This window comes from Cuculus canorus, chromosome 6 (genome assembly GCF_017976375.1).
Source record: "Cuculus canorus isolate bCucCan1 chromosome 6, bCucCan1.pri, whole genome shotgun sequence".
Taxonomy (NCBI): Eukaryota; Metazoa; Chordata; class Aves; order Cuculiformes; family Cuculidae; genus Cuculus; species Cuculus canorus.
The window spans coordinates 29,979,605-30,040,552 of record NC_071406.1 but is presented as its reverse complement, the minus strand read 5'-3'; the positions used below and the strand labels follow the sequence as shown (position 1 = coordinate 30,040,552).

The window sequence follows — 60,948 nt, the reverse complement described above, 5'->3', positions numbered from 1 at the left end:
TTTTCTGAAACATGCTGTGTATGCCACTACATCAACAAAGACTAACATGAAGATGTGCAAAAATGATTGGGAAGATAGATTCTATCTTAATTCAATGTTATCGAAAAAGTAATTACACATAGAATATTTTTGTACATTCTTCCTTGCATTTCTTACCAAGTTTGTAATTAATTGTTTTTTTTCAACTGAAATGCTCTTGCTAGCTTTCACTGTTTATAAACACCACCAGCTCTGTCATTAGAAATTCAAAAGAAGTTTCTGTTACTTGTGTAAAATACAGCGGGATTTTTAGGAGTTGTTTCTCTCTGTTGCCTGTTGTCTGAAAAGTTGGATTCGTTACTGGGCATGCAAATAGCCAATCTCACACGCCAGGCTGAGATATTTGGTTTATTAGTGTTGCACAAGCATTCCTGACAAGAGCCTCTGTGCTCAATTTATTACAAGTTAGAGAGTGGATGAATACATTAGAAGTACTTCCCTCTACAAATGATTGGTTAGTGATTACTTCAATCACTAACCAATTACAGGTGCTCAGTGAGTAGGGGATCTGTTTGGGGGTACATCTTATGTTCCTGATGAATGTTGTCCTCCCTTAATGTAGATATTCAGGATGTTCTACATCAGATCTCCTGCATCCTTTATTCTCTAATTAATACAAGGCCCAGATGTGCAGGATGTACTTTATCAGGATTATGTTATAAGATTCTATGGGTGCCTTGTTCTTTTAATTAGTAGAAAGTTTGCTATGCCATTTAATTTAATATTAGCAAATGTCAGTCTGTTCTGTTTCTTGCCTATTATGACGTTTAGAGCAGCACCCTCTTTTGTAATATGCCCGTGATTTGAAAGCTAGGAACAAGTCTATGCTTCATTTTCTCAGGAAAAAGAAAATAAAAATCTTTCTGGACATGGTCCTAATTATTTCTTCATTGAAGATCCTGCTTTTCCACACAGCCTTTGTATTGCCAGCAGGACTGCTACAGTGTTCCAAATAAAAGCAGATAATTTTCAATAGAAGGGTAAGGCCCAGAGCATTATGCCTCTGTTTCTTTCATTCCTTTTAAAGTAGATAGTTTTCGAAGCAGCAAAGGGTAAAGAAAATGACCTGTAGATGCACAGAAGTTACTTAAAATAACTCTGAAATTATATTACTGTTGCTACTGCCTTCTTTCCCTGTTTTCTCCATCCTTACTGTTTTGGAGTTGATGTTGGATACACAGAGAAAATTTACTTCGTTATTTACTAGGATGCAGTTCTTTTACTTGTCCTGTGAAAGAGTTGCTTACTTTAGGTACTGCATAAATAATGTTATATTGCCTGTAGAATCTTTACTAAATGCGCTGCTTTTACCAGATCTGCTGATACATTAGAAGCTTTTGCCAGGAAAATGTTTTAAAAATGGCTCATCATATTTGAGATAAAATTTAGTCTGTAGCTGTTACAGGGAGTAAGTTTATTTTGCTGAGGATAAGGCAATTTGTACTTCTCTTTATAGCTTCAAAGTTGCTTTTTCTCATGTTTATTCAATCTATTTATATATATATATATAAAATAATTTAGTTTGCCACTAATTGAGTGGTTTAAAACTCGAAGGAAAATTAATTCCATTTATTTAGATTAAACAAGAGAAAAACATGGCTGTGTAAACCCTTGCAGCCCTTACAAACGCCGTATCTGGAAGTTACTGCTGATTCCTTTGTGAGCACAAACTTCTGCAAAACTCCCGTTGGTCCCCATGATCACTGCTGGCTTTTATAACGATTTGAAATCACTTTCAGAGATTTTGTTGTTAGCAGAGCACCAACACCGCTCGCCCCGGAGGAGCCCTGAGCCCCTTGTGGCAGCGCCAAGCGGCCTCCGTGCTGCCAAACGAAGGCCCCGGCCAGCAGCTGCGCCCCGGGCACTGTCCCCGCCCTGCGGCTGCTGCTGCCGAGCGATGGCTCTGCAGGGACCAGGGCAGCTCATCTTCTACGTGAATGGGAGGAAGGTAAGCGCTGCCCGGAAAGGGGGCTGCTGCTCCAGGAGTCACCCCGAAGGGGGTGGGCACGGAGTTGGCTTCCTCAGGCTTTTTCCTCATGGGAGTATAACCGAATCCTCACCTCCTTCTCTTTCCTGTTTCCCCCTGGCTGAGCCTCCAAGTATGACTTTGTCTAGCTCTCTTGGGCAAACGGTGCTGGGAAGAGAGAAGTGGCTGAGTAGCCCAAACACGCTTAATTCCCACTTTAACTAGCACTGGGGCATCAAAGGGAAATGTACTTTCAGCTGGGTATCAGGTTTGGCTGGTGAGCAAACTAGTGTTGAATTTGTATATGCCTGTCTTCTTATCTTTGATAGTATCAGAGAGATAACTTTCAGAGGCATCACAGAAAGTCATCAAGAGTCAAGTGCTGAAATATGGACTGTTGGCCAACATCGTGGCAGGGGGATTGCAACTATATGATCTTTAAGGTCCCTTCCAACCCAAACTATTTTATGATCCTATGACTCTATGATTCTATGATCTAATGGGATGTGTCTCTGCCCATGGCAGGGGAGTGAAACTGCATGACCTTTAAGGTCCTTTCCAATCCAGACTATTTTATCAATCTATAAAGATAATATTGCAAGAGCGAAATAGTTGGCTGTGATTCAGTGCAACTGAATGGAACTAGCTGATTCTAAGCAAAGGAATAAGAAACACTTTTATCAACAAAGAATGTTGGTATTTCTATTGTTCTCTGTTGTTGGTCTAATAAGGCAAGTGAAAGTTTATATAAATAAAGCCAGAAGGAAAGTGATTCCTGCTGTTAGCCTTAAAGGCTTTCTTTAGTGTTCATCCCAGCAGTGCCAGGGTGACTCTAAAGTCTGCAGGTCACTAATTCTCTGTGCTCTGCTGCTTCTATTGAAGCAAAGTCCTGCTGCATTTTTGTTTCTAGTGTGGCTGAAAGTAAATTTCCTTAGTATGAACTTTGTGCAGTGGTTATTTTTAGTAGTTACAAGATGCCCTGGCACTTCTTTCCTGGAAACATGTCTGTCTGAAAAGGGATTTTCAGAAGGAGCCCAAGCTCTCCCGTGGTCTTTGACAATTAGTGTAGCTGTGTCAGAGGAAATTGGAGAAGAATTCTCTCCTGACTTTGTGGGAATCCAGTCTGTGCCGTGAATTTTGAAAAGCCCTTGTTTCTTAGTAAAGTCTTGTTTTTAATTTTTTACTGCAGATAGTAGAGAAAAATGCTGATCCTGAACAAATGCTGTTGTCTTATCTGCGGAAAAGACGTATCCTTTTCTTGTGTGTTCCCCTAAGTCACTCAGTTGAAAACCTCATTTGAGCAAAATTCTCATAAATGATAATTAAAAAGTGATTTACCAGGTTAACGAAGTTGTGACTCCCTTAAGATAAATCAGCCACATTGATTGATGTATCTTTCTTAAGGTAAATACTTAAGAGAGCTCAGAGAGCTGCTGTAATTTTAGCCTAGTTTCCTAAATAAACAGTTATGCAATCGGGCATTATGTTCATGTGTTCCTCCCCCCTCCTCCCATAAAATAAAAATTTTGATTCATAAAACTTGTAAAATAGGAGTCTCTAAGTTTTGTTAAAGTCTCTCCCCCAGAAAAGGGAAGACTTTATAATGAGACCCTGAGTCTGACGGAGTTTTGAGGTAATCTATTTTTTCTTATGATAAGAATTCCAAACAGATTTCTAAACTCAACAAACAGGTTTAATCCTGAGTAAATATGAACAGCAATGTTTTTATAACAGGAAAAAAACATTGCTTGGGCAAGACAGAACATAAGTTGGGAGGGCTAGAGCTCTCACACGTGCAGTTTTGTCTTTGCAGACAAGGTTTTTTACCTTCCTTTTTTCCTTCTATCTTAGTTTTAGTCCACAGCTTTCTGGGCTTCCTGGGTTGCAACAGATTGTGCAGCACTAGTTCTGATCTTTTCGTCTCTTTCTCTTCACCGTTTCACACTGACCATGTGTCTGTTCTCAGCTGTTTTCCAAAATCCGCTGCGACACAAGTTTATTTCTAGTGCTCATGAAGCTGTTGCATAACATTTTGAATACGTGTGTAGGGACTTACAGCCAGGAGCAGGGAACAAATATGGGGAAGAATAGAATCTCTTCTTTTGGCAGCTTCCTAAACAGTCTCATGAAACATACCCCTGCAGGGCAAGTGATGTACTCTGTAGTATAGAACTCCCAGAGAAGAGAGTATTTTTACTTGTCCTAAAAGAAAAGCTGAAGTTGAAACAAATTTGTTACTGGTCAGACAAAAGGAGGAGTCTGGACCAGAATAGGTTGCTGTAGTTACAGTGTTTACAAAATATTCTCCAGTAATTTGAGCAACTTCAGACTCCATCAGACTGTAAAAAGTAGGTCAGTACCAGCCCTATCACAAGAATTGTACCTCTGTGGTTAAGCACATTGGTGTATGAGATAATGTAATCCTGACTTGCTCTGACACCTTGAAAAGTCACGTAACGCTTCTGTATGGTTGTAACCTGCTTATAAAGTGAGAATAAGATTAACTTGTTTTCAAGAGCTAATTGGTTTCACCATACAGTTTTAATGTTAACTTATAGTATTCCTGGACTCGGTTGCTTGGGTCTGGTTCTTCAGACCTCTCTGTGTACTAACTGCACTCATTAGGCCAGCAGAAAACTAACCCAGGAAAAACAGAGGCTTTCAGCTGGATTAGGAATGGGGTTGCTAACTAGTCAGCTCATCATTAGTCAACTCTTCATTAGTCAGCTCATAGAAGGGATTGGTGAGAAGAAGACTTGGTGCAAGAGGTCTTGGCTTTTGGAGCACATAATGTTGTGAAGATGAAGAAGAAATGGAGAGTAAGGCATCTTCCTTTTGGTGGCTGTGGAACATTAAATTAGCTATTTTCTATTCACAGCTTCAGACTGGCCACTGTTCCAGACTCAAAGAAACAAACACTTCTCATTAGTGTGATATTTCAGATGAAATGTGAGGTTAATATCTTGACTCTAGATGGGCCTTCTGGGATAAACTGAGATATTGGTTGTACTGTTCCGCTGGAAATTCAGCTATTTTGCCCATTACACATTTCTTCCTTTCTTACTTTCACTTGGAAAACTATTTTTTGCTTCCTCTTTCTGTCCTAACTTACTCCTCTTCCAAAAGAAGTTAAAATTAAGTTTTCTGTGTTCTTGGGAGCAGGATTTTGGTCATGTCGTTCCTTAGCTTCAATCTTATTTTCACTGTCAATTTTAATCCAACATAGAAAGGAGTCTGAAATGTATGATATCATACCAAACCAATTATATGTTCCTTAGCAGTTCAGGAAAAAATGTGGCCTCAAGCTTTTCAACAGAATAAAGACCAAAATGAAACCTCATATTTTTTCCCTTAATGACAACATTTTCAGTCCGTCTCACGGGAACTAAGTATGGCTGTGGAGAAGGTGGCTGTGGCGCCTGCACGGTGATGATATCAACCTATGAGCCAACTTTGAAGAAGATACGGTATCTCTAAGAGAAAATTTTGAAAACCACACAGAATTTTATGGATGTAGATTGCATTTCAAGATATGAAACTCTATATTTCTGTACTTAATAGTAAAAGACTCCAAAGGAAGGGTCACTTTAATCCAAAAGACAATGCTGTCTTCAGCTATGTTGTAAATTTGCTGAAATATCGTACTCAAATGCTTAATTTGTTCATAAAAGCTGACAGCTTCTGCAAGGAGTTTTCTCTTTAGGAGGCGTACATATGACACCCTTTGTACTGACTGCTAGAATGTGGCTCTTGCCTGCAGCTCTGTCACACGGCTGATGGGAAGACAGAGCAGGCAAAAGTTTGCGTCTTACAGTGCTTTAATACCGAACTCCCTCTCTACACCACACCTACGAAAATACTTTGAAACTCAGACCCAGAGTTTTATTAAGCTAAATACTGGAATAAATTACTTTTATATTGATAAAACTCCAGTCAGATTCTTTAATGTTAACATATCATTGTCAATTGAATATTTTTTACAGCAAAAATATTCCGATTCATTTTGACATTTACATTGTATTGGAATGCAATGCAAATGAAAATGTTTGAAGTTATTACAGAAGTTGAAATTAAAACATCCAGAATGACACTTGGGAAGAAACATCTCAGCTGTGGTAGAACAAAACATTTTATTGCAAATGATGAAAAGATTTGAACAATTTTCCTTTTGGTATGTTCCTGTTTAGAATGATATTTATTTTACATCAGAATTTCCTTTGGGTCAGAAATTTGATTAGAGATTTGCAGCAGTAATTCTTTGATTCCTGCAAATGACTACACCAACCCTCCCTTCCCCATCTTCCTCCTCCAAAACACACTTCATAGGTTGCTTGTGGGCAGGAGAGATGAGGGCGATTAGAGGAGACTGAAATAGTAAGGAAGATATAAATTCTGCAGAACTGTCCTTATAGATACAGGCTTTTGTACTGAGGAAGAGACAGTGCTAGTAAGTGATCCCTTCTATAAAGCTTATTCTCTTCTCATTCCAATTGATGATAATGACTGCTGCAATATAATATTCATGCATCTTTATTATAATAAAATAAGATCCATGTTCTTTGTTCTCTTTTATCTTCCAAAGACATTATTCAGCAAATGCATGTTTACTTCCCATTTGCTCCTTGTATGGTGTGGCAGTGACCACAGTGGAAGGTGTTGGAAGTACAAAAACCAGGATTCATCCAGTTCAGGTGAGAGTACAGTATCACTGTAAAAGGATTGCTGTTTTCTTCCTTTGCATGTGCTGCCTTGAGCTGCAGTGTTTTTAGGGCATCTTCCGATGCTTATTGTCCCCACTATATGATAAGAGAAGACAAGAGAAGTTTCTGGCAGTTGGTTGATTGAGGTGGATGAAGTATGGTTCGTGATGGATCTTGTTTTAATGCCGACAGCCTGCTCAAATTGTTACTGTGTAAGAATTGTTGGAGTGGGCTTGTGCTCTATTTCAGCTAACAGTGCCTCTTGGACAATGTCCCTTTCGCTGGTGTTCTAGTATGAATGCAAAAAAAGAAGTCCCCTGAAGGTTAATTAGCTCCCTTACTAAGATATGCCTAGGCATCACACCCAAAATAATAATTCTTATTTGAGATCACTTAAACTGTTTTACTTTAAAAGTCTGATTTACTATGAAGATAACATTTTGTATGGTGTCTCCCTTTTAAGAGAGAGTGCATTAGAATGGTGATATACACTGGAAGGAGTGCTAGTGGTGGTGTTTCATTTCAGGAAAGGCTTGCCAAGTGCCATGGCTCCCAGTGTGGTTTCTGCACCCCTGGAATGGTGATGTCCATATACACTTTGCTAAGAAACCACACAGAACCAAGCTCAGAACAGATGGTTGCAGCTCTGGCTGGTAAATATTGCCACTTCTAGTTTGTACATATGTCCTTGAACCATTTGCATCAGATCCTTTGTGTATGTGACTGCAAGTCTGTGTGAGTACACAGGCATGTATGTATGTATACAAATTGTGCTTCCCAGCAGGGTTGGTATGGGATTACAGGACCTTGCATTCCCTGTCACCCTTTTCTCCTGGAAAATTAAGCATGGAACTGTGCAGTATTTCAGGGACAGGTGTTCAAAACATTCTCATATGTCTCTTTTGAAGTGCTTTAAATCAAATGTGCAGAAATTATGTCATTTTGGAGAATTAGCTGTACCTGAAGGTCTCTGAGATCCTGTTGCATCTGGAGTTAAGAATGTTATAAGCCTCACAGGAGAGCCCGTTTGTATTAGGAATAAACCAAATAAGGTAGAGAGACACAGACCGTCTTTGCTAGGGGAAGTGTGGGCATTTATTGCAGGTAAAATAGCCTCTGCCCTCTGTCGTGCTCTAGAGTCACGGTGGAGCCAAAGGCATTTCCTGTTAATACGAGGGGGAGGTGTAATGCTAACCTCCTTCACTGTTAGAAATAAGGCAGGGGAAGGAGAAAAACATGTTGAGTGCGTGAAGAATATTGTACAATCTCTTATTCTCCTGCATACTAACCAATAGGCAGCATTCGCTGTAGAGCAGCTGTCAAGTGTTTCATGCTCGCCTTGAAACAAAAGCCTTTTTTCCTCAGGAGCTGCAGGGTTCTAAGTCTTATGACACTGAGTTCTTTTTGTCTTTTGGAGAGCTAACACTTCTCCTTAAGCTTCAAAAACACAAACCTCATAACCTCATATAAAGACATGATGTTTTAAATCCACATGCTTTAAAAAAAAAGATTTTCTTACTAATTTTCTTTTTTTCAGGGAACTTGTGCCGCTGTACTGGATATAGGCCAATCCTAGATGCCTGTAAAACATTCTGTAAGGTAAGAAGTAGTGATGATAGGAATACTAGATTGTGCCGGTTAGTCTGTGTGTGTATATATACACACAAACCATCAAGAGTTTCTTTAAGGTCATCTCTTTCCCTTTTAAGAGGTGTAGGTCTGAATAAGGTGTATAGTGGCCAAACTCATTACAAAAATTGATTGACACAAATGAACTTGGTGTCTAGCCTGCGTTATGAAGAGTAACCTGAAGTAGCTCCATGTGTTTTACTGTGTGTCAGGCCTGGCATAAATAAAAGCAGAATTTGGATCAATGTTTTTAGCAATTTATCGTGTAATGCAACAATGTCAGAAACCTACAGTGAAAGAAGTGGGACAGTGAACAGTGAGTGAAAGAAATAATTCAGACCATCTTTGTGTGGTCTCAGAAGGCCAGCGGAATTTTATGAATTATTTTGTGTTAAGGACTTCAATATCCAATGATTTTAAGTTACTTTTAATATCACTTCGACACATAACCCTTCTGATTTAGCTTATTATTAAACTTCATCTAGAACTTTATTGAAATATGAAGAGACACCAGCTTAAGCAGGCTTTAGCTCATTGCCATTCTGGGCAATATTTCACTAATGGAATATTCCTGCTTTAGGAACCTGTTTGTTGTCAAAGGAAAGGAAATGGAAAATGTTGCTTGGATCAGGAAGATTATTTGTTTGATGAGGAAGAAAAGGTAGGATTTTAAGTATTTTACCTGTCCTGTTTAGATACAAAACTTATAGAAAGAATATTGCATGGCTTTTTTTCTTGTAATTGAAGTAAATGCAGTATACTCTGCCATTCTTATCCTCCACCTTATTCACCTTATATAATATTATTTGTGAAAAAAAGACATTTTATTATTCCTTGCAAGAAATGTGGAAGTATTTCTAAAAATTAGAGATTCTTTATGTATATTTGTATGAGGCAGCGATAATGTGGCAGATTTGCTTAGTATATTTACTTATACTTGGTATAAGGTAGTTTTGATATCCAGAACTGAGATTTGAGCAGTTCTTCAAGTGCAAAAACATTAATAGCCTCAGCTCTACTCATACAGTGATCGTCATATTGAGCAAGAAATCGGGACATATTAAATCAATGATCAGTGATGATTTGAATGTAACCACTGATCTCTTAGTAATCCAGCTGCTGGCTTGAGTCTGAAGAACCTTAAAAAATCAGAGTTATCACTGTAATTTTATATGAAACTTCTTATCTATATGAATATTTGAGTTTGTTCTCAATTTTCTTTCAATAATATGTGATCTACTTCTTTGGTTTTCAAGTCCTGTAGATTGGCATGAAAGCAGCTGATTTCTTATAGCAGGGCTATAAGAAGCCTGTGGTTAGTCTTTCAGTTGCTTGCCTCTACACTGTCATTTGTGTTGACAGTGACCTGTGAGAAGCTATTTTGAACCCAAATGATGTGTGGTAGTTTAGCACCAAATCCAAATGATAATGGAATTAATGGAATTACTAGTTTTGTATTGATTTTCTTGGGACTCTCAGTGTTTGGTTTTGTTTTTTCTTTTTTTTTTTTCTTTTTTTTTTTGGTGGAATTAATGATGAGGGATAATTCTTGGTCTTTGCTGACTTTCTTTGTTTTTAAGGTTTCCACCAGACTATTTTCAACAGATGAATTCCAGCCCTTAGATCCCACCCAGGAGCTTATATTTCCTCCAGAACTAATGGTATTTTTTGCTGCTTATTGACTATTCTTTAGCTCTGTCTTTTCCTTTGTTGTCAATGGTTCAGAACTCATCCTGAAGTCCTGCTTAGCAGTAATTCATCAGAAAAAGTGTCATAACATTTCAATATAAATCTGAAACTGTATTCCTTTTTTTCCAGTGGCCTTATTGAATATTCACATACAAAAAAATAGTCATATTGGGAAAATGAAGTTGCATAGTTAGGTATTAGCTGAACTGGGTTTTCAGTGCAGCACCTGGAGAATCAAATACTTGTCAGCAAACTGGATTCCAAACAGTTTTTAGCATTGGCAAAAAAAATGTATTTTCCCCATTTTGTGGCTGATAGTTTTGTTAATATTTTCTGTCAAAATGTCAGCCACAGATAACCACCCAGGCTGGGCAATATTTAGCCCCAATGACTGAAGTATGACAAAGATAAAAGGAGATGAAATAAGGGCACTGGGATGGAAAGACTGGCTGGATGTCAGGGCCTAAAGAGTTGTGGTAAATGGAGTTAACTCCAGCTGGAGGTCACAAGTGGGGTTCCCCAGGGCTCACTGTTGGTTTCAGTCCTATTCAATGTCTTTATCAATGATCTGGGTGAGGGGATCGAATGCACCCTCAGCAAGTTCACAGACGACACTAAGCTGGGAGGAAGTGTCCATCTGCTTGAGGTTAGGGAGGCTCTCCAAAGGGATCTGAACAGGCTGGAGTGCTAGGCTGAGACCAATGGGATGACGTTTAACAAGACCAAATGCCTGGTCCTGCACTTGGGGCACAACAACCCTATGCAGTGCTGCAGACTGAGGGAAGAGTGGCTGGAAAGCTGCCCGGAGGAGAAGGACCTGGGGGTGTTGGTTGACAGCGACTGAACATGAGCCAGCAGTGTGCCCAGGGGGCCAATGAGGCCAGTGGCATCTTGGCTTATATCAGAAACAGCGTGACCAGCAGGTCCACGGAAGTTATTCTGCCCCTGTACTCGTCACTGGTGAGACTGCACCTTGAATACTGTGTTCAGTTTTGGACCCTTGCTACAAGAAACACATGGAGGTCCTGGAGCATGTCCAGAGAAGAGTAACGAAGCTGGTGAGGGGGCTGGAGCACAAGTCTTACAAGGAGAGGCTGAGGGAATTGGGGGTGTTTAGCCTTGAGAAGAGGAGGCTGAGGGGAGACTTTATTGCCCTCTACAACTACCTCAAAGGAGGTTGTGGCGAGGTGGGTGTCGGTCTATTGACCCAAGCGACAGGTGACAGGACAAGGGGGAATGGCCTTAAGCTGCGCCAGAGGGGGTTCAGATTGGACATTAGGAAAAATTTTTTCACAGAAAGGGTCATCAGGCACTGGCAGAGGTTGCTCAGGGAGGTGGTGGGTTCACCTTCCCTGGAGGTATTTGGAAGACAGGTAGATGAGGTACTTAAGGATATGGTTTAGTGGCAGATAGGCTTGATGATCTGTGTCTTTCCCAACCTGGTGATTCTATGGTTCTATGATACACATGCATGCTTAATGTAGAAAACCAAATGTCATTGGTAACCTCTAAGCAAGCTAAGTGTGCAAACACCTCCCTAAGCGTGTTTTTATTATCACATTTCTAATAATTACGGCAACTGCAGGGTCTATTCCTACATTTTTTGCTTGGGAGCTATTTATTGTCAATCTTGTTTGTTAGCCTATTGGAGTTAATTGAAGAAGCTTCACCCATGCAATCTAGAAATTCACCCCTGTGCAAAAGCCAGCATAACAGTCCCATTTCTGTCCAGTTTTGAAGGACTAAGTAGAACTGCCATTGTTTAAGAACTTCTTTTGGCACTGAGTCCAGTGTCTGTTACACCTTGCACCTGTCTATATGTCTAAATATTGAAATCTGCCATATTTCTCCATCAGAGAATGGCTGAAAATCAACCAAAAAGAACCCTGACTTTTCATGGGGAGCGAATGACGTGGATTTCTCCTGGAAGCTTAGATGAATTATTGGATCTGAAAGCTGCGCACCCCAAAGCACCTCTTGTGATTGGGAACACCAGTGTGGGTATGTATACAGTCAGAATGGCTCCTGTTGCCATGGTTCCAGTGTGCATGAGAGGAGTGGGGCTACCTTTGTCCCTCTTTGCATTTTTGTCCTTAAGCTTGCTCTCCACTATGTTGGAGTTGTTGTTATGGAAATGTCTTTTGTCTAACCCTGTTGCTATCTCATAGGACCTGAGATGAAATCTGGAAGTGTGTTCCATCCAATTGTTATTGCTCCTGCAAGGATCCCGGATCTACATGTGGTGAAAAGCACAGATGATGGTCAGTGGACTGTACTTTGTTCAGATATAGAAGTAAGGGGTACTGCTCCATTCAGTAGTCCTGAAGGGGTGAAGGGCTGTGCAGCTCATTCCTAAGCAAGCGTGGTTCTTTCGCGGGTCCATGTGGCTGTGGCCACCACTCCAGTGCACGATACAGTGTTTTGTCTTCGTGTCACAGTGTGTGAAGCAATATTGAACAGTACTGTCCAGCAATATTACCTTGGACCCCATTGGTCATAATAGTGCAAGGGTACTTACTCTGGTAATACTGGTTGTGGTGCACAGTCATGCAGTGTTTGTTTTGCGACCTCTGTCCCGTGCAGTGCTGTATAGCAGAGAAAGACCCACACAGACCTATATAGAGAGTTAGCAACATTACATGCTTGTCTGCTTTAGAAAAAAAGGTGTGGTTAAACAGATATAGCTAATATGCATCTTGTTCTCAATCATAACAGCGTTAATTATTGTAGATTAAAATTTTGTACCTCGATTTATGTATTTCAGATAAGCATGGAATATTTTTTGTTACAGTCAGACTAGGTTTTAGTTTTTAAATAAATTCTATTGAATTTGGAAATAACAACTAGAAATAGATTTATACTTACTATAATAGCCTACATTAATTAGAATCATAGAATAGTTTTGGTTGGAAGGGATCTTAAAGATCACCCAGTTCCAACTGCCCTGCCATGGGCAGGGACACCTCCCACCAGACCAGGCTGCCCAAGGCCCCATCCAGCCTGGCCTTGAACACCTCCAGGAATGAGGCAGCCACAACTTCCCTGGGCAACCTCTGCCAGTGCCTCACCACTCTCATAGTGAAGAATTTCTTCCTAATGTCTAGTCTAAACCTGTCCCTCTCCAGTTTATACCCATTGCCTCTAGTTCTGTCACTGCAAGTCTTCGTAAACGGTCCCTCCCCAGCTTTCTTGTAGCCCCTTTCAGGTAATGGAATGTTGCTATAAGATCTCCTTGGAGCCCTCTCTTCTCCAGGCTGAACAAGCCCAACTCTCTCAGCCTGTCCTCATATGGGAGGTGCTCCAGCCCTCTGCTCATCTTTGTAGCCCTCCTCTGGACCTATTCCAGCAACTCCATATCCTTCTTATGTTGAGGATTCCAGAACTGGACACAATACTCCAGATGAGCTCTCACAGGTGAGGAATACAGGGGCAGAATCCCCTCCCTTGCCCTGCTGGCCACGCTTCTTTTGATGCAGCCCAGGATATGGTTGGCCTTCTGGGCTGCGAGTGCACATTGCCGGCTCATGTAGAGCTTCTCATCGACCAGCACCCCCAAGACCTTCTCCACAGGGCTGCTTCAATTACAAGAAAAACATTTTGAGTGGGTGAAGAATATTGTACAATCTCTTATTCTCCTGCATACTAATCGATAGTCAGCATTCCCTGTAGAGCATCTGTCAAGTATTTCATACTCACCTTGAAACAATAGCCTTTTTTGCCCCTATCGTGTACTGCAATCAGGGATTGCCCCGACCCAGGTGTAGGACCTTGTTGGCCTTGTTGAACCTTGTATAAATTACATTGTGCAAGTTTGCTGTCCAAGTTTTAAGGTAAATGAAACCCTGTATCTGATGAAAGTTACTTGCTAAATGCCTGAAGCCACTTTTCTTAAGTGGTAAACCGTATTTGACAGTTCTGTCATTGCATTTAGAATATCTTTTTCATTTCAGATCAGTCATGCAGATCTGAAAATGACTAGATTGTTCTTAGCTGAAAAGTGGTTTGGGATTGAAAGGAAGCAGGGAAAACGTTTACTGCTTCTTTTAATCTGTAAATAAAATCTAGTTATGAGAGATAAGACTTACTAGTTCTGAAATGAGACATGTGCTGTTTAGTTTGCCAGACAGCAATATTATTTCCTCTCGTTAATCAGATTTAAGTGCAAAATGTGGTTTTGGTTAAATTTGTGTTTTAAAACCACAACATTTAATATTGCTGTACTCAATTAATAAAAAGCCATTTTAAAATTATATTTTTATTTATACTTTTTATTGCAATTGAATGAATTTATGTTCATTCAAAACATACATTATATAAATAAAGTCTATTAATATTTTTTAGTAGAAAGACACTGTTCACCATTTTGAAATATTGATTTTTTTTTAATATGAAGTATAATCTTAAAAAAATCCCAAACAAGTAACTGCTGAAATAAATGCACGTAGTTATAGGTTATCTTTCTACTGGGAAAAATAATACCATATTCAGTGTTGGAACTGTTTGGGTGGTTTTTGCAAGCACTATCTATCCATACCTTAGGAGAATACTTAGAGTGTACATATGCAAAGCAAGAACAAGTTATGATGTGAAAGTCATGTTTAAAAGTAGAAAGAGCCTGCTGATTGCATTTTGAAGCTGGCTCACCTTGGGTGAAACATCACCTACCCATTTACTCAAGCGAAGTTGGTGGAGGGAAATAGTTGCAATGGGCAGCTGAACGCAAAGAAGTAGTAGCAGTGGTGAGCTATTAATTCCAGTTCATCATTTTATGAATTTTTACACTTGGTTTCCTAAATGAAATATCACAGTGTCTTTAATATGCAAAGGCCACTGACAGCTTCCTGTATTCCACCTGAGCAGTCCTACCTCTGCCATCTGAAATAGTTCAAAACCCAGGCAGTAAAGCAGTGCACACATTACACTTTCATAATCTTTTGGTTACAGGATTAACTCTGGGAGCCGCCTGCAGCCTCTCTCTAGTGAAAGACGCCTTGGCAAATGCAATCTCAGAGTTCCCTGAAGAGAAGACAAAGGTTTTTTGTGCTGTCTTGCAGCAATTAAGAACACTGGGTGGAGAACAGATAAGAAATGTTGCTGTATGTTGTGTGTTACTTACAATAACATTTGTAACAAATGTGAAATTTCTCCTGACCGCATGTAAACTTGAATTTTTAATTCTGTTTTTAGCAGTGAGTTTTCTTTACTGCATCTTTCTTTGAGCTTTCATTATGTATAAATTTATGTATAGTCTGCGTGTTATATTGTCACTTAATAAAAAAATGTGAAGGTGATGGAGAAAGGTGACATAAATTTCTTTTTTTCAAGTCATTAGGTGGAAACATCATGAGTAGAAAATCAACCTCAGACTTGAATCCTATTCTGGCAGCCAGCAACTGCATGCTCAATCTGGCTTCAAGAGGTAAGAGGAGATAGCTTGTCTCTGTAAGTAGTGCCAGCGATACAGGGTCCTAATGTATGGAGAGAGGGGAAATAACAACTCCCACTCTTATACAAGATCACATCTGCAAAAGAAGCAATTTGCAAATGAAGAATATGCCAAGGATTCTCATGTCAAGGGAAAGCCTTCAGGCCAAGCAGATCCCATGTATTTCTGTGGGCAGTGAATTACTGTAAACACTCATAGTACTTGACAATTCACCTCTCTGGTAGTCATTTTTTTCTGCAATTGATGCTTTGGCCTAGTTTTAAAATCGCACTTGTGCCCTGAGAAGAACTCTGACTTCTTATTCCTGGCAGTTACATATTTCGGATACAGGAGCCATCAGTCTAGCACTGTTTCCCATGCCCATTTAGTCAGTTTCCTTCCATCACTGTATCTATGCTCCTCTCCACCTGCTCCTTTTCTTGTGCACTACCTTAACATTGGAAGGCTGATGAAATTATTGGTAAATATGAGCTATCTCGTGGCCTGGAATTGTATGCTTTCCCTTCTAGACAGTTTATGGTCTTTTTGCCCTTTATCCAGACAGAGTGAATGTTGCCAATTCCAACAATTTAATACTCCACTCAACACCGTGAAATACATGTTCTTTAAGGGGTTGTTTCTGAGCCAGGATTTCTTGGAACAGATACATAAAAACTTCTGCTGTGTGATTTTCATGACTTCTTCCTACATAGTTTGGCATGGAGAGGAAGATACCTGTCAGAATGTTGCTATGACAAGTACAAACATTTGCATCTTTTTACTTAACAATTCTAAGGATGTGCTGACTTGTTTAAGTTGTGAATTAGATCACTGATCAATCTACCTTTCTGTAACCTGACAGAACCTTACTGTTGGGAGAGTGGGTTAGGTGTTTTCACAGGTTTTTAGCTTATTTCTTTACCAAACAGTAATCAGTGAAACATAGGAAGTGGATTATTCGAGAAGACTGCAGAAACACTGTTAGTTCTTAGTATTTATCTTAAATCACAGTATAAAAGAAAATGCACCTTCCTAGATCCTGACAGGCTCCCAGGTGGGATTGGACAATAATCTTTGTGTGTAAAACAAGCCTATTCTGGAGGGAATTGCAAAGGCAAAAATCCATAAACAGCAGTGCTGCTATTCTTAATAGTGTTATTTTTCAGATTCACACTTCAGCAAAATAAAATTCCTTTTGCTGTCACTCTAGTTATATTTGAGGAACACAATTTTAATGTTAAATTATAGTCTAAGATGAGGAGGTTACAGTGTCATCCTCGCATATAATGTGAAAAACATTAAGAAAATAATGTTGCTGTAAAGCAGCAAGTCTTGAAGTGTCGTGTTCATTGAATGTGAGGGCAGAATTTTAATATAGGAACCTTTAAAAAACAGCATAGAAAGATTATCTGGTTATAGAAAATCTTGGGATATGTCAGGGCTGCTGCAAGGTAAATACTGTCTAGTAATAAATTATTTGTCTGAAAAATGTGTTGGACCCCTTGAGTAGCATATGCAAAGTACAAAAGATGCAGAGGACTAGTTAAAAGTACATTGTGACTTAATCTGCCCAACACACATGATTAAATTCCACAGTGCTGAATTGCTGTGGATTTCCATCTATACAGTGTTTATGCCTCGCTCTTTTTGCAGAATGTTAATGCTACTTGGCAGTTGTGTTACTTACTACAGTTGCAGTCCTATCAATAAAACTTCTTGAGCTAGTGGAGCTTGTTTAAATAATAGAATCAATTATATATATTGAAATGTTGCAGTTCCAGAACGCTTGCTAGCTCAGCTGTGTAGTGATGTTGACAGACCCGATGTAGCATAGATCAGGGGTTTTTTTGTGTTCAAAGGGCTTTTACATATTTAGATTCCTTGCAGAATTTTGTCCTCTTCCCTTTTGAGAATCCCCTCTCTAGTAGTATATATCATAGAACAACAGAGTCACTTTCAGAATGATCTACCAAAAGGAGAAAGGAAAAGACAATGCCATTTACTCCCTTCCATACTCCTAGAAGTGTTCAAAAATGTCAGAACAAAACAAAACAAAAAAATAAATAATGTTTGGGTTTGGGTTATTTTTTTACTTTTGCAGCAATTCTCTCCCATTCAGTTTTTTCCTCATTCTTTATGTTTTAAAAAGAAAGCTAGAGATGACAGAAGCTGCACATGTTTGGAACAGATTGACAGGAGTGAGGATGGGATCATTATGGAACGGTCAGGAGGGACAGTTACAGCATGGAGATTGATCTCTGGGCACTCTCTTAGGGCTATAGTGTTACGGTACTAGGGAAGATGGAGCAGCCATTTGTATTTGTATTAGCATACCAATGCTAATTTGTTATGTAAACTCTGCAGTTATTATTTACTCAGGAAGGCTGCAAGTATTTATTGACAATTAAAATATGATTGATGCTTGCCGACTGCACAATTGTACAGAATTTTCTTGAATTGAGATTTTTTTTTTTTTTTTAGGAAGAAAGAGACAGATTCCGTTGAGTGATATTTTTGCAGATGGAGTTGGTAACAATACCATTACACCAGAAGAGATCTTAGTCTCTGTTCATATTCCCCATTCTAGGAAGGTAAGTAACTGTTTTATTTAGATTTGCATTGCGCAGAGTTAGACTATTAAATAAAGAGCAGGAGGGGGCATGATCCCTGTGTGTAAAGTAACACTATTACTGCTCACTTTCTGAATTCCTTGCATTTCATCCCATCAGTGCCATACTATCTCGCAGTTTATGCCAACACCCACAACTCAGCAGGTAGTTGGTGATATGTGAAGAGTGATACTCAAATCAAAAATTTACCCTAAAATGTTGAGGGCAATAGCAGTTGCCTACACCCCCTGCAGAAAAGGGTCTCAGAGAAGCTGCCATAGTCCTCACTGATGCGGGCTGGTCACCTGTGGTACAGTTGGCATCCAGCAGATAAAGCATTATCATCTCCTGAGAATTTTTCTTTAAGTGAGATAAGATTGAACATGTGCATGGTACTTCCGTAAATGTCACTGAACTGAGTAATGGGCTTTAACTGATATTGTGTTTGCAAGAGTGCATATGGGATCCTAGAAGAGAATTATGGGTCATCTTATTTGAGTACTGAAGTTTGACAATATTTCAAAGCCTCTGAGCTTTTGGTCTTGTTATAAAATGCAACTCTGTTCCACAAGATCCCTGTCTTCCAGCTATCTACCATGAAAAAAATTTAGGTTGTCTGAACTATGTAGATGATGGAGCTGCTAGAAAATCAAAGATGGTAAAGCTACTGAAATGTCAAGAGGAAGAAGCGTATGGTCTTGAATGCTCAGGAATTTGAATTTATGCTCTTCATTTTTTTTTCTCATTTCACATAGTGCAATAACAAGTTCTGCTTTCAGATACTCACAATGCTACAGGTTACTCACTTCTGTCTGATCTTGCTCAGGGGGAGCATGTTTCTGCATTTCGACAAGCACCAAGACGGGAAAATGCTCTCTCAATAATCAATGCTGGGATGAGAGTCCTTTTTGAAGAAGGTACAGACATAATAAAGGATTTAAGCATTTTCTATGGAGGTGCTGTCTCGGCGACGGTCTGCGCAAAGCAAACCTGTCAGACACTTATCAGAAGGTACAGTTTCTCTACCTTCTCTATATTTCTGGATAAAGGGACTTTGAGAGTTTGGATGTACATCCTAGGTGCAAGAAAGTACGGAAAGATTTCACTTGCTTAGCTGATGCCACGTATGTTCAAGTGAGTGATCTGGTCAAACCTTAATGATGACTTTTCAGGATCGTTACATTTTTCTGTCTGCTCATGGATGCAACTGTGGTGTGAAGTGTGCAGGGAGATATGAGCTGTGAGATAGGTGGATAAGGTCTACATGGTCAGTTGTGCACCTGAACCTGAGCATTGGTAAATGATGCTGTATCCTGTAGGTCTGGTCATCCCTGAGTATCAGCGTTCTTGAGTCCTACATCAGTTTGTCTCTAACAGGTACAAAGTTTGAGAACTTCAGAGGTGCCTGATAAACTTAGGAGCACAAGTCAAGCCTTAACCTTTTCAGTGTCTCTTTGTCTACAAGATAGAATCATAGAATGGTTTGGGTTGGAAGGGACTGTAAAGATCATCTAGTTCCAAACACTGACCTGTTGACCACTACTCTCTGAATACAACCATTCAACCAATTTCTTATGCACTGAACAGTCCACCCATCAAATCTGTTTCTCTCCAACTTAGAGAGAAGGTTGTTGGGGGGGGGGGGGAGGGGCGGCGTGACAAAGGCTTTACAGAAGATCCTAATAATCTCTGAAGTTAATCCCTGATATTCCCTCCCACTTTGCAACACCTTCCTAAAGGGAAAAAATTACAAATAATTCAAGCAGCATATAAAAACATTTATCTAAATGGAGTCTCACTGTTACCATTTAATATGCAACTGTTTCACTAATTGAAGTAGTCATTCTTTTTTTTTGCTGCTTTACATGATTAAATGTATTGTAACAGATATAGATTTTGATATCTAGGGTTGTGTAACTATGGAGAATTAATTATGTTGAGATACTTCTAGCCTTTTCAAAAAATATAACTACAGATCCCTCCAAAACATTCTACAGTTCGCATCAAATTGTTATCCACTTTTATTTAATAATAGAACAGTATCTGCAGAATAGTGGTAATCTGTATGACTGTTAAAGCAGCTTTAAGGTTGTAATAGGTTTTATTTATTAATTTATTTACTGTATAGAGACTGGCATAGCACTCAGTTCTGTTGACTTAGGGGATGTCACTTCTTTGAGCAACACTGTCCTACTCTGTTTTCAGTGATTTAATTAGACTTGCTATTATGCTTTCATTGTGAGCAGGATTATGCCTCTGGTCTATGGTACAAATGTATTACTACAATTTGTATTTATTTTTTAGAGTCCTGGTCTGATTGTTTCTTATTCTTCCTGGCAGACATTGGAATGAACAAATGTTGGATGAAGCTTGCAGACTAGTTCTTAAAGAACTTGCTTTTCCGGGGTCAGACAGTGGTGAAAAAGTAGACTATAAGAAAACTTTGATGGTCAGTTTCTTCTACAGATTCTTTCTGGAAGTATTGCAGTCATTGAAGACAAAGGTAAATTAGTTCTCCTTATCTGCTTTTGCGCAAACAAATGAAAGGGTTTTTTTATTTTCTGTTGATGCTTGCAATTTCTACTAAATATTTGTGCTAAATATTGGTTTTGGCATTCATATCTACAAAAGCAGAGTGCTTAACTCCCGAAGAGACTCAGCTCTTAGCTGTTCTGATACTTTGGACATTAGGTTTAAAAAAAACCTGAGCAATGTTAATGCAAAAATATATTAATACTGAGCTCCTAGGCCCAAAGAATACATGTGGTCTTACTCTGTCTGTAGTTCAAAACATAAATAGAATAGAAATAAAGGCTTTGGAAAGCACCTGTAGGTGTTAAACCATCTCTCCCTCTTATATGAGCTGCTGACTGGGGGAGTAGGACTCTAAATTTACATTCTAGATGTAATTTACTTTTTTTTTTTTTTGCCTTATATCTATTCTTATGAGTAAAAAATGTCCCTTTTGCCTTTTTTTGTTCTGTATTCCCTTGGGCTCTTTCCTTTGAATTATCATTACTTGAGTAATTTACTGTAACCAGGATGTGCGGGTTTTGATCAGGCCCTAGAAAAAAAGCTGTTCTGACTGTCCCTGCTTTATGTTGCTTACTTTAAAGAAGCATCTTTATTGCATCCAATATATTTAAAATATTATTTAGTGAAATCTCAAAATGGTGTATTGTTTTACAGTTGTTACTTTAGAGCCTTTTTAGCTTGTGAGAGTCTTGAAGGTTTTGCCTGTATAAAGAATTTGTATTTGGTGATTTTGATTGTTAGCTTTTTTTAATTGGAATGCTCAGAATGTGAGTTTTAGTAGTAATTCACTTCTTTTTCAGGATTCTGGCCATTGTCCTGGCATACCAACAGAATACAGGAGTGTCCTACAAGATTTCAAAACCAAAATGCCACAGAGTATCCAAATATTTCAGGCAAGTGCTTTTATTCTATGATTGTTCTGTGCTTCAAAAGACTTGGTAAAACGTCATGGTTCAGGCACCATCATTGCTATGAAGCTCAGGTGTGAATTTTCCAAAGGACTGTAGGCAACAGACTCTTCATGGATACTTTTAACTGCATTCCAAGTAGAAAAACCTTGTCTGTGAAAATAGACTCACATGGGTATACTCGCTTCTTCTAAACAGTTCTCTAAAGATAATATGATGAACAAACTCCATTGTCAGACTGGTTAAAGCTGCTTATTGCAGTATGCAACCCAATTGGAAAGAAAAGTAGAAGAAAATAAACTTCACAGCTGCAAGAAAGTGATTAAACAACAGAAATGGGAACAAATTATTCATATCAGTTGGCACCAAGCAACAGAAATTATTTAGAAATCCTGAAAATCTTTTTTTTCACTTTATATTTATCTCTTAAGTTTTGCAAGGCCATATCTTTTGTCTGGAATTCTTCATCTGAGCATTATTAAGCTTTTAAAATTAAGGGGGGAAAGAAAGGAGAATGCATATCCTGAAAGATAAATACCTTGTCATTCCATTAGTGGAAAAGTTGATATGGTTTGGCTGAGACAACCATTTGAGGAACTCTAAGCAGTCAAGTGAAAAATGTCTTTCCTTGGCCTCGGCCTCGGCCTCATAGCAGACAGTGTGCCAGAAAGTGTAAGAGCCAGAAATGCATATCAGGAACACTTATCTGCTGGAAGCTATAGAAGTGAAAAGGGTTTAAGGTATGAGCTGTTAACTAGTTCCAAATGTAGAAAAGGAAAATGTTAAAGTGAACACTGACCCAGAAATTGGAAAACTATTCTGGAAGTTGGCAACAATTAATCAGTGTGGCCAAAGTAACTGTCAACACTGAATTAACTTACTGGAAAGACTTAGCAAAATAAGGTTAATAAGCCACTAAACTCAAACACAGGTGCAAGAAAATAAAATTGGTAATGAAATATTTAAACAATTTGCTCAATGATTTACATTCATTGGTTGTAATCTGTCACCACTGCAAGCAGCTCAAAATACAACACTGGATGCTGATAAAATACAGAGCAGAATCTTGTGAGAATAATTCAGAAATTATCAGAGCTTCCCAACAGCAATCAGTAAGTGGAGAAACTGGCCTTCTGAAAAAGAAGAGCTCTTTGAATCACTCTGATATAAACGATTAAGGAAAAAAAAATCCAAGTAGACAAACCTGTGCAACGCTCTTTAAGAGAAGAGATTGAAGAAATGCCCAGGAGAAGCAGTCAGGTCCTACATCCACATCTGTTTTCAGTATTGAACCGGAAGATGAGAATATGAACAGTTGTTCCTTCATTGTATTTTCTGATTATTCTAACAGGACTACTGTTTTTTAAACTGTCCGGGTGGGGTGTGTGTGTATTTTTGACTGTGCAGGACACAGAACCCAGTCAGTCTCCCCAGGATCCTGTAGGACGCCCCATTATGCACCTGTCTGGAATTAAACATGCCACTGGCGAGGCAGTTTACGTTGATGACCTTCCTTCTGTGGATGGAGAGCTCTTCCTGGCTGTTGTCACTAGTTCCAGAGCTCATGCTAAGATCATGTAAGTGTTAGAAGTGTATCTGAAGAAAGCGTTATTGTTAATTGCTGTCAGAGATTTTTAGAGTGGGCTACTGAGTTCCATGCACACAGAACAGCCTGCCTGATACCCACGCTGGCTTAGGTGCTAGAAATGATATTGTCACGCTAGTAGACGCTCTGCATTTAATTTCCTCATTCCATATTACTGTACTAATACGGCTGAACTGTTTCAGAGCCATGAGCCAGGCTAGAACTAGCCTAGGTACCTCCAGAAACTGCTAAGCTGTCCCGTGCAAGTGCCCACTGAAACACAGCTTTACCAAACAGCTTTGAAATCTCAACTCTATTATGAAAAACTCAAAATTGTTCAGAATGTGGGAAATAATGTCGCAATGTTGCAGTTAGAAGGTAGGAAAGTTCACATGAGGCCTTATAGGAGGGGAACGTGGGAAGAGGATTTCATTTTGCAAGAAAACTGTTTTCACTTGTGTTTTTATACTTCCAAAATACACCTATTCCAGCAGTTGGTTTACCATTCAGGCGTCAAAATGCACATATCCAAGTTGTCCACCCAGCATTCAGGTACCAAGACATGTGGTCTGGTCAGGATTTCTTGTGATGACAGAGAGGCCTGGGACTTTTAGCTGTAGAATCTCTATCATATCTCCTGGCTTATTCTAAAATTGTTGATAGAATGCTGGGTTTGAATGTGCTCTTTTTGGTACCAGCAAGGAGCTGACATCCCCCCTATCTCTGGGTCAGTAGGACTTACTCTCCTTTGTCTTCTGATTTGAGTGCCCAGAGAACATGCCTGTAGCTGTGCTAGGAGCTTGATGACCTGCTAAACTAGGTACTATCCAAACATGCCATTCTTATAGATCTTTTGCCATTCTTTCTGATCCTTCTACACTCATACGTTCTGATTCATTCTCCATTTATACAGGTCTTGCCATTTCTGTTATAATTCTCAACATGAACCCTGTGTCTGCAGGTGCTGATTTCTATCAGTTTGCTACCTGCGTAGGTTGTGAGGTCTTAGAAAGTTGCAATTGTAGCATATTAATTGTGCAGAGATTTTTATTAAATCAAAGTATTTCAGCCTTTTAATAAGCAAGTGATTTCCCTCTTGCAACCAAGAATATTTCCTAGAAATTAAGCAGGTTAGTAGGATTTTAAATTGCCTTTGACTTGCACTTTGTTTCATGCTGCAGATAGAAGGAAAAGATGTATCTGAACCTATGAGCAGATCCTGGCAATACAAGAAACATACCTCTGTATTGTGTTCCCTTCCTCTGTGCCACACTTTGTAAAACTAGTGAATTGAACTTCTCCCTTCACATATCTCAACAGATCTATAGATACCTCGGAGGCTGTGAAAGAACCAGGTGTGTTCGATATCATAACAGCTTATGATGTACCAGCTACAAATGAGTTTTACTACTCTGATGATCCAGAGATTATATTTGCCAAAAACAAGGTATAACTACAATATTTATCTAACTGCTTTTCTTATTTTATTCCTGTTTTACTTTAGCCTTTTATAATGAAATTTTACTTGCCAACTCCAATTTCTGTACTGAGTTTATGTGAGGGAATCACTTTAGGGATACAAGGTAAATACTTAGAATTTTTTCCCACTCAGAAGAATAATACAGATTAAACCTCACAAACTCCTCTCAGTTGCTGGGAAAGTATATTTCATTGAAAGTTAGGCTCCCAAATTACATATCCAAATGCAAATGCTGTAGTTTTCTTGGTTCCCTAGTTATACTGGTTTTTCTAATAAGTGTTTAGCTTCATGGATGATCTGAAAAATTAAAAACTCCTAAGTCAAAACAAAATTCTAAAATGGAAACACAAATAGTGGTTACACGAAACAAGAGTGTCAGCAGCACATATGGGAATCCTTTGAATCCACTGTTTTGTTAAGTGATGTGTATTTTACAGGTGATTTGTGTGGGCCAGATTGTCTGTGCTGTGGTTGCAGATTCAAATGTTCATGCCAAACAAGCAGCTGTAAAAGTGAAGATAGAGTATGAAGTGTTGGAACCAGTGATATTAACAATTGAGGTACTTGATATTTCTTTTCTCTTGCTTTTTAATTGTTTTACCTGTTTGATTAATGGATGCAGCAGTTCACTCTTCACTTGCTTTTTTAAACATGATTTTCTAACGAAACAAGGTTAATTTGAACATCTGATTAACCAGCCTGTCAGTCTCCCTCTAAATGATTTTCAACTTTTTGGCTAATTTTGACCACTTGTGATAGATAGGCAACGGTCTCAAAGATATTAAGGTCCCACAAGTTTTGTGATAATAAACATAAGAGTACAAAAGAAGAATTCTTTTGGTGTTCCCCATGAGGAAAAGGCAATATTTTGGTAGCTACGAGCTGGTCGATCAGCATGTGTACATTGGCTGATTAATCACTTCCTGATTATCTGTAGCATTTTTATCTGTTTTTATCTGTTGTCCAGCTATTAAGCCGACGAAGTTAGGCTGGAGGCGTAGGAGGTGTTAAGGGAAAGTGAGGAGAAAGATGTTATGGATGTAGAACATTTTAGAAATGTGATGTGGGAGTCATTGGAGAAATGGACTTATACTGGGTTAAAGAGATGAATGGAAGTAAGTAACAAAGGACATATTTGCAGGGAAGCAGCATTATTTTTGTTAGTCACTTTAGAGTCTGTTTCCATAATGCATATGGAATGCAACAGAACAGTCTTTATGGTATTAATATAAAAATAGAAGTAGTCTCTTTTTAAAGACCGGCAAATTTTACTAATATTTTGTTATGGTTAAAGCTCCAATGAAGTCTTTTACTTACTCTGTGTGGTTTTTTCTCCTCTTAATGGCATTGCTCTTTGGATGTCGTGGTTGCATTTTTATTGTGTGCTCTCTTGGTCACTTGCTCAATGTATGAGAAAGAAGGGCATAAATAAAAAGAGAAATAAAGAAGAGCATAAATAAAAAAGAGAATAAATTGAATGCATTTCCTTCAAAAACTATAGTCAGTAACACAAGATACATTGAGAAAGAATTGATGAAACTGAATACGTAAACTCATCAACAATGACAGTAAAGTGAGGAAATACAATTGTTCATTGACTTTGGTGGCTGATGGTTCAGATCTCTGAAGAGAATGGTGTTTCTCCTGAGAGTAAAATGCCACAACAAGCTGAGAACCTTTAAAATACTTAAAAAACTATTTCTCTTTTTCTCCACTGCAGGAAGCTATAGAGCACAATTCGTTCTTTGAACCAAAAAGAAAATTAGAGCAAGGAAATGTTGATCAGGCATTTGAAACTGTTGAAAACGTAATCGAAGGTAAACTGCAGAATACATTTTTTGAGAAGTTGTTAGTATTTGGGTTTGTCTGTCTGTCCTTCAAGTCACAGTTCTACCTTTTTTCCATATAGCCATTAGGCCTGAGAAAGCTGTTAGTCACCTGGAAGAAAGTGTGTTGAAAATGTAGTGGCCTTGTGGTCCTACATTCACACTTTCTGCATCCTCTGTTATTGAAACAGAATCACAGAATGATTAGGTTGGAAGAGGGCCATCTAATCCAACCTCCTACTTAGAGGAGGTCCAGTTAGAGCAGCTTACTAAGAGCCGTGTCCAGGCACTTTTTAAGATAGCTTCCAATGTCTGACAACTTCTGTGGTAAATACTTTATTCTTATATCAAGTTGGGATTTGTGTTCATTGCCTCTCATCCTTCCACTGTGCATCGCTAAAAAAAGTCTCATTCACTGTTTCCTACACTCTCCCATTAGGTAGTTGTAGGCAGCAATAACATCTTTCCTTACCCCTTTCCTTCTTATGGATCAATGAATCCAATTAGCTCAGCTTCTTCTCAAGTATCCTGTGGTCCAGCCTCGTGAGCATCTTGGTGGCTTGGCCTTCTTGACCTGGACCAATATGTCCATGTTTTGCATAATTTATATTTTATTTAATATTGTCACTGTTTATAGGCAATATTGTTCCATTATTAATCAAGTTTTGTTGATGCCACTGGAGCAAGACCATTTTAATCCTGGAAGGAGTTCCATCTGTGTTTTTATTTTAGATGTTAGTCAAGACACATCAGAAGATTTGACACTGATTACCACATTTTCATGATGATGGGCAGTGAGTTCTTTCCTGGTTCATTTCTTCTGTCCTTTTACTTCAGTAACACTTTTACTTTTCCTCTTTGCATCAGGAGAGATTTGCATTGGGGGACAGGAACACTTTTACCTGGAGACTCAGAGTGTGCTTGCTGTTCCAAGAGGAGAGGACAAAGAAATGGACGTGTATGTGTCAACGCAGCATCCAGCAATTATTCAGGTAATACAGAGCATTTGTAGAGGAAATGGTTGAATGTGTGACAATAGAGCCTTTTAAGTTTGGTTTAAAAATCAGTCTTAACAGTTTAGAAGAAGTAGGAACATGAAATTTCACATCTGGACTATCCAACAACAGCTGCTGTGTAGTACTGCTGTGTCCGATAAACACTGACCACTACACTGTAAGGGTAAGGAGGAAGTGAAAGTCTTTTATTTCCCTTTGAACAAAGTACCTCATGCCCGGCTGTTGTAGGCATGAAAAACTTCCTGTGGAATGCTGAGGCTTCTCTAGCCCTGTCAGCTTTTCAATCAGGTGAGAAGCAATTGGCACCCTGCAGACTGTTGTGGGTTTGATCAACACTGATAGCTATGAGTAAGACTGCTGCTCCACGCCAAAAGCATAACTATAGAGTAGTTTGGGTTTGAAGGAACTTATAGAGATCATCAAATCCAACCTCTCTGCCATGGCTAGGCACATCTTCAACTAGGTAAGGTTTCTCAAAGCCCTGTCCAACCTGACCTCGAATGTTTCCAGAGATAGGATAGGACATTGGCAACTTCTCTGGACAACCCATTCCAGTGTCTCATCACTCTCATTGTAAAAAGTTTCTTCCTTATCTGTAATCTATACATACTGTCTTTTAGTTTAAAGCCATTGCCTTTTGTACTGTCAGCCAACACCTTGGTAAAAAGTATTTCTCTGTTTCTTTTAAGTCCCCTTTATGTGTTGAAAGGCGACAATAAAGTCTACCTGGAGCCTTCTCTTCTCCAGGCTAAACAACTCCAACTCTCTCAGTCTTTCTTTATAGGAGAGATTTTCCATCCCTCTGAAGATTTTTGTCATGGTAGACGATAAAGCAAATGTGATACAGTGTATGGTCTGCATAACAGTAGCTGTGGCCCATGCAACTGATAGTATTTCAGACTCAACACTGATATTTTGTGTTCAAAGACGAGTTTAGTTCCTTTTATCATTTCCATTATTATTATATTGCAAATAGCCGAGAAGCCTGAAGAACTTGTCTGAGAAAATTACTTGAAGCAGGAATATTCCTGACACTAGCAAGATCTTAGATCATTAAAAAAAAAATGGCTTTATTTTAATTAAAAATCAAAATAAAATATATAATGTTAGTAATAAATATAACAAAAACTGTATTCTACCCCACTTTCTTATACCTGAAGCTTCTTACTGTTTAGATAATGAAATCCAAGGATGGTATTCTTCAATTCTTCCCACAGCCATTCACAGTCTCTGTGGTAGAGATTTTAAATGTGAACACTGCTGTGTGTGTTGTTGTCTTTTTCTTGTTTTTTTAACCTAAAGGAAAATTATTTTCATCTAATTAAAAAAACCCAACTAGAAACATCTGTGAAAAACCTTTTCAAGAAAAGTTTTTTATTTCAGAACCTAACTTTTAAGCCTAGTTTGAGTTCACATAAAAGATTGAAACTGTTTTTACAGGAGATGGTAGCTGCAAGTTTAGGTGTTCCATCCAACAGGATCATGTGCCATGTTAAACGAGTTGGTGGAGCTTTTGGTGGGAAACTCCTGAAAGCTGGCTTACTGGCGTCAGTTGCTGCAGTGGCAGCAAACAAGTAAGTATGTACATATAAGTACAAGTAAGTAAGTATGTGTATATAGGGATATGAAGAGAATATGGGATGAACAAGTTTTACCTTTTGTCTGAAAATGCTTTCTTCTTTCCCAAAGTTGCTAGCAAGGGAGTCATAGAATCCTGTTCACTTTTTGTAAGACTATTCAGTGCATTTCTTTGTTTTGTTAGACTGTATATGTTAAGCAGCTATAGCCTCAACTAAATTAATGGGTGTCCTGGTTTTGGCTGAGATAATTTTTGTCCTCATAGCTGTTACAGTGCTATGTTTGGATTTAAGGTAAGAAAAATATTGATAAAATACTGATGGTTTTAGTTATTCCTAAGTAGTGTGTACACTAAGTCGAAGACTTTTCAGTTTCACATGCTCTGCTAGCAGGGAGGTGCACGAGAAGCTGGGAGGTAGCATAGCATAACAATCACGTTTATTGTTAGGACCTTATTTTACATCTTATGTCTGTTTTTTTTCAAACGTAACTATTATAAATGATATATGTGTTTGTTGACTTATTTTTGTATTTTTATTATTATCCATATTTTGGTTTTATTCCAGGGCACTCTATTTCAATATGATTCTGACTACCTAAGCAACTGTTTCTCTCTTAAGGTTGAATACTGATTGCTGTCAGCTCACTTAGCACAGTTGGGTCTTAGCACTGAAAATAACAATTTCTTCAGAGGAAGTTTGGACTGAGTTATTTTGTTGGTTTTCAAGAGATTAGATTGAATGAAAATTCTGGCATGATTGTAAATGCAACAAAATATGAGCTCTAGACGTATCTTTAATCATGTATTTAAGCCTATTAAAGTTAAGTTTAATCTAAATGCATGCTTATATGCGTGGCTAGATTTGGATACATGATGAATAGTCATCTTGTTAAATACATCTCTTATTTTTACTGAAATTTGACTTTTCTTTTGTTGATTTAGAACAAGCAGAGCAGTTCGTCTCATTCTGAGCCGAGAGGATGATATGTTAATCACTGGTGGCCGACATCCTTTTGTTTGTAAATATAAAGTAAGTGCAAGAATTCAGTGAAAAAATACCTGTTCATATTCTGTGAAATAAGTATTTTGGTATAGCTGGTTAATGTTTGTTCTATTAATGAAAATTAGTGTAATAAATGCAATTTTAAAACAAAACGACTATCCAGAAAACCAAGAGATAAAGTTGCTCTACAGGCCTTTCTCCGCTTCTGTGCCTGTATCTGCAATATTTTGGTTTGGTTTTTTCTAGTCTCTTCATGTCTTTTTCCTTTTATAGCTCACTCTACCAGTCTTTCTGGGAACAGGAAGGCAAACCAGCTCAGACTTCTTCTGCAGAGGTTGATTTTAAACCATGCACGTGGTTAGGTTCACACAGAGAAGCAGCTAGATTTTCACAGAAACAATGTCATGCAGGAAAACTCACTCTATGGAGGAAATGAATCCCTTCCCTGCTCATGCACTGTCCTTAGCCATAACTGTTCATAAGGATAATTTCTGCCTTCTTTTCTATCTCCACTACATAGGTAAGGTAAGGTAAGAAAGGTTTTATAAGATGCTTCTCTAAAGTTGAAAATGAGCTGTAGTTCATGTTGAGAGTTTGGGAAGTGTGGCAACAGGTGAAAAGAGAGATGTGAGATAATAATAACATTTCTTCATTAAGAAAACCAAATGTAATACTCCATCTGCCAGACACTATTATTACAGTCAGAGAGAGATTTGACTTTGTCTACAGCGAGCATTTCTAGATTACACACTTAGAGCCATCTCAGGCCACTGCTTCTTCCTTTCCCAATGGGCTGATGTTGCTTTGTATATTCTATACCAATACAGATGCCACGTGGGAAAGCAAATATCTTAGGAACATTCTTTCTTGCCTTTCTGTAGTTTCAGTGAATGCTGCACAGAAATTAATAGTGCAGTGCAAGCCTAGTTGAGTGGGTTACATTCATTTCCAAACATGCAAGCACTGAAGAAATGAATGAATGACAAAATCTCAGGAAGTTATTGTTGATCTCTCTAGGTTGGCTTCATGAGTGATGGCAGGATCAGAGCTGTGGATGCCAAATATTACATTAATGGAGGATGCACTCCTGATGAATCTGTCCTGGTAAGGATTTTATAAGCTGACAAATCTTCCAACATGGAGAAATCATTAGCTGGAAAATAATGAAGGCCGAATTTCTTTGCAGATGTATTGTTAATCATGCGGCCTTTTGATGTAGGGTTGTGGGAGACTTTCCCACTATTCTACTTTTTGATGTTTTCCTATGCATTCACCTAATGAATGCTTTCTCAGGCTTATTTTCTTGTTACAAACATGTCAGCTGAAAATGTATTCCTTTTAAAACACACAGTACCTGTATTTGTGCCTGCCGAGAGCTTTATGTCTACAAGGCTGGGAAGACATTTCTTAGCCTTCAGAAAATTCAAAGTGATAGTTGTCCTGTCACTATACCTATGCATTTCTGTACTGAGTCTGCACTTATTGTGCTGTATAGGTCAGTTCCTCACTTATAGGTCTGCAAAGTATAGAATGTTGCTTGCTTTAATATCAGTCGGTAACTATTTGTGTTTACATAGGCTGTTCTAGCTGTAACTGAAAGATTTGTTGAGGTTACAACCCCTCATCTGCTTGTCATTGCCCCACCTATAGGTGTTTTCTGCACTTTCATCAGTGTAACTACCTATGCTATTGCTGCCTAACCTGTTTCTGAAAAATAATCTGAGTTAGAAAAAAAATCTATGATTAAAAACGTGTACATTAATACAGACTGCAAGTCAGAAGCGTCTTAAGATGAAGTTCTACAATGGGCCTAGAAGTAGAGGCAGTAATGACTGAGTAACCTTCCCACTCAACTCAGCTGCAGCTTGAATAGCACGTGGTAACAGCCTAACCCTCTAATATCACTCCCTAATTAAGTAGATCAATAACCAGTGGTCTAGCTGTGTGATTCCACTTGATTCCATTAGTATAGCATTAATAATTCCACAAGTCTTTTAAAAGGAGAAATAAGTTTATTTGAAGTAAAATTATAAGCTTTACCAAACTTACAGTTTGGGGGAAGGTGGCAGTGTCACATATCCGTGTGTTCCCAAGGCTGTATTTTGGACTTTGCTCTTACTTTAGAGAGCACCTTATGCTGTGGGAGCCCAGCCCTAGTGAGAGCTGAGGTGCTTGGTGCTCATTGTAATAAAGATTGGTCTTCCAGCATGGAAGTTGAATACCAGTAATCTATGCTTAACTTAGTTTTATTCAGTCAACAATTAATAATAAGTTTTAGCGCTCTGTGATTGAATCGACTTTAGAACGGACCAGAAACTTGGCAACAGTAGGAATACAGGCTTAATTTTGCCATTCTGAGACATCTCCTTAACACTTAAGAGAGTCAGTGGGCTCTTCATGAGCTATCAGAACATTTTTTTAGCTTATTTATTTTGATCCTGACTAATTTGTGGGATACAATGTGGGATTTTCTTTTTCTTGTGTTTTTGTGTTTGTCATGTGAAAGCTCTAAAAGAAAAATGAGAAGACCAGAAGACACTGTAGACTGCAGTAGATATGCTTTTTGTTGGATCTAAACCTTAACTGTGGATTTCCATAAGATGTGATAATTCCGAATGCTTTCATCGGTTCCTTTCATAGCTCCTGTTGCTTTAAATCTAATCTGCCTATTTTTAGTTCTGTGTGACTTCTGATATTGAAGTAAAATCAAAATTGATCATAAAATGAAAAGTCTGTTACATCCTAACTACTAACCAGCAACACACTACTAGTAACATCAGCTGTGTTCTGTGAATATCAAAAAAGAACTGAAAACTAATATGCTGCATGAGAAATGTGTGAATAAAGTCTGTTTGAGTGTATGAGATTTTTTACTACAGTGATAGACAGAAACCAAATTTTAAAGCTAATTGCCTCAAGTTAAGGTCTTTATATGAGATTAGGAAGAACTAAATGTGAATTTGAAAGAAGCACTGTTTTGACATTTAACTAGTTTGTCTCCTCTCTTAGGTAGGAGAGTTATCCTTATTAAAAATGGACAATGCATACAAGATTCCCAACTTGAGATGCTGGGCCTATGCCTGCAAAACAAACTTACCATCAAACACAGCGTTTCGAGGGTTTGGCTTTCCCCAGTCAGCACTGGTGACAGAAACTTGGATAACGGAAATTGCAGATAAAACTGGTTTACCTCCAGAAAAGGTAATGGAATGAACGCACCTTCTCTCCTAAAATGAAGTCTATGCAGCTGTAAAGCTAAACCCCTTTAGATTAGCTGAATTGTTTGAACAATTATTTTTTAAGGCAAACATAGTTTGTGCTAAAATTTTTACTTTTTTAAATCACTGTCTAGTTGTTGAATGAATAGCACGCTCTTACAAAGTGAACCAAACTGGTAATTGTTCAAAAAACACATGGTTATCTTCTTGTTGTCTAGTAGTCCCCCCAAATGATCAGTCTGCTAACAGGATTGTGTGATATATGTCAATTTTATTATTTCAGATTAGGGAAATAAATATGTATAAGGAGAATGAGCAGACACACTTCAAACAACAGCTTGATCCACAAAACTTGATACGTTGTTGGAATGAATGTATGGAGAAATCTGCATACTACACTAGGAAAACAGCTGTCAATGAATTTAACAAACAAAATTACTGGAAGAAAAGAGGGATTGCCATTGTACCAATGAAGTTTCCATTTGGACTGGGAATGCGTTATCTTTCTCAGGTTAGTTTCTTTAAAGAATAAGTGAGCTAATTTTTTTGTCCATAGAAGATTACAGTTACTCTGCCTTAAGATACAAAGCAAATGCATTATCTTTCAACTTCTTCAAAACTGTCGTCCTCCTAATGGTTGTTCCCTGAAGGCTACACTAGCTTCTAGATCTCTTCAAGCTGAGATCAAAGTTGTTTGGTTTCTAGGACCCAGACAGCTTGGACACTGCCCTATCTCTTGTGATGTGGTGTTGGGACAGATGACTTGAACACTCTTACGAAAAATTTATGCAGACTGATAGCAAAATGTTCATTGGATAAGTTATCCTTTCTAAAAATAGCTCTGAGCTTACCCTTCCTGACCATGGGGGTACTATGGGTTGCTGCTCTTAAAGACTTGACCCTTTGATGTCATAAAAGACTAAGTTTAAAGTGAAAAAGGAGGACTGCTATTTTTGGTCTTTGTATTGTTTTTAAGGTAGGCGTCCAGTCCTTCTGGAATAAACAGCATTTTACCAAATGAAAATTAATTGACTGGCTCGTATCAGACTAGCTGCCTCCATTCAAGAATAAAGTCACAGGGTCTTTGTAGTCTGCTGTGCTACTTCCAGCTGAGACCAGGAGGGAAAGAGCATTCAGAACCTTCCTGCTGTGTCTAATGCTGACAGCCTGCCCAGACCATGCTGTTCAAAAACCTATGTCCAAAGGCTCTCAAACATCAATGACAGAGAAAATGAAACTTGCAGCCATTTGCACGTACAGCCCCTAGTGAGGGAAGTCCTCCAGCTTCTTTTGGAACTATTGAAATAGTGTTGCCAGGTGTAGATTTATTTCAGAATCTAGCAACAGAATAAAAGCAGACTTGCAAGGATTTGTGTCTTTTTCTTTTGAACTTCATTACAGATGAAGAGCAGGAACTAGCATTCCAAATTTTGCCTTCTATTCAAAAACGTTAAACAGATAAATTGCAATACACTTCAAAACTCTATCTGTATTTTTTTAATTCATCAATTCATCACCATATACGGCACATTTCTCAGTAGTCTAATCTTGACTTTTTTTTCTGTTTTAGGCTGCTGCTCTGGTTCATATTTATACTGATGGGTCTGTTCTTCTGACACATGGTGGAATTGAAATGGGGCAGGGTATTCATACAAAAATGATTCAGGTATCAAATATTCCTAACAAATATTACATTGTGCTTTATCTGTTATGCAGAAATACAGTGTGAAAATATTCTCCTTGGTTAGTTAACATACCAGCAGGACAGTTTCTTTACCTGAGTAGCACTTCTTCTTTGCATTGATAGCGTTAGAAAGAAAAGATGCCTTCACTAAGAGTCATAGAGGCAACACAAAAAAATCCAGTTTGTTTGGTTTTTCTTCTTCCAATGATATGTGAAGAGGCTTATTAGAAATAAGATTTTCCGAAGCTGATCTCATAAAACCCACAGTAAACAAGGACAAGTCAGTATTCAGATTAGTATACAGTCCAGATGATATTATTAGCATGTGTGTACCTCATGAGATTCAACAAGGCCAAGTGCAAGGTCCTGTACATGAGTCAGGGCAATCTGCAGTTTCAATAGGGGATGGGGGATGAAGTACTTGAGAGCAGCCTTGCAGAGAAGGACTTGGGGGTGCTGGTTGATGAGAAGCTTGATGTAAGCTGGCAATGTGCGCTCACAGCCCAGAAGGCCAACTGTATCCTGGGCTGTATCAAAAAGAACCACGGCCAGCAGGTTGAGGGAAGGGATTCTGCCCCTCTGCTCCACTCTTGTGAGGCCCCATCTGGAGCCCTGTGTCCAGTTCTGGAATTCCCAACATAAGAAGCATATGGAACTGTTAGAGCAGGTCCAGAGGAGGGCTACAAAGATGATGCAAGGGCTGGAGCACCTCTGCTATGAGGACAGGCTGAGAGAGTTGGGCTCATTCAGCCTGGAGAAGAGAAGGCTTCAGGGAGACCTTATAGTGGCCTCAGAGTACCTGAAGAGGGCCTGCAAGAAAGCAGGGGAGGGACTGTTTAGAAGAGCATGAGGTGATATGACAAGGGGGAAAGGCTTTAAATTGGAAGGATAAAGAGTTAGATTAGACATAAGGAAGAAATTCTTCCCTATGAGAGTGGTGAGGCACTGGCCCAGGTTGCCCAGGGAAGCTGTGGCTGCCCCATCCCTGGAGGTGTTCAAGGCCAGGTTGGATGGGGCCTTGGGCAGCCTGGTCTGGTGGGAGGTGTCCCTGCCCAGGGCAGGGGGGTTGGAACTGGATGAGCTTTCAGGTCCCTTCCAACCTAAACGATACTATGATTCTATGAGTCTATGATTCTATGATCATAATTTTTAAATGAATAATCGAGAGAAAGATCTGTAAAGATATTTATCAAGTCAATGAAAACTTGGGATCTGGGCCTACATAACTTGCCCTAAGTCATAGAGGATACAAGCAGGAAAATTGGGAACCAAAGCTGGACTCCAGAATATCAATACAGAGTCTGAGTACAGCTAAAACATTGCCCTTTTCTGTTTCTTTGTATTTGCAAACTAGGCAGATGGATTTCAGGAGGTTGAAAGAGGACTTGTTATAACTTTATTTTTCCTGGTATCTCTGACTTCTAGCAAGTATTGAGGAACTGTTTAATGTCTAGATTGTTTCTAAAACAGAGAAGAATATATTGTTCTTCCTGAAACAGGTTGCTAGTCGGGAATTGAACATCCCCATGTCACACATTCACTTCTGTGAAACAAGCACAACAACTGTTCCTAATGCATGTGCCTCAGCAGGATCTGCAGGCACAGATGTCAATGGCATGGCGGTGAAGGTAAAGAGTTATGTTTACTTTAACAAAACACCCTATTCCTTGTGGTATTTAATGCCTGCCAAACTTTAGGCATTAGTGATCTCACAGAAATCAAGTTTTAGATGACCAATATTGCTGGAGGTTGCCAAGAAGAAACATGAGTTGTTGACAGTTTCTTAGTAATGGTGCTTATGAGTTTTCAGAGTATGATCTGAGCTTTCCCCAAAAGGCTTATGTTTGACAAGATCCTTGTTTTGTTGTAGCAAGCTAACTAGTCCCACAGAATTCCTGATCTGTTCTAAATCTACTATTTCATGCAGATTCCAGCCCTAGTAACTTAACACTTCATAAGGTCTTGTCTGCACAGATAAAATGACACCTCCTACCATACTTTTTCAAACCAAGATGACAGTAAAGCATATGGTAATTGAGTACTAATTGCAACATATCTTGAATGGTGCCAAATGTATCTGTATTAATTGTGTTATATTCTCCTGACTTCTCACTAGGATGCTTGCCAAACTCTTTTGAAACGCCTGCAGCCTATCATCAGCAAGAACCCAAAAGGGACCTGGAATGATTGGGTAAGACATGTCAATCCTACTAAATGTGTTTGTGTGCCTGCAGAAACTGTGTTGTTGTCTATCAGTCTGCTCAGCCTAATAATCCTGAAGTTGAAAACTGCAGAAACAGTTTATTTCACAGAAAGATGGAGTGTAGGTGCTCAGTTTGGATTTGTGGAAAATGATCCTCAGATCATATCTAGTTGGAAAGGAGGTGAAGTCACATTTGGGGGCACAAAAGTTTTTAATATATAAAAAATATCAACTTTTGCAATCATAAAATCACTAGGTTGGAAAAGACCTCTTGGATCATCAAGCCCAACCATTCCTATCTGCCACTAAACTATGCCCCCAAGCACCTCGTCTACTTATCTTTTAACTACTTCCAGGGATGGTGAATCAAGCAACTCTCTGGGCAGCCTCTGCCAGTGCCCCATGACCCTTTCTGTGAATTTTTTTTTTCCAATATCCAGTCTGCAACTCCCCTGGCACAGCTTGAGGCCATTCCCCCTCGTCCTGTCCCCCATCACCTGTGAGAAGAGGCCAGCACCCTCCTCTCTACAACCTCCTTTCAGGTAGTTGTAGAGAGCATTAAGGTCTCCAGTAGTAGTAGTGCTAGAGCCTTTTATAGAAATGGCCTCAGTTTGGTGCTCACTTGAAATTAGATTAGAATTTTATGTTTAGAAAATGAATTTTCTTAACTGAAAGCTTTCTGCTCTAATATTGACTATTTTAGGGAAGATGGGCTGAGAATCTGGTCCTCTGTATTGAGATGTTAAAAGAAAATCTGTTTGTTATGTCTTCTTATCCAGTATCGCTTGTTATATGTGGCCTAATGAAAAGGACAGTCTCTGCCTTTGAGGAATTTACATGAAAATCTCTGAAAGGGAATAGATTTAAGACCTCATACTGTCACTTTTACCACTGGCTGAACAACACTGCAAAGAGCATTTCTCTTGTCAAGTGTCATTTTTGTGCAAATAGGTCATGCAGATCTTTTATTCCAGGGACTTATCAACTAGATGTGTTCAATTGACAAAGAGGGACCTATTTGTATTGAATTTGAGCAGAAAAATTGAGTGGGGCCCTTTCTGACTATGACACTACCAGTAGTAAAGATTCTGCATGACCACCACTGTTGACAGAGCTGTTCCTATTGTATTGCCAAAAGAATTCAGATTGCTCATCGAAACGGGATTTAGTTCTGCTGTATTAGGCACCACGTGCACCTAAACATGCTTAATTCAGCTGATCTTCCTTTCTTTACAATTTGTTACAGTTTGAGTTTTAAGTAAACATATGTAAATAAGTATTTATATGCTGTGTTCCTTCCTGACTCCTTCCCTGGTTTACCACAAACACTGCTATATCTTACAGATTAAAGAAGCTTTTGAACAGAGTGTGAGTCTTTCAGCTACTGGCTACTTTAGGTAATATATTCTTGTTCTGTAAAAATGCATAGTTAGGCCAGGACTGGTTTCTGAAGGTAACCAGTGCTGTGAATAGAAGTCCCAGCACAATAGTTCTTTCTAATTACTCAGCTTATGCTTTATGTAGTTCTTTGCTATATGGGGTTTAGAGTATAAAGTTTAAGAGCTAATTTATGCCCAGCCCTGTGTGGACTGTCTAGAAAGTACCAAAAAACCTATTTTCTCCTGTCTTTGCTCCATGATTCGGTGATTATCAAACCAGAAAACATCAAGAAGGTGTCTGCTGCAATTAACAGTGTGTGTGTAAAGTGGGATATAGTTTATTTACTGAAAGCTGTATTGCTCAAAGTTATAAATATTGTTGTACTACAAATTATTTACATTTTTACCAACAAACATGATTGCATCACATTGCATGACAGAAAGAACAGCATTAGAATATTTATTCAGCACACACCTATAAATACCAACCAGATCCACTTGTGGAAAATCTAATTCTAAATCTGAACCTTAAAGTTATTTCTCTTTAGAGGAAGGATAATTCAAAACGTCTAGTTGAATTTAAGAGAAAGTTCTTAGTTTTTTGAAAAAATACCAACTCTGGAATCAGATGCCAGGATTCAGCTGCAGCTGAAAGCTAGAGGGGTCTTAGTGCTCACATGAGAAGTCGGGTTGCTCACTGACTCTAGTTTTGCAGTCATTGTTTTAACCTCTTTCTTCCAGAGCATCATAAAAGCCCCACCACATATGCTCTTAGATGTGGATTTATTCACAACAGCATGTTATTGTAGGACACGGTAATCTTAAAACACTATTCCCACTGCTCTCTCACTGCAGTCTTGTGGTCCTTTTTCTCTGAATTCTTTCATGGTGTTTATAAGGAATCAGAAAGTAAAAATTCCTGTGCTATAACTCAGGTAGAAGTCAACGCAAAGCTTCTCTCTTAGCCTGCTAATCTCCCTTCACCTGTATTTACCTACTTATTGATACCAACTTTTCAGGTATTAAGGCACTTGGAGTAAGTTGAAGGGGCACTTTGCAAAGTGATACTTATTTAAAACACCAAGAAAAGGCCAAACAAAATGTCCCTTCCTGCTGTTAAGTCTGTTCAATTACGTCTGCAGCTTATGCAGCCCTTTAGGAAAGTTGATATCTCCAAAGCAATGAACAACAACCATGCTTTGCTATTGACATTTAATGGTGTCCAAAAATATCTGCAGATCCCTGAGCCTCAAATCCTGCACTGATCTAATTCTTATCCAATCATATTCTTCATATCCAAGAATCTCAAAGCCAGCTGAGGATGTGAGAAGTTGAATATGTGAATTTTGTGTCTCTCTTTTTTAATGCACAGTTCGATGTTCTGAATGATACTGTAATTGGTTTATGGATTATAATTTAAAATATGCTCGACAAAGACATTTCAGTCACATATGGTCAGAAAATATGCCTTGACCACATAGCTGACATGGTTGGGAAATGATACCAGATTTCACTGTCCTCCTTTGTCCGTTGAATTTACCCCATCAGTCCTGAGTACTGTAGTCTCCTCAGTTAGTCTCACTCTCTTCTAAGTAATTACACCTTTATTTCAATATTCTTGTTTTAACTCTCTCAGTCTTTCTGTAGCCAGTTTCTATAATTTTAAGTCTTTCATTTATCTCTTGTAAATTATTCTTTCATAGGTCCTGACCAGTTTTCCTCCCTGTTTCTGAATTCCCTTATGCGCTGTAATCTCAGCAACCATTACCTCATATTTATATTCTGTACTTGATTACCTTGGACTTATTATTATTGGACTTATTATTGTATTTCTGGAATCATGCTTCTTATAGACCCGTGAACTGAAATAGCTTGCTTGTCTGCTAAATTTTATATCAACACCAGCTCCATCAAACTTAAACTACTCGTGCTTTATAGGATTTCATGGAACTTAACTGCTGAGGTTCTGACCCGTTATTTAAGATTTAACTTAAGTAATTTCAAACTTTCATCTGCTCATCTGCTTTGTTATGACACAAACATGCATTAATTTTCTTATGGACTTTGTTTCTTCCATCAGAGGTTACAATGAAAATATGGATTGGGAGAAAGGGGAAGGACAGCCATTCACGTATTTTCTTTATGGAGCTGCTTGTTCTGAGGTTGAAATTAACTGTCTAACAGGAGATCACAAGGTAATAACTGAGTGTCGTGGAAGGTTTGTAATAATGTGAATGAGGTTTGTTTGTATCACTGAGTGCTTCAACAACCATTCAGGTTTTGCATTAATAAGTCACCTGTCTTCACATGAGAGTAAAAATATCAACAGTGTAAATGCAGATTACAGGTGGAGCAGAATGAAAGCTGTGCAGTGCTAACCAGCTTTTGGCACATCTGTATCAATGTCATGGGGGTTCACCTTTTGGGTTATGGCAGACACCTGACATGTTCTGTGCTTGTTCTCTGCCTGAAATGACCGCAGAGCTAAATATTCTAGGGGTTTGACCATCTAGACAGCTAAATGTCATAGACTGCTGATCATATCCCCTCTGTCTGTACTTATTTATGTGGGGATTTCCTCGTACAATGGGAAAAATCTGGCAGGGCTGTCTCTGTCTAAACTTCTGTTAAAGTTAAGACAAGCCTATTTTGCTTGCCATAGGGTATTAGAAATCACTTTGAAAGAGCGTACAGACAGGGGCCTCTATCTTAGCATGTATTATTCCACTGAATATCGATTCTAACCAACATTATGTTCTAATGCCTTCAATCCATGCATCTCTCTCAGTAATATGCTTTTGAATTTTATTGACAGACCCTCAGAACAGACATTGTTATGGACATTGGATGCAGCATAAATCCAGCTGTGGATATAGGACAAGTATGTGCCAAGAATTTCCTGATTATTTCTATTACACTGATAGCCTTATTGGAAGTGAGGATTACCTCATTAATTCAGAAAATGTTAATTTCTTACTAGATGTTGTAAGTCAGAGATCATATTAGAAGGATGGTTACTTGTAGATTCACCCCATTTGAGTGAGTTTCAGGGCTTTGTAGATGTCAGTGAAGCTTGAATTTTACCCATGGAATCAACCTGTGGTACTCCCTGTAATTAAATCCTTTTTGCAGTTGCCAGATGGTCCTGTTGTTTGACCTGCTTTCCGCACTTCATAGCAAGGAAACGCCTTTCTTCATTGCAGGCTGGTCCACAGATCTCATTACTTCATCATGTTTGTTTCTGCCTGGTATGAGAGAGGGGTGTAAAAGCTTTTCCCACCGCAATAGCCCCAAAACATTGAAGAATCCCACTTGGCACACAGGAAAGAAAATGGCCTTCTAACAGCTAGTGATACATATCAGTTCTTGCCAAAGTTTTACCCATTTTACTAAACATGAGAATGTGAATGCTATTTCTTTTCTTATATAAAGATTGAAGGTGCCTTCGTTCAAGGCATTGGACTGTACACAATGGAAGAATTAAAGTACTCTGCAGATGGAGCCCTTTATACTCGGGGTCCAGATCAGTATAAGATCCCTGCTGTTTGTGATATTCCAGAACAGTTTAGTGTTTCTCTGCTGTCGTCTTCCGAAAATCCTTATGCCATCTATGCATCCAAGGTAAGCAAACCATTACAGGGCTTAATTCTTAGATCCCAGGACAAACAGAGAAACTATGCTGATATAAAACATACATGACTTTTCAAGTTTTCTTCTTTAGCATTTCAAAGAAGTTTCCATACAAATATTTTATTTGTGACACCAGGGAAGCTAGTATGAAAAGATACAATGCAGGATACTGCTGCGTATCTTTCATGGTTGGCAACTAGTAATTTTAGGGTTTTGTTAACAGACCATACACAGAGCTGCAAGCTGAATTTAAAACCATACTTCTGAAATGTGGTGATAAATTGAAGGGTTAGAATAAAAGTACCGAAGAAATTGATGGAAAAATTGTAATGACAGTGACAGCGTGCAGCTTACTTATGTGTATAGGAAATAAGACTGTATGTGTATATTTATATGAGAGATTGGCTTGAATATTCTGTTGGTATAATCATTGCTTCAATTTACACCAGCAAATATTTAGGCCAGTTGCATATATGTAATAATAGTAAATCAAGATGAAAATAATTTTGCAGATTTCCAGCTGTTTCAAATATTAGGTAAGCTTTTAGAGTACAGTAAAATAAAACAGAACAATGAGGAAAAAGCATATTTTATGGCAAAACCCAGGTCCTTTAAACTTATTTAAAGCTGTTTGAGTAATATGCGATTAGAAAAGTACTTGTTTGAAAAAAATATCATCTAGATCAAGTAGTTACATAGTTTATTTGGAGCTGATCTAGAGAGCTGATACTAATATCCCTCTTCAAACAGAACTCCTTTTCTGTGAACTTATCTCCTGTAATTAACCTTAAAAATCACTGTAACAAGCTGTCTTCATGCAGCATGTTTGGGGAAGACAGTTGTTTCTCAGATTTTAGCAAGAAAATAAATAAGATTCAATTGCAATATCCCAATCCAGTCCAGATTAAAATGTCTAATACTGCAACATTGAAAGGACTATATAATAAGGGTGCATTTGACCTGTCTTTGAGATAAGAAACAAATGTGAATCTTGTGTCAGAACCAGTGAGAGGATGTCAAGCCCACTGAGGCCAGTGGTGTTTGTCCACAAGGAATTGTCATGAGTTCAGGCTTTATTTATTAGTTATATGTGATTATGTATGTATGTGTTACTTGAGTTTGGATTGTTCCAATTTTGTCTGCTAATTATTCTAAATTTCAGTTTAGCAATGAGCCAAAGAGATTCTAAAATCAATAGCCAATGTTTGAAATCAACTTTTTAGATCCCTGGAAGCAGCTACTGTCAAAAGACTTGGTGTGATCTAAGCTTGCTTCCACTACCTCTGAAAGAAATATCCTTACTGAAGTACGAAACACTGACTTTTAAGCTTTTTAGTTTATAGTGATATGGTGTGTACTACTCTCATTTGCTCAAAACCTACACCTATTTGAATTGTTTTCCTCTTTTAGGGGATAGGAGAGGCAGGATTTTTCTTGGGATGCTCTGTGTTCTTTGCTTTGAGAGATGCAATAACTGGTGTGAGGAGTGAAAGAGGACTGAAGAAAACCTTTGCACTGAACAGCCCTCTGACTGCTGAACAAATACGGGCAGGCTGCACAGATGACTTTACTGAGATGGTAATTGAAAGGTGTGGGGGAAGGATCTGTTTAAATATCTCTGGGTAGAAGTGCATACTGCTTTTGGCATCCTTGAACAGTGGGGTGCCTATTGATGTCTCCAATTGGTCATATATTGTATACAGCAATATCATACAGTTCCTGGTATTTGAAATGTCTAGTAACAGGTTTCACTCACACAAGTTACTCCAACAAATGCCATTCAAGCACTGTATTACAATTTCCCTGAATTTGTATAATCTTTTTTCTTTGAAATTTACATAGTTTTTATAATCCTTTTTTTTTTGCCTAAAGCCTCCTCCTTTCTTCTGTATGTGGAATTTCATAGAGGAATAAATCTTCAGCCTCCTCCTTTCTTCTGTATGTGGAATTTCATAGAGGAATAAATCTTCGGCCTCCTCCTTTCTTCTGTATGTGGAATTTCATAGAGGAATAAATCTTCAGTCTCCTTCCAGGTGTTTTCACCCTGTGACTTGCACTCCAGCACTGTCACATCATTCTGGTACTCCTTGCTATGCCCAGTATTCTTTTGGAAGAAAACTAATTAAAAAAAAGAAAATTAATTAGAAAACTGTTTAAAACTAACTCAGAGCTAACTAAAGGATACAGAAGAAAAACAAATGAGGCAATACACTTCTTATAAAGTTGGTCCTTTATAGCCTATGTTTTCTACAACTGTTCACTCTGGGCACGTTCCCACTGCTATCACAGTTCTTTTTTTGCATAAGTTTTTATTTAGCCTACAACATCTCTGAATCAAGGTCCTTGCCATATAAATCCATACCACGCCCTAAACCTCTGAGGCTCTGCCATGGAAACTCAAGCTCTCACTCACAGATTATTCCCATAGTATTTCTGTGGTTGTGGTGGGGCATGATTAGCCCCCAAATCAATATGATTGTGGGCTTCCAGGAGGTGAGGTCCACCACTGCAGAGACCATGCTTCTCCACCCCTTTTTATCCCTGACCCCAGTTATCACTGACCTAGTTTCTGTAGTTACCTCCTGAAGAACGCTCTGCTGAGTGACTTGGAGGCACCTAATAAAGGCAATATTGGGAGCTTGCTAGTCAAATAATATTAACAATTCACTCTTTTATTTCTTAGATGACAAACGATGAATCTGCTTTCTCCGCTCCTCGGGCCATGTCTGTGTGAGTGACAAACCAGAGGGCTCAAGACCTGAATGGAATGAAAACCTGATTTACTGCCCCAATACACACTAATCAACACACAGATAAACGTATTTTCTCATTTTCAGATTAGAATCAGCTACCAAAAATATGCACACTGCATCTTATATCCTTATTTTTATTCTCCATCCAGTATATTCATTATGCTACTTCAGTTAAATTACTGAATTTAATTGCTAGAAATGCATCTTCTGCATTTGAAGCGTATATATTCAACAAGAAAGATTGGCTGAACAGGTCAGCTCAAATACTGCAAGAGAAAAAAGTTAGGACAAAGTATCAAGATACGTTAAATAACTTACTGACACTTACTACAATTAACTTCATATGATAAATGATTTTTAATGGTTTCAGCTAATATTCTACTTTAGATCTGAGTCTTGCAATGCAGTGTGAGTGCAGAAATCTTTGCTGAAGAGTAAGTACCTTGTTGGTTGGATTCAGTCCCTATTTGATCAGAGATGATGATCTGATTTGTAATAAAGCTGTTTTACATTCTTTTGACACAGACATCTTTGCGTTAAAAACATGCAAGAAACAAGAGTTACGATTTTCTTTTGCTATGCCAGACAAATTGTTATGGCTGACCTACATGTATAGGAGATTAATTTTATCCCAAAAGTTGGAAGAGTCACTTAGTTGTAATTTACCCCAGAAGATTTCTTTTCCTCATGGAGCAAGCCAAACACCTCTGAACTTAATGGGAAAACTCACGTGGGAGTTCAGCGTGCTTTGAATAGGAGACTGTATGAACACCTCTCTGGAAAGGATTCTTAAGCAGTGCTTAGTCTTGTTCTCAGGAATATACTAAGCCATAGAAGTACAGTTAAGAGCTTTCTCCTACTGTTGACCGCTCATGTGATAAAGAAGATAAAAAAACTATAATGAGACCAAAAGATGATCTGCCAGAGATCAGTCATCTGATGCTGCCTAAAGTTATGGAAGGATTTACACCACACCCAAGTAGCAGCAGCTGGAGAAAACAGGAAAATATAAAGCAGCACAGTATTAAATGATAACAGAAATTCTGGTATTATTACATTTGAAGTATGTATGTATTTGCAACCTAGATAGAGGACAGAGAAATTGCACAGAAAATACCAAAGTTGATAACGACAGTTCAAGCCACAGCATTCAGATTTCTTCATCAGAAAACACAGTATTGAAATTACCGAGAACATCAACCTTTCTCTCTCTTGAAATGCAAAGAGGAGATTTCAGTTCCAAATGCGTGTGCACACACACACAAGCACAGAAAGCTCCATGGTATTTGGATTTGGAGCTTTGATCTGGGATATATCCTAATACAGAGAAAACATTTCACTTTTTTACTGAGTCTACAGAAGTTGCCCAAAGTGTAAACTGAAAAAAGGCAGCAGCTTCTTTGATAAGAAAGCAGAACAGAGAAAATACATGATTTTTACATTTAACATGTGGTTTTGGTGAATCTCTGCATTAGTTATTCTTTGCTGAGTGTGGTGATTGCTCTTCAAGTTACTCATAGGTGGAAAAGTGAGGGTTAATTGTTGGTAGGAAAGTGGGGGGAAGTGATGGCAGAAAAGTGAGTGTGAATACCAGCACAAAAGTCAGGGGGAATGCCAGTGGAAAACTGAAGGCAAGTGCTGGCAGAAAGGTGAAAGGACATGCTGGTGTGAAAGTGACAGCAAGTGTTGGTAGAAAAATGTGGGGAAATACTGGCAGAAAAGTGAGGGAAAGTTTCCTTGGAAATGTAGGCTCCTGGGCTTGGCCTCCACCTTACCTGCACTGTGTGTCATTCTAGCAAAAAGGTTCTACAGGAAAGCTGGAGAGGGACTATTCGTAAAGGCTTGTGGTGATAGGATGATGGAGAATGGGTATAAACTGGAGGGGGGCAGATTTAGACTAGACATTAGGAAGAATTTCTTCACTGGGAGAGTGGTGAGGCACTGGCCCAGGTTGCCCAGGGAAGCTGTGGATGCCCCATCCCTGGAGGTGTTCAAGGCCAGGTTGGATGGAGCCTTGGCAAGCCTGATTTAGTGGGATGTCCCTGCCCATGGCAGGGTGGTTGGAAAGGGATGATCTTTAAGGTCCCTTCCAACCCTAACTATTCTATGATTCTATGTGTAGAACAGAGACTGTCCATTTAGCTGCACCCCCAGCAGTTAGTGATGTTTCCAAAGGCACTCAAGAGGCTTCTGGTTTACCATTGTCCGTGATTGCCTCACTGTACCAAAAAGAAAAAGTGTTGTATTTTCTTGCAAAAGGCCTCCTATGGTCATCTGAAGAAGTAATCTCTTTCCAGGGGACTGACTGTTGTTATAATTTATAGCTGGCTTTTGTCTCTACAGCATTCAGTTTGCCTTCTGTTGAGCTTCCTGTCTGCTGTAAAACAGTTTGATGTTTTTTCCTGCTTGCTCCACAATACCCACCCCAGCCACTGGATGCAGCCTCGCTTTCAGCCCCCAGACCAAGGAGACTTTCCCAGGGGTGGCCCTTATATGATCATAGAATCATAGAATAGTTTCGGGTTTGAATGGACCTGAAAGCCCCATCCAGTTCCAGCCCCTTGCCATAGGCAGGGACACTCCCACCAGACCAGGTTGCCCAAGGCCCCATCCAACCTGGTCTTGAACACCTCCAGAGATGGGGCAGCCACAGCTTCCCTGGGCAACCTGTGCCAGTGCCTCACCACTCTCATGGTGAAGAAATGATGGCTGAGTTGTTCCAGCTCATCACCCTGTGCATACTCAGCTGAGGGCATCTCTGTTCCATGGGAGATACCCAGAAAACTCCTCTTTCAGTGTGGCAGTCCCCTGCCCCTTCAGTGAAAATTTTGCTGCAATACGGGCTAATATATAATAATATAGGCATTGGCAGAATTTGCAGAATACATAAATAAGCAGTTGCTGGCTGCTGAGTAAGAGCACTATATAAACACATTTTGTCCTACAGGCCTTCACTCCTATGCAGCGTTGGATGGCACCTCAGCTCACTGACCCTGGGGCTCTCTGGGCTCATGAGAAGAGTTCCCTTCACGGGTACAGCACAAGACACCACAGGAAGCCCAGCCACCAACTCACAGTCAGTGCAGGACACTTTCTCACAGTCACACTGACAAGGGTGGCGGGTAAGGCTGGAAGTAGGTGGAAATGCTGGCGCTTCTATTTGTGTAAGGTACAGCGCACGAGAGCTGCAGCTCATAGAGGCATATAGTGCTGCTTGACTTTTATTTGTAGTTCACATTAAGGCTATTTTCAAAGCTCCTGCTCCTGGCGCTGTGGCCAGATGGCCAGCTAATGTGGGCACCTGGGCCTCCTGAGGGAGCCAATTGTTCTGAGAGGTAGAAAGTAAGTCTCACTTCCTTTCCAATAAGGCTTGCAGGAAATGTCCTGCATTTTTAAAACCTGTATCAAATGTGGCTAGACTCAGAAATAGGGAAAATAGGGCATTTTGAAAAGGCAGGGTTTTTTCAACTTTGCCATCTGTAGCCTGGCAAAGAGCACCCTCTCAGTGTTGGTTGCTTGGCTCTTGCTGCTACTGATAGGGTCCCAGCCTCCCACCAAGATCTCACTGGAGGTATTTCTCCCAAGTACGCTGGCTGCAATGGCCCAAGGCCAGTGAAGAAGCTGACTTTGCCCATACGTGAACCAGCAACACGTACAGCACGAGACTTGAAGAGCCCAGGGAGGCTTTGGAAACTGGTTTCTGTGTGTGTGGTGTCACATCTTGCTGCATCAGCGGAGGGAAAGGAACAGTACAGTGAAACTGCAGTACTTGCCAATATGCACTGCTGCACAGGGCAGCGCTTTGCCTGCAAGTCAATTCAAATGCTCTCTGTAACAGTCAGTCAGAATAAAGGCAGTAGAAGATTTTCCACTGATTTTAGTGAAGGCTGGACAGAGAAAGTCACTAGGAAGACATTACATTTTGCTGGCTTTGTTTCCCAACCTTCTTGTAAGCTGCGTGGAGACTTGTAGCTCGCAAAGCTTGTGCAAAATAGTGGTAGCCATACACAGCTGAAGAGGGAGCAGACTCTGCAAGCAGAGACTTGCATTTCAGGCTGTGCACTGGCAGCTAATCCTATTTTGCAGCATTACAGAGTGAATTTTCTTTTTAGGGTTTAGGTGGGCACTAAATATTACATGTATGTAATCGTCTCTCTCATGCAGGTTTTTGTCATAACTCCTACCCTCCAAAAAAACACACTGCACAATTTAGAAAGTATTTTTTCATTTTGTTTTTAAGTACTTGCAGGTTTTAAAAATGCATAAATAGAAACATAACAGATTTAATCCAGCTAGCAAGTAGATGTGTACATTGCTAGATGTGTGTCAGTTGTTTACAAAGCAACTGTACGCCTTCCTTAATTCAATTTGAACAAGTAAACTTCTAGTGCTTTACATGCACTTTGTACAATCACATTCCATACAGCAGTCTAGATTCTTTGCCTGCATTGTGCTCATTGTTCCCATGATTCCAAAGGACTGAGACAGAAGGGGTCATCCTGGGATCAGAGACACTTTCTTGCAGCTGAGTCATAGAGCCATAGAATGGTTTGGATTAGAACGGACCTTAAAGCCCATCCAGTTCGAACTCCCCTGCCCTGGGCAGGGACACCTCCCACCAGACCAGGCTGCCCAAGGCCCCATCCAACCTGGCCTTGAACACCTCCAGGGATGGGGCATCCACAGCTTCCCTGGGCAACCTGGGCCAGTGCCTCACCACCCTCACAGTGAAGAAATTCCCCCTTATGTTTAGTCTAAATCTGCCCCACTCCGGTTTATAGCCATTAGCCTGGATGCCACCTGGATGCCAGCCTGGAGTGGATGGCCTGGATGCCCTGCAGACAAATGATGATTTACCCACTGAGACATTTCTCAAATATTTTCTTTTTTCTGTAAGCCCCACATACTTCGGTTAATTTCATTTCACCATCTTAACTTTGTGTCATGTCAGTTTTGCTTTTGTACCTCTCTGAGAAATCCAGTACTAACTGCACTCCCCTCTCTGCCCTCCCTCCTCTCTAACAAACCCTTTCCCCTTCTCCCTTCCCCTTTCCTTTTCTTCTTTTTCCTTTCCTCTTTCCCCTCTCATCTTTCCATTTCTTTCTGGGAAAAGCCTATACTAGAGAACATGTTTCAGGAGAGATGACGGTGCTTCCTGGCAGAGGACAGAGCTGAGGAGCAGTGTGCCTGGGCTGGATGGATGGCAGCATCTTTCCTCATCTCCCAAATCCGAGCAGAGATGCAGGTGAGCTCCGAGGAGAGGCAAGCAGGCAGGAACAGCAGCAGAGACAGAAAGTTGCCATGTGCTACTCTGGTCTAGGTTTTAGTGCTAGTGATGAATTTTCACCACATCCCTGCAGCTGCCCTTCAGGACTCATGGTAAAAATTGGGGATTTTGCTTTTCCAAAATGCAGAGTTTTGGAAGTTTTTGTGGCGCTTTTCCATAGCATAAAAATTGGTGATTTTTGCTTTTGTGTATTTTTTTTTTTTTCCCAATCTTTCCAGCTGCACAAATCCAAGTGGATTCGGCTTTCCTGGGTATTCCAAATTGGAATGTTTCCCCCCAGGTCATTTCCCCCCCCCCCCCCCCCCACTGCAGACCAAGAATCAAAGGGTTTGAGGTATTTTCGTGCCTTAGGGTTGGCTCCCACTCTGCATACACAGCCCGGCAGGGCAAAGTCTTCATTTGCCAATTTAGACTTAGTTTACACATACATAATATCTATTTAGATTACACATCTACTGAGACTTACTGTGTAACATACAGTAAGTGTAGATAGTTCTATCTATTCAGACTTTTTTCTATTAAATTCCTTTGCATGTATCATCTCTTTCTTTTGCATTTTAAAGTCCTTTACCTTTTATTTTATATATACATGAGTTAATTTTGTAGTTTAAAATCCTGTATATCTCTATATAGAATTTTATCTGTTCTAAAATCCTTTCTATAACATAGTAGCTATAGGGTTTTATTTTGAAATAATTTTTTACATACAGATGAATATTATTTTTCGATATCTGTATAAATTGGACAAATTTTTCTCTGTTTCAGTGCCTCACACCATGTACGCAGGTTTTTTTCAGATTTGTTAAGCCCCTCTTGAATTTTCAGGTATTTTTGGGCTGTGATCCCCCCTTTTTTTGAAGGGACCCACATATGATCTCCCTGCCTCCCACTACTCTGCCGCAAATTCCCCCCCCAGTGATGTTGGGTTGACCCAAATGATGTCATAACCGCCCAGGTACCCTCCATCCCCTTTTTATTCAACCCTAAGAAAAGGCACAAAACAAGTACATGCCACACACACACACACACACACAAAAGGAGGGCTCTGCTAGAAAAATAAAAAGGGGGCAGCCCTCCAAACAGTAGCTGCCCACAGCCCCTGCTATTCGGCAGTTACAGTTCAAACAATGCGAGTCAATTTGTAAATTATACAATTTAAACCTTTTTTAGAAGTTTCATTTATGATAGAAAAATAAGTGAGGTAAGAGATCCACCATATGGTTTTACTTTTAAATAAATACATTTTAAAAAATCAAATCCCAAGTGCTGCAATACTAAAAGCTAGCAAAAACAATTGTCAGATTTGCTAATATAATCGTATAATCATTTAGGTTGGAAAAAAACATTAAGAGCATCAAGTCCAGCCCTTAACCTAGCACTGCCAACTCTAACACATCTACAGGCCTTTTAAGTACCTCCAGGGATGGTGATTCAACCACTTCCCTGGGCAGCCTGTTCCAAGGTCTGACAGCCCCTTCAGTGAAGAAATTATTCCTAATATACAGTCTAAACCTCCCCTGGTGCGAATTGAAGCTGTTTCCTCTTCTCCTAATGCTTTTGGCTGTACTGAAGCATGTAGAGGAACACATTTTTATATCTCGACTGCTACAAATGAGAGCCCAAAGACCAGTGATGCCATCAACTATTGGAATATGTGCTGTCCTTGGGACTTTGGATGGAAACTGACTTTTTAATTGATTTTTCTGCTGCTGTTTTCTACTGCCAAGCACATCATCTCTGAAGATCTGCTCTGATGGAAAGGTTCATAAAATACAGACTTCTTTGAAGAGGAGAAAAGACTTCCATTCTGGAAAAATGCTCTTTCGCAACTGAAGTAAGAAATTGCACACTAGGTTAAGGGAAAAGGATATTATTGAAGCAGTAACTTACCAAAAACACATCAGGACCCACTGTCACTAGTTGCAAGACTGTTAATGCTCCTTGCAAAAGCCTGGAAAATGTGGAAGTGACATTGACATGTCCTGTTTTGTCCATGTCTCTTCTTTGACCTTGATTGCTTTTAGTACAGATGCTAATATCTCAGTAAGGTTTTCTACTACTACTATAAGATACTTTAAGAACTTACTAACTGAAGAAGCATAAAGCTTTATCATGATCATCTGAACACTTACAAACAGTTTCCTTCTTCTTTTAGTACAAAATTATTTTCACAGTAAGTGCACAGAAGCAGAAGATTAGGCTTTCAGGAAAAGAAAATAAACAGAGGGAAGTTAGCTTTGCACAGGTGCAACATGCTCCAGAACAGACCTAATTTTATTTTTGGTATTTGTGTTAAAATATTACATAGAAAAACTATAGAAAGAGAGTTGGCTTTAACTTTGAAGTCCATACCACAAGTACCTCAGGAAAAAAGCAGAGACACATCACAGATGTACCTTGTACTTGCAAACCGCTATTGATCTCTCCACCCATCTTGAACTTTCACAGCAGAAAAAAGAGCAACCATGGTGAAATGTTGGCAGCTGACATTCAGGTGAGAGAAGAAAAAAACCCTTTAGCATCTAGGTGGGTAGGAATCTAAAGCTTCATTTTTTTGTGAAGACTACAACTGAGTGAAGAAGAAGTATTTTCCATCACTTTTGCTACAGTTGTTCATACAGGCCACTGGAGCTTTTGCATTTTTTAGAAAACTACACCTTTTTTTGACTCATTGGCAGCTTTAGTTTCACTAGAACTCACTGTCCTAGATATACTCAGATGACACAGATATCTACGTACATTTCCCCAAGCCTACGTATAGCCTGTTCCTTCACTTTATATGTCCTTAGTTGAATATTTTTGTTAAAGAGAACAGCAGCAAATCTGTCCTTGTGAACTGCCTCCTTGCAGAAAAGGGAAGGTTTTTTCCAGATCATTTCTCCAAATGATCTAGATCTTTTAAAATACAGCTGTTTTGCCACCAAACCTGTTTATGGTCCCTCCCAGCTTTTGACTGTCTTCAGTTACTCTATATTTAAATGAATGAGAAAAATAGCTTGCCATAAGATTTTTCTAAAGCCATTTTGTGAGTCTGATTTTTCTAAGCTTAACGAATGGTGACATCGGCCCCTCTAACCAGTCAATTTACCTTGGCAGGAAGCTTTACATTCTTGGTAAATAATCTGATGAATGGGAAAGAATATAACATACTGCTTGGCATCTTCTCCTTTAAAAGCCATGCTTCTGCTGAACAAATAATTCTAAGATTAGGAATGAAATCTTAAAATATTGAAGTCCACAGCAAACCCCCCTTTGATATTGATGTGGCCAAGTTTTCACCCTGGGTACTTTTAAGGTTGCCTTCCTTAGCAACTGATCTACTGGGCTGATGCCCTGCTAGTTGTTCTACTTACTGCTGTTTGCCTGATAGCACAGGATTCCCATTTTCACACATCTAATGAATGTGCTATGGAATATTGAATTGAGGCCATTACCTCTTGTCCTAATGCTTTTGGGTGTACAGAGCATCTTCCCTAGTCGGCTCACTCACCACTTGTGTCAGGAAGTTGTCTTCCACGCACTCCAGGAACCTCCCAAACTGTTTCCTCTCTGCTGTATTATTCTTCCAGCAGACAGCTGGTAAGTTGAAGTCTCCCACAACAAAATGAGCTAGCAATCACGAGACTTGTCCAAGTTGCTTGTAGAATAACTTGTCAGCGTCTTCTTCCTGGCTGGGTGGTCTATAGCAGACTTCCACCATGATATTGCAGATGACACTAAGTTGCAAGGAAGTGTTAATCTGCTTGAAGGCAGGGAGGCTCTCCAAAGGGATCTGAACAGGCTGGAGCACTGGGCTGAGACCAATGGCATGACGTTTAACAAGGCCAAATGACGGGTCCTGCACTTGGGGCACAACAACCCTGTGCAGTGCTACAGACTGGGGGAAGAGTGGCTGGAAAGCTGCCTGGAGGAGAAGGACCTGGGGGTGTTGATTTACAGCGACTGAACATGAGCCAGCATTGTGCCCAGGGGGTCAAGAAGGCCAACGGCATCTTGGCTTGTATCAGAAACAGCATGGCAAGCAGGGCCAGCAGGGCGAGGGAGTTGATTCTGCCCCTGTACTCGGCACTGGTGAGACCGCACCTGGAATACTGTGTTCAGTTTTGGACCCTTGCTACAAGAAAGAGATGGAGGTCCTGGAGCATGTCCAGAGAAGAGCAACGAAGCTGGTGAAGGGGCTGGAGAACAAGTCTTACAAGGAGCGGCTGAGGGAACTGGGGGTGTTTAGCCTGAAGGAAGCTGAGGGGAGATAGTGGGAAGCTGAGGGGAGATAGTGGGAAGCTGAGGGGAGATAGTGGGAGATAGTGGGAGATAGTGTAGTGGGAAAGAGTCCTTCAGGGCAAGGGAGCCCACGAGGGCTGGGCGCTCTTGAAAAATGAAATCCTAGCAGCTCAAGAGCAAGCCATCCCTGTGTTCCGGAAAAGGAGCCAGCGGGGGGGAAAGCCAGCTTGGTGGAGCAGGGAGATCTCAAGATGTGTCAATAATAAGAAGACGCTCTATGTGCTTTGGAGGAAAGGACAGGCATCTTGGGTGGACTACAGGGAGGAAGTGAGATCGTGCAGGGAAAAAGTCAGGAGGGCCAAGGCCCAACTAGAAATCAAATTGGCTAAGTCTGTGAAAGACAGCAAAAAGTCTTTCTACAAATACATTAACAGGAAAAGGAGGACGAGGGAGAATATCCAGTCCCTATTGGATGCAGAAGGAATAACAGTGACAGGGGATAAGGACAAGGCTGAGGTACTTAATGCCTTCTTCGCCTCAGTCTTTAATAGCAAAGAAAGTTGTTCCTTCTGTTTACAAACCCAAGAGTTAGAGGAGCAGAATGAGGCTCCCACGATCCAAGAGGAGGCGGTTAGAGACTTGCTTGCCCACCTAGACTCCCACAAGTCTATGGGGCCGGATGGGATCCACCCAAGAGTATTGAAGGAGCTGGCGGATGTCCTTTCCAACCCCCTATCCATCATCTTCCAGCGGTCCTGGCTGACTGGGGAAGTTCCACTAGACTGGAGGCTGGCTAATGTTGTGCCCATCTACAAGAAGGGTTGCAGAGAGGATCCGGGGAACTACAGGCCTGTCAGTCTGACCTCAGTGCCGGGGAAAGTCATGGAACAGGCAATCTTGAGTGCTATCATGAAGCACATGCAAGAGAACCGGGTTCTCAGGCCCAGTCAACATGGGTTTACAAAGGGCAGATCTTGCCAAACTAACCTGATCACCCTCTATGACAAAATCACTCGACTACTGGATGGGGGAAGGGCTGTGGATGTAGTCTTCTTGGACTTCAGTAAAGCCTTTGACACAGTTTCTCACAGCATTCTGCTTCAGAAACTGTCAGCCTCTGGCCTGGACAGGCGCACACTCTCCTGGGTTGAAAACTGGTTGGATGGCCGGTCCCAGAGAGTGATGGTCAATGGAGTTAACTCCAGCTGGAGGCCAGTCACAAGTGGAGTTCCTCAGGGCTCAGTACTGGGTCCAGCTCTGTTCAATGTCTTTATCAATGACCTGGATGAAGGCGTCGAGTGCACCCTCAGCAAGTTTGCAGATGACACTAAGCTGGGAGGAAGTGTGGATCTGCTGGAGGGTAGGGAGGCTCTGCAAAGGGATCTGAACAGGCTGAAGCGCTGGGCCGAGACCAATGGCATGAGGTTCAACAAGGCCAAATGCCGGGTCCTGCACTTGGGGCACAACAACCCTATGCAGTGCTACAGACTGGGGGAAGAGTGGCTGGAGAGCTGCACGGAAGAGAAGGACCTGGGGGTGTTGGTTGACAGCCGACCGAACATGAGCCAGCAGTGTGCCCAGGTGGCCAAGAAGGCCAACGGCATCTTGGCTTGTATCAGAAATGGGGTCACCAGCAGGTGCAGGGAGGTAATTCTCCCTCTGTACTCGGCACTGGTGAGACCGCACCTCGAAAACTGTGTTCAGTTCTGGACCCCTCACCACAAGAAGGATGTTGAGGCTCTGGAGCGTGTCCAGAGAAGAGCAACGAAGCTGGTGAAGGGGCTGGAGAACAAGTCTTACGAGGAGCGGCTGAGAGAGCTGGGGTTGTTTAGCCTGGAGAAGAGGAGGCTGAGGGGAGACCTTATTACTCTCTACAACTACCTAAAAGGAGGTTGTGGAGAGGAGGGAGCTGGCCTCTTCTCCCAAGTGACAGGGGCCAGGACAAGAGGGAATGGCCTGAAGCTCCGCCAGGGGAGGTTCAGGTTGGATATCAGAAAAAAGTTCTTCAGAGAAAGAGTCATGGGGCACTGGAACAGGCTGCCCAGGGAGGGGGTCGAGTCGCCTTCCCTGGAGGTGTTTAAGGAACGGGTGGATGAAGTGCTTAGGGACATGGTTTAGGGCGTGTTAGGAATGGTTGGACTCCATGACCAAGAGGTCTTTTCCAACCCGATGATTCTATGACACTATGACACTCTCCCAGCTCAATGTCTGTGGACTCAGTACGGGCACACCGGACCCTGCCCTGGGCCACTGTAACGGGGAGCGGCCGCGCGCGCCCCGCCTCGCGCCGACAGGGGGCGCCACGCTCCGCGGCGGGGAGGTGGGGGTGGGGGTGTTGCGCGTGACGGGAAACCACGAGGGCGAGGGCGGGAGGGCGCGTCCACTCCCTGGGGAGGAGGGGATCAGAGGGGACGGCGGGGACGGACGCGCCCACTTCACGTGGAGGGGGGGTCAGAGGGACGGCAGGGCTCCCCGGGATCTCGCAGTGCGGGATCCGGACCCCCTCCCCGTCCTCTTTCCGTCCGCCCCACCCCCCCGTAGCGGCGGGATGGTCGGTGCCGGGCGGGGCGCGCGCAGCCCCTCTTCCGCTTCGCCGGTTCCGCCCGCACGGTCCTCGCTGCCACCGCCAGCGCTCCGCCCGCCTCCGCCGTTTTCTCTCTGCCTGAAAGTCGGTGAGGAGACCCGGGGGGATGGGCCCAGGGGTACGAGGGAGGCGGCGGGCACCGGCTAGGGCTCGGCTCCGCCTCTAACATCGAAAATGTGGATCAACTGACCGAGACTCGTTTGGAGCGTTAGAAAGCGAGCGTCCATTATCGGGCCTGGGCAACACGAGGGAGCGATCCCCATCGCTGTGCGCAGCCAGACAGGGGCTCGGACAGAACGGATTTACCACCTACATGCGCATATGTTTATAAATGCGCATATTTACAATATTAACTATAATCATAGAATAGTTTAGGTTGGAAGGGATCTTAAAGATCATACAGTTCCAACTCCCCTGCCATGGGGAGGGACACCTCCCACCAGACCAGGCTGCCCAAGGCCCCGTCCAGTCTGGCCTTGAACACCTCCAGGGATGGGGCAGCGACAGCTTCCCTGGGCAACCTGTGCCAGTGCCTCCCTACCCTCATCTTAAAGATATTCTTATGTCTACTCTAAATCTGTCCCTTTCCAGTTTATAGCTGTTGTCCCTCGTCTTATCGCTGCAAGCCTTTGTGAACAGTCCCTCCCCACCTTTCTTGTGGCTCCTTCAGGCATTAGACTGTCAGGCTCCTTTCAGGTACTGGGAGGTTGTTTCAGGTACTGGAAGATCATAATCTTAAGCATATTCTTTTCCTTTCCAGGGACTAATTTTCATGTCATCCTGAACTTTGCACCAGGGAAATCTCTGCTAGTTTGGCTTGTGTTTGAGATGGGGAAAGTCTGCACGCAGAGGGGATCGCGAATGAGCAAAGCAGGGGAGGGGCTCTTTAGAAGAGTATGGAATGATAGGACTGGGAGGGGCGGCTTTAAATTGGAAGGGGGAAGATTTAGATTGGATAGGAGGAAGAAATTCTTCCCTGTGAGGGTGGTGAGGCACTGGCACAGGCTGCCCAAGGAAGCTGTGTCTGCCCCATCCCTGGAGGTGTTCAGGGCCAGGTTGGATGGGGTCTTGGGCAGCCTGGTCTGGTGGGAGGTGTCCCTGCCCAGGGCAGGGGGGTTGGAACTGGATGGGCTTTGAGGTCCCTTCCAACTCAAACGATTCGACGATTCTATGTTTAGCACAGGTCAGACTGAAAAGATGCTCTCATCTCCAACCCTGTTTATTAAACAGAGGCTGGAAAAACACTGCTTAAAAGAACACCGTCTCAGAGGGGCGCTCTGTCTTTCAAAAACTGCAGTTGCTTAGCTGGAACTTAGACGGAACTCTGCCTTAGCTTTAATAGAAAAACTTCTCCATTTTTGTCACAGTAACTCCTCGTGGGCCGGGGGAGGCCGGCGCCGGGAAATGGAGGCGAGGGCGGGACGGGAGGGGCGGAGCCGGGGCCGCCGCAGCGCGGGGCGGGCTGGAAGCGGCCGGGCTCCTGCTCAGCGCGCTCAGGTGCCTTTCTGCTTCCCCGCAGGGTGTCTTTTATGAATAATCAAAAGCCACAGAAGCCGACGCTATCGGGACAGCGTTTCAAAACCAGAAAAAGAGGTGAGCGGGCTGCAGTGCGCGTTCCGGTGTCCCTGCCATGGGGGCTCTGTGCAGAGCATCTGTCGCACATCGGCTTCTGTGAGGAAGAAAGTAGTGCCTTTGTGCTCTTCCCATACGTCTTTTAAATGAGATCACATTCGGTGCTGAGTCTTGAGGCTGTCTCTGGGTGCTGGAATGATTTCTGCACTAATAGATACTCAGCAGTAAGAATCGTGGCTGAATTAGGTATGGTAACACTGGCATAAGAGACGGTCGTTCTAGAACTGTAGTAAGCGTGTTGGCCTGGAAGCAAGAGTATCTGGTACCCCAGAGTTACAGGGAAACACTAGCGCAGGCTTGCTGTGGATTAATACATACATCTAAGGACCATCTAACTTAGTAGGAACGTCGCTGTTAGCTGCTGGATAAAAGTTGCATATCCCCTTAGTGCTGTAAGAGTACCTGATTTAAATTTAAATTAAACAACAAAGCCCACCACCACTTTTTTAAGCATTTAACAGTGGAGTCCTCAGCGCAGGAAGGACATTGATCTGTTGGTGCAAGTCCAGAGGAGGCCACAAAGATGATCCGAGGGCTGGAGAACTTCCTATACAAAGACAGGCTGAGAGAGCTGGGGTTGTTCAGCCTGGAGAAGGCTCCAGGGAGACTTCCATAACAGCCTTCCAGTAATTACAGGGAGCCTGTAGGAAAGATGGGTTCTTTATCAGGGAGTGCAGCGATAGAACAATGGGGAATGAGTTTTAAGCTGAAAAGAGGGGAGAACTAAATTAGATATTAGGAAGAAAATTTTTAGTGTGAGAAAGGCAAAGCCCTAGAACAGGTTGCCCAGAGAAGTTGTGGATGAATACCTGGAGGTGTTCAAAACCAGTTTGGATGAGGCTTTGAGCAGCCTGATCGAGTGGAAGGTGTCTGTCCCCATGGCAGGGGGGTTGGAACTGGATTATTTTTAAGGTCCCTTCCAGGCCAAACTGTTCTGTGATTCTATAAACCATAGTTTAGCTTCTAAACAACTCTGCAGTAACAGTGAGCTTCATGGATCTGTCCTGGAAAATAACTGATACGGTATTTCTAGACTTCCACCTAGCTGTTAGCGACATATAGGTACTTGCATTGACGGTGAGGGGGATGCTAGTATACCCCTTACAGAAAGGTTACTAGCAGATGCTAACAGAACTAGCTAAGCTGTTATAGAGCACTCAAAGTAGGATTTGCTCCTTTGGAAGCATTTTCTCTCATGGTTTACGTAGGACAAATTGAAATGAGTAAAGCCAAAGACCTCTTCTGTTTAAAGCTTTCTGTTAGTTAATATGCAGCAAATCCACCTACAACCAAAACAGCTATAATCAACTGGTGTATCACACATGTGAAGAAGGATGTGTTCTGCTTTAACAACGAAGGATGCTAAATAGATCTGTGGTTATAGTCCATCATTTTTGTCTTTATTTTAAGACTAAGAAGTTAGCTCAGATTTCTGCGTTTTCCCCCATGCACTTCAGGAAAAGCAGTTGCTTCAGACTCTTTTAACTCCATATTAAGAGGAGCAGATGGTCTTCCTAGCAAGAAAACAAGTATTATGAATTTGCTCTAGCATAGTAATGGTATGCAGTGTTTCAGTCAGATTATATTGTCTGAAACAGTGAGAGGCCCAAACAGCTGAAATGGAAATGAGTAAAGGAGTTGAATATATGGAACTGTAGGAACATGTGTTTAAGAAGTGCCTTCAAGCATTTAGTTAAGCCTTTGTTTTTGCAGAGTGATCTAATGTATGAACAGGGGTGTAAGAATCAAACTGAGAAGACAGATAAACTTTATTAAGAGTTAGAGCCAACTAATGATCATTGCAAACAACTGTTCTTAGGGAAAGTACTCTTTAAGAATTCAGTTAAAGGTAGGTAAGGAATGTTTTAGCCTTGACTGAGTGAAAGCAGAGAAACTTCTTGCTCCTGTATTAGCCATTGAAATTAATTTTAGGCTACGCTATTAAGTCACTATCTGTGCTAGTTAATACGAGTCTCTTGGAAGAGTGGGATGAGCCTGGCTGTATTTAACTTGAGGCCTTTCCAGTGTAAGTTTGTTTTATTTTGTTTTAATAAGGTTAAAATAACAGACATTAAAAACAAACAGCTGTGTGCGGTACCTTCCATTTCTGTGCTTTGTTTTTACAGATGAAAAAGAGAGGTTTGACCCTACTCAGTTCCAAGACTGTATTATTCAAGGTTTAAGTGAAACTGGCAGTGACTTGGAGGCAGTAGCGAAGTTTCTTGATGCATCTGGTGCAAAACTTGACTATCGCCGCTATGCAGAAACACTTTTTGACATCCTGGTGGCTGGTGGAATGCTGGGTAAGTCCCTTTGATGGGGTTGCAGTCTACCTTTATTCACTTGACTACAAAATCTCACTGCTTTC

At 40.6% G+C, this 60,948-nt stretch overlaps 2 protein-coding genes across 2 annotated transcripts in view; both read left to right on the top strand.

Moving 5' to 3' along the window:
• Positions 1-1,720: 1,720 nt before the first annotated feature.
• AOX1 (aldehyde oxidase 1) lies at positions 1,721-43,999 on the top strand. Its single transcript, XM_054070126.1, has 34 exons — positions 1,721-1,987; positions 3,195-3,252; positions 5,376-5,472; positions 6,588-6,696; positions 7,232-7,358; positions 8,243-8,304; positions 8,915-8,995; positions 9,915-9,995; positions 11,880-12,024; positions 12,192-12,284; positions 14,968-15,119; positions 15,349-15,442; positions 17,930-18,039; positions 18,884-19,068; positions 20,398-20,560; positions 21,393-21,485; positions 22,908-23,077; positions 24,406-24,532; positions 25,003-25,125; positions 26,286-26,382; positions 27,259-27,383; positions 28,848-28,981; positions 29,929-30,016; positions 31,007-31,093; positions 32,999-33,190; positions 33,491-33,718; positions 34,778-34,873; positions 36,391-36,519; positions 37,008-37,082; positions 38,439-38,491; positions 40,554-40,668; positions 41,289-41,354; positions 41,906-42,094; positions 43,514-43,999. The coding sequence occupies exons 1-34, from the start codon at positions 1,736-1,738 to the stop codon at positions 43,727-43,729; spliced, it is 4,212 nt and encodes a 1,403-aa protein (XP_053926101.1). The 5' UTR covers positions 1,721-1,735; the 3' UTR covers positions 43,730-43,999.
• Positions 44,000-56,969: 12,970 nt separating this feature from the next.
• Positions 56,970-60,948, top strand: part of BZW1 (basic leucine zipper and W2 domains 1) — an 11,571-nt gene continuing 7,592 nt past the window's right edge. The window contains 3 exon segments of the mRNA XM_054069860.1: positions 56,970-57,036; positions 58,468-58,541; positions 60,707-60,883. Coding sequence (XP_053925835.1) covers positions 58,478-58,541; positions 60,707-60,883 — 241 coding nt within the window. The 5' untranslated portion in view covers positions 56,970-57,036; positions 58,468-58,477.

Excerpts from the sequence above, each read along its gene's own strand:
- AOX1 (XM_054070126.1), top strand. The coding sequence starts at position 1,736 with ATGATCACTGCTGGCTTTTATAACGATTTGAAATCACTTTCAGAGATT. Across the intron at positions 8,305-8,914 it reads CCTGTAAAACATTCTGTAAG|GAACCTGTTTGTTGTCAAAG; the intron begins GTAAGAAGTAGT and ends TTCCTGCTTTAG. Across the intron at positions 23,078-24,405 it reads AGAGCTCATGCTAAGATCAT|ATCTATAGATACCTCGGAGG; the intron begins GTAAGTGTTAGA and ends ATATCTCAACAG.